Below are 72,089 nucleotides of genomic sequence, written 5' to 3' on the forward strand. Positions count from 1 at the left end.
ATAGAAACTCTTAATGAGATCTATACTCTATTTGGAGTGGAGTACATAGCTACAGGAGTACTCTTGATAGACTCACCTATACGAATGTGGAACTAAGGGCCGGTTCCTATGGAATTCGGGGCAGAATACCTAGAGCGTTCGTTAAACCGGGATACACGTGCAAGGCCATTAACGCACAGGCTTTTAGAATACACCTTATGAAAAGGTTTGTGTGTGGGTTCTATGTCTGAGATAGAGTTCAATGATGTAAGCAACTCTTGTTAATCAGAATTTTACTCGCTATGCAGAGGTTCAAGTTGTAGGCGACACCTTTGTTTACTATCAAATCTTATGGAGACGTTTTTGACGTTATTTATGAAACCATTTTTTAAATTCAAGTGGGGGATTGTTGGAACATGTGTGGAAATTGAGTTAAAAAGACTAAACACAAATTCCCATGTTGGGTAGAACTAGTGTTGTGTGAATTGAAAAAAAGTGGAAGTCCCACATCGGATAGAACACACACATTAGTAGTGTTTATATAGTGGGGATGTACCTCTAATAGGGGTACATAATTATGTGAACGAAGTAAGCACTAAAGAAAAAATATATATTGATATATATTTTATTATTTGGAAATGATAAATTAAATAATTAATTTAATCAGATAAATTAAATAATTAATTTAATCATTATTAGAAAGTGTTTTCTTAGTCCCCAGGTTTTGCTAAAATATTTTTGGAACGCAATCTAGAATATTTTGGAACACAATCTGAAATATTTGTGTAGGCAATCTAATATATTTTAGTGTTTGATCTGAAATATATTTTGGTACATAATATAATATATTTTTGTACTAAATATAATATATTTTGGTACTTAATTGAGATATTTTTGTACTAGATCTAATATGTGAATTACTTAATGACAAAGTAATGTATTACTTGTTACCAAAGTTTCTCACTTATTAGTTGTGAATTTTTTCTATAAATAGAGAGCTCACACAGTGCATTCCACACACCAAAGAGTTTCATTGAGTTGTCGGGAACTCTTTCTCTCTTCTCCCTTTCTTCTTTCTCTCTTCTCCCTTTCTGACTTGTGTTGACGAGTCTTTCCTCTCTTCTCCCTCCTTCGACTTGTTTAACAAGTCCTTCTCCTTTTTCTACTCCTTTCTGTCCCTTCGGAATAACACTCTTAATTCCGAGAGCATGAAGGTTTTCTCATATTTTGAATATAGGTAACAATAAGGAAGATCGAGAGCATGAAGGTTTTCTCATATTTTGCCATGAAGTTAACACCATATGATGATGTCTTTAATGTAGGGAAGATAACCAATACCAAGCATAGTATTGTTGAGAGCACTGCCAAGTATTTTATGTACCTATTCATATTAACATATGTTCATCATGAGGTTATATGTAAGTTTAAAAGCACAAAAGAATAGTAAAATTGTGTGAGGGTAAATTAAAGGGATTGAGACCTTGAAGGAGATTCTTCCATTACAATCACTTCTTTCATGTCTTTTTCACAATCGCTGTAAACAATGGATCATATTAGATACTGTAATGATAGTACAAATATTCAACGGAACTCAACTTGATTAATGGAGAATTTAGTACAATGTTTAATGGATTGTTCAATAAGAAGTAAGTGCAGAAAATTATGAAGGTACAGTAGTTCTGAGGTACAAGAAAAAGAAAGAGAAAGAGAAAGAGAAAGAGATTAGAAGAGAAATGAGATCATCACATATTTCACACCCCATTTCTATTTCCTTCTCATTCTTATAACCCCTTACACAAAGTGTGACGTGGCAGTTATTTGTCTAGGTTCATTACAGATACATACGAATTGAAAATAAAATAAATAAATAAATAAATAAAAGAGAATTATAGGAGGAAAAATTAGAAGGTATGGAGTACCTTATGTTAATTGGATCAGAGCAGTTTGATTCTCCCATGAGAGGAATAATTACTTGATGATCTTCCATTCCTTTTCACAATTCTAATTCTGAAGTATAGAGAGAGCTTTCGGTAGATAAATATTTCTCAAGGGCTAACCTACGAGGAATTATATGTACTGTGTGCCGTAACAAAGATCCAAAGTTAAGTGTCCATAAATTTTGGAGTAGTAAGTTATTATTGAGTATAGATATATGTGAGTTTTAAATTGTAACAAACTCAACAAATTTGATTATTTTTTAATTAGGAAAAAAATATTCTTTTTTCAAAAAAGAATTTGGAAAAAAAAATATATTTTTTGGTCAAGTAGTTATATTAACATAAATACATATACTTATTTGTCCGTCTTTCTGTTCTTTTTATTGTGTTGAAGCGTATAATTTATGAACGTGATGATTTCTTTCAAAAAAAAAAAGAATGGTGTATTTTATATGAAATATTGATTAAAATTATAACAAATCATGTTTATCTTTTTCAATGACACCAATAATATATCAAATATAATATAAATTCTTATTTTTTTTAGAGGAAATTCTTATCTTTTTTAACAACGCTAACAATATAACATTATTATACACAAATTTATTTAAGGGTATAATTGGAAGATTGAAAAAGTCAGACAAAAATCCCCCAATTCATAGATTTTGTGAACAAAAGAGTCAAATGCTCAAGAGACTAAACAACCCTGTGGACAAGACATATAATCCTTCAAAAAAAAAAAACCTATGGACAAAATTACTAGGCAGCTCACCCAGAAGGCGATAAAAAAGAAAATCTGAAATTTCATGGTAAACACCAAACACTTAAACTAGATCTAATATAATGAAAAGCTATAAGCTATTTCCTTTCAAAAAAAAAAAAAACTTAAACTAGATCTAAACTAAGATCGTGTTTGGCCATTTTAAACGAGGAACATATACTAATTGTAAATCTTTTAAGAAATGCATATTATGGAATACTAAAATCCATAATTAATTCGTCCTTCGTTTAAAAACTTCAAAATTCAATTGATGGTGGAGGTTATTCTAATCCTTTAAACATGTCTGCAAAATTGGTGAATAAAATTTGATTCTTGAGTATATTTTTATTCTGAACAAAATTGTGATTTGCACGTTTTGAGTCATCTTCAAAATGCTATATATGAAATTCTACGAATCCTTTCTATGTATTTTGATAGATGTATCTGCAAAAATTTAGCTCAAAATTATATTTCTAACTTGAAGTTTCCGTTGTTTTGGTTTTTAAGTTTTTTATACTTTAAAATTCATAATTAAATTGCCCTGCCCCCTTGTTGGAAACATCTTAATTTACGTGGGTAATCTTATATTAACGACTTAAACATGCCTGCGAAAAATAAGGAAAAAAATTCAACTTTTATGTCACTTTTCTAGACTTTATGTTTAGAGGAAAAATTGTTATTTATTTCAGCCTCTTAATTAATGTTAGCAAAAAAATTGTCACGTCATCAAAAAAATTCATGTGAGAGTAGCTACATGACAAGATTCTCCGTCACATCATCGTCTCTTGTGTTACTGTGCTGTTGGAGGAGCAAAATATAAAAAATCTCATATTGTAGGGGTAGAAAATGTGCTTTTATTTTCACAAGGAATATTTTGAGATTTTATGCATATTACAGGGGCTATTTCAACAATTAACCCTAAATAAAACTAAGGAACAAGATGGGTATACTACACCTTAAAACATCAAAATGAAGGCGCCGCTCCAGAGGACCAGGAGGTCCAAGAGAAATTGTCGCTATGACCCATGTTTTAACTTCCTTAAGAAGAGAAATGTGAGGGTCACACTCACTAACATACTCTTTTAACACATTTAATCATAATTAGCCATGTCATCCAATTTTTAGTCGATTTCATCTTTACCATTTATTTTATTTAATAATAGATCTAGAAAAAAAAACTTGCAACAATCATGGAACCTAATGAATGAAAACATTGAAGCGAACTCAACATGTGTCATAAAAAAACCTATCTGAAAACGGAATAGATCACTCGCGTCCAATACATGAGTGGCCGCACAGCTTCGAACATCAACGCAGAAAGGTTGTCGGTGGCGGCGACTATCAAAGAGCGGGAGAGATGGTGGATTTCACTAAAGAGACGAGCTTGCAAAAAATATGAAAACGGTCATAAGAGTGTTGAGGTATATCAGAAAACAAGAAAGCAATACATATTGGAGAAGATTGCAGTTTTTTGTTTTTAAGAACATCGCACGCTCTTTAAAATGTTTTGTTTTATTACCAAAATGTTATTTCGCACAACTTAAAGAACCAGTTTCCAATTAAATGAATAAAAGAAGTGGGTGATTTGGCTAATTATCATTAGTATTGTGTTGAAAGAGTGTGCTAGAATGTGTGACCCTAACATTTTTCACCTTAAAATTTTTGCAAATTCTGCTTGAAGTAGCTTTTCGTGGTCATAACTTATATTATATGAATTTTCCTCTTGTTTAAAAATTTATTACAAATATTTTTTTATGTAAATTTATGTTTAGTAATTATTTCAAGGGTTAATAGTGTTTTACCCCCTGTAATATAAGTAATTTCTAGGTTTACCCCCTGTAAAATATATTTTTTTCAGAATACCCCCTGATAGGCCATACAAAAACGAATTTTTATTTTTATTTTTTTTTACAAAAATTTTGGTTTTTGTATGACCTATTAAGGGAGTAAAATATATTTTACAGGGGGTAAACCTGGAAATGGCCTATATTACAGGGGGGTAAAACACCATTAACCCTAATAAAAATATTGAGAATGAATGTTGAAATGACACGTCGCATAAAAAACCTTACTTTATATATATACTATTGATTAATTATTCAATAAATTAAGAAAATAGAAATTTAAATTAAAAAATAGAAGAAATAACTTAAATATCCCCAGTTCCCCCACTAACTTACATCACTTACACATACAACAACAAAAAAAACCCTCTTATTATCCCACTAACCAACCATTCTCATGATCAATTTATCCACAAACAACATCACTCAATTTATCCACAACAACATCACTCATAAATACATGATATTCATGAGTAAATTCATAACCAACAAACTCTTCGAATCACAAACCACACCTTCTCCTTTCTCAATACATTTATCTTCTTTTTTTGTTATTTCCTTCTCTCTTCAGGTATCATCTCATCATTCTCTTTTTCTTGTATTACAGTTGTTGTTTGTTGATTCTTATTTTTTATTTATTTTTCAGAGGCAACACTTTTGATGCATGCACACAATATTTGATGAAAAAGTTTAACAACTTATTTACTCATTTTTATCTCATGTTATTACTTTATGTAATACTCTGCCCAAAAAAAAAAAAAAAGAGACACGATATTTGATTTTCATTTTGCAATGTTTGGTACCATCTTAGTCCATCTTATTTCTTCATAAGATATAAAATGTTTTTTTTAGGGAAACATGCCTATAGCATTTCATTAATAATAAGAGTTTCAATACAATTGGGTATATCAAAATAAACGGCGGGACTAGCTAAGGACGTGGCTTCTCTTGCAAGAGCATGAGCAACCGCATTGGCTTGTCGCCTAACAAACTTCACCCTAGAGTTAGAAAAGGAAGTACTAAAGAGCGAACGACAAGAAGAAATATTACAACCAAATTCAGACAAGTCGTTCCTAGTAGCAAGGAAGACATCAGATGTCAATTTAGAATTTGTTTCAAAGTCCACATTATCAAACTGCATATCACTCAACCATTGCAAAGCGGAGTGCAACCCTAAAGCTTCTCCCACATCCACTTAAACATTACAAGGATATGTAAAATTCTTATCCAGGACAAAAGTACCTTCCGAGTCACGAACACAAATGCCAATACTTGTACGGTTAAGTTGAGCAGAAAAATCCGCGTTGATATAGGAGGCCTCCATATCATTATCTGTTGACGTTTGATGAACCGAAGCAGATGCAAGGACATCCGGAGTGTTAGCCAATTGCCAATCTGCAACCATGTTCCTAGCACGCTCTACAACTGTGGCGCTTGTTTCTGTTACATCATCCCAAACTCTGAGGTTGCGATGTTTCCATATGCTCCATATTACAGTTGACAGACGTTGCGATAATTCACTAGACAAGTGCTCTAACAGCGAAAATATAACATTTGTGGCTAAAGCAGTATTGGAGAAGGCATGTTGCACAGAACCCCAAAGACCGGTCCTATTCCACACCTGTATAGCAAAAGGACAATAAAAAAGACATGTATAAGATCTTCATGAGTGGATTCGCAGCTAGCACAGTTAGTGGGACAAACAACTCCTTTATCCAACAAATGGACACGAGTCGGCAAACAACCACGACACATGCGCCAAAGTAAATTATTCTTAACTTTCGGTGGGACTTTAAGATTCCATATACCAGACCAATACCCTGGCCTCCAGATATGAGAAGCATCAATTAATCCTGTTACACACAACCTGTAAGCACTACGGACAGAGTAACGTCCATGTCTTTCTACTTTCCAAATAATTCTATCTTCGTCAACCTGAGAAATGAGTGGCGTATGGAGAATTTTGTTCGCAATCTCTTCACTAAACACCTGTCTAACCTCATGTTCATTCCAGCTTTTGTCATGTAAATTCATCAAACTATTAATGGTAAAATTGTGAACAAAGTGAGCACCTGGAATATCACTACCAATAAACTCCCCATTTGGCAACCATGGTTCGTTAAGAATGGAAATGGTCGCACCTGAGCCTATACTCCACCTAGCTCCCCCACACAACAGAAATCTAGCATGCATGATGTTGTGCCAGACATAGCTTGGGTTATGTCCAACAATAGCCGTAAGATAGGAGCCAGACGGGAAATATCGAGCTTTAAAAATTCGAGCAACTAGAGAATCCGGTTCTATGATAAATTTCCAACCCTGTTTACCCAACATAGCTAAATTAAATGCAAAGAGGTCCTTGAAACCCATACCTCCATGGATCTTTGGGGTGGAAAGCTTCTCCCAACTCATCCAATGAATGCATCTTTGTGTAGTCGTACCATGTCCCCACCAAAAAGAGTTCATCATCTTCTCAATGGAGTCAAGTAAAGTGGTGGGTAGCTGAAATATGCTCATCACATAAGAAGGTATAGCCTGCAAAACAGATTTTATCATCACCTCACGACCTGCTTTGGAAAGACACTTACCACTCCAAGAATTAATTTTCTGCCAAACACGATCCTTGATATAAGCAAATGTAGCATTACGATCTTGACCTATCATGAAAGGTAGGCCCAGGTATTTACCTGTACCCAAAACTACTTGAACGCCAAGAATGTTAGTAATGTTAGTTTTAAGATCATCAGGAACATTATGGCTGCAATAAATCTCATATTTAGGCAAACCGATCGTTTGACCTGAAGCTAACTCATAAGTGGATATAAAATGTTAAAATGTTGCATATTTTTAATTACAAAATTTCCTTATACACGAAATTAACAATTCAAACGAGCTCTATAAATTTCACAATTTACCTTCTACCATTTAGAAAATTTTGTTTTTAACCTATTTTCATTTTACTATTCTACCTCTCTTTTACTTCATTTATTTTTCATTTAAGAGTACGAGAGACCTCTCTTCTACTTCATTTATTTTTCATTTAAGAGTACGAGAGACATTAAATGTAAGTGGTTTATTTCACTTATTTGTTAATTTTATACCATTTTTATTTTCAAGATTCAAATAATGCTAAAAAATATATATTAAAACAACTAACTTATATTATAAATTGAAAGCAAAATCAATATATTAAACATTATATCAATATATTCTATAATTTTTTTAAACTACAATAATTATCAATAATAAGTCAATAAAACTTACTCATGCATCGCACGGGTGGAAAACAAATGTGCACCTTTTTATATGGACAAAAATACCCATCATTTTTCAATATTTAAAACTAGTAACTTGAGGGTTACTTTACCAATTTTCATTATAAAATATTTGTTAACTTGAACCAATTTGCTAACTTAGACCCATTTTTGTCATGAACATATTTATGTCCCAATTACAAACATTAACAAACCCAAAAAAAAAAAAAAGACAAAACGGTTTTGACAACCTTAAAAAAACGGCTTTGACAAAAAAAACGGTTACAATTTTTTTAAACTGCATAATTAGCCTTCATTTAATATTGGTTTATAATAGTAGTAGGCAGATATTTTTGTCCAAATAAAAAGAGGCATACTTGCTAACTTGTACCTTCAAGTTTTTTGTTGGTCTAAGTTAGCATACCCTTTCAAAAAAAAATGAATGATGTATTTTATATGAAATATTGATTAAATTATAAGTATAGATATTTTTTATTTTTAAATTATAACAAACCAAACAAATCATATTCATCTTTTTCAATAACACCAATAATATAAATTCTTATATTTTTTAACGACACTAACAATATAATATTATTATACACAAATTTATTTAAGGGTATAATTTGAAGATTGAAAAAGTCAGCCCAAAATAATCAAAATAATTTTTGGACTGACTTATATTATATGAATTTTCCTCTTGTTTAGATTTTTTTTTTTTGAAGGACTCTTGTTTAGAAATTTATTACAAATATTTTTTATGTAAATTTATATCTATTAATTATTTCAACTATTAATTTTACAAAAGACTTCAAATTAAATTTTCTAGCTTTCCTATGATCCTATATACCAACTTATATAAACTCATTCAATATCGACTAAATTATTCGTAATCCACTGTTTTATAGCAAACAAAGTGTACATATAATTTGTTTCATGGCCTAAAATGATTCCACTCGTCTGAAACTGATTTTTAACATGCACTTTAGGGTGACGATGCCAATTTGAACTTGTTGCCTCTAGAGTATATTCTAACTTTTTTTTTTAGGGAAAATATATTTTAATTTAAAGTAAAATTTTGTAGCTTTTGACTTTAAAATATATCTCTAACATTTAAATTTATTGTTTAACTCACTTTCATCTTATATCCATCCAAACATAAACCAAACTTCAAATTTAACTAACTAGTAAGAAAATCAATTTCATAAAGTTAACTTTTGTCATTGCATAAATAAGACTTAATGTGCGTGTTGATATACAAACACATATATATATGGTTAGCAAAGTTTTCTTTTCCGCTCTTGTCCTTCGTATTTTGAACTACCACGATAGATAGTAAAACATTGAAAAAAGATAACAAAAATAAACTAATCAAATACGACAAAAGTAAAATGAAATTTTTCTCTTTCTAACTCACCCACCGCAACAGAATCGCAGTTAGAAAGCAACATGGCTTTGCATTCATAATCACTATCACTCTTCAACACTTTGAATCAAAACGAAAGATGAATGTTTCCATCCCCAATCCCAATCCCAACCCATTTACTAACGGCCCCTTTCCTTATCCCTTTTCGATTTTCAGGCTATTATGGTATCTCGGTGTTGGGTATGATCCTGGTGATTGTGTTGACGACAATCGATGTTGTTGATCGTTTGATAACTAAAAGGCAAATCTTAAGTGTTCAGTTAAATTATAACGGGCAAACGTGGGTAACAATGGATATCCAATTGAAAGGAAAATCCTGAGTGTTCAGCTACATATAATACTGCGGGGCAAATCTGGGAAACGATGGAAATTCAGTAGAAAGAAAATCTTGAGTATTCAGTTAAAGTTAATAATACTGCAGGGCAAACCTGGGAAACGATGGAAATCCAGTAGAAATGCAGATCCTGAGTATTCAGTTAAAGTTAATGACACTGCAGGGCAAACCTGAGGAAACAATGGAAATCCTGAATGTCCAACTAAAGTAATTAACAACTATATTTAATTTAAGAATAAACACACCTATGTATAGAAATCATCTTTATTTTGTAATATGGCTAATATGTATAAGAATTTATTATTTAGTAATATTAATGAGAGGATTTTCTCCATGTCTAGTACACCAGGCATGGTTGTGAACATCACAATTCATTTTATATTCTATGTTACTGAGTCTTTGTGCTCACTATGTTTGGGGGTGATGTTTTTAGGTTTAGCTTGACATTGGAGTGTTTAATAGTATGTCCCGACTACTCCTCAACAAATCAATGTAGAGCTTCTTTGTTACCAGATCACAGTTAGAGTCATAGATTAGCATGTTGTACATCGTCGTGTGATTTGATTATTTTTTTATGAAGTTGTTGTATTAAAGGTTTGAAAAAGTATTCAACTTATATAACATTCATTTTATTTATATTTTTATTTGAATTTATCTCAGTCTCTAGTATCAAACATCTTTGTAAATGTTACAATAACTATGTGGAATAAGTTGTTGGTTGTTAAAGAGTTCTTAAGGCCTACTATTTCTGCTAACACTGATCATCGTGATAATGTTTCTGTTACTTCTGCTCCTCTTATTGAATTTGATAGTGCCGACGGTGATGGTGCTTGTGCTAAGATTGATGGTGTTGGTGCTTCTATTGGTGATGCTACTTCTGCTGAGATTGTTGGTTCTGCTTTTGACAGTCATGGTGGTGATGATGATGATGACGACGACGAATGATGATGATGATGATGAAGAATTTACTTGTTTAGGTTGGGCTCATTCTCCTTAGGATTGTAGTTTCAATTTCGTTTAATCATTCGTTTACAAATTTAGAAACCTTGTCATCGTTTACAAAGTTAGAGTTTGGTTCTTTTGTAATCCCATGGCTATTGCATTTGCATGAAAGAAAAAACTCTGTTTGGTTAGTATGTAGGTACTGGCTACCGTGCACGAGCGACTTAGGTCGCGTACAGTGCGCAAGTATTTGTGATGAAATCATGTAACAATCCACTATGTATTGTTGTTGTTTAGTTTGGTCCAAATCCAACCAAAACCTTCAATAACAATCACGACAAGTTTGCAGATGCATGCACAAATATACTAGGTACTATTATTCTCCAACCAAATTTTATAATCACACTTGGAACCAAACCGAATGATAAAAATAGCTCCAGCAAAAGACTAATAATATTTTCACAAACTCAAATCGAAAGGACGACCAACGGAGGGAGCAACCCAAAATGACTAACAAAAGAACAAATCAAGAGATCCAAACCTCAAAAAATCAAAGCAAATACAATCCCAAAACTTTCGGGGATTCAACAGCGGAAGCCACAAATAGTTCAAGAAGGATCGAACCATGCTCTTGATGCCATGTTAACAATACAGATACAAAATAGAGAAAGAGAGTATAGGAACAATTAAAACGGCTAGGGTTTCATAGAATACCGAATAGATTGTTATTACCAAATGTTATGAGAGAATATATAATAAACCTAATGGACTCTAACTTACTAATATAAAGGCCTAATAGCTTAAGACCAATACTTTATTATCTAACAAAGTACATAAAGACAAATGATTTCCTATTTATGGAATAATTTATAGGATTATAAAACTAAAAATATTAAAATAATAAAACGAGAGCTTTGAAGAGAAGAAAAGTTATGGTAAAACTTGTGAGATTATAATAATGGGGTTGTGGAGGCTGGATAGCTATATGATTATAACTAAAAATGGTGGTAAATATAGTTGGGATGATCTACCTTGGATCTCCAGAATGTTTAGCTTTTTTTTGTTTAAAAAAATGACAAGTTTGTAAATCTCATCGTAATTAATGTCTAGATAGAAAGAATAAAAAGAACAATAGAAAAAAGAGTTTTATAGTTATGCAAAAGAGTAGGATTAAGATTGTATCAAACATATTAAAATCAAATCAAAAGGAATATGGAAAAATGAAATCCTCAAGAGGAAAAGGATGGACTAAGATTGTACTGAACATTGCAAAATCAAAACCAAATAATGTTTCTCTTTATTTTTGTGGGCAGATTATTATAGAAAGTAATAACATGGGATAAGAATGAGTACAGAAGTTGTTGAACTTTTTCATAAATATTGTATGCATGCATCAAAAGTGTTGCCTCTGGAAAATAAATAAAAAATAAGAATCAACAAACAACAACTCTAATATAAGGAAGAGAGAATGATGAGATGATACACGAAAAGAGAAGGAAATAACAAAAACAAAAAAAAAAACAAACAAATTGGTCTGTGGCTCGAAGAATTTGTTGGTTATGAATTTACTCATGTATATCGTGTATTTACGAGAGTGATGTTGTTTGTGAATAAGCTGATCATGAGAATGGTGGGTTAGTGGGAGGATTATTTTTGTTTGTGTTGTACATGTAAGTGATGTGAGATAGTGGGGAACTAGGGATATATAAGTTATTTTTTCTATTTTTAAATTTAAATTCTATTTTCTTAATTTATTGATTAATTAATAAAATTAGAGTTTTGGAGGGAATTTTTTTAGAGAGAACTTATAAGAGTATAATTATAAACTAGACGTCTACGCGGGTAAGTTTTGTTGAATTATAGTGTAAAAATGTGTTCATAATATATTGATATTGATGTTTTTGATAATAATTGTTTAAAAGATATTTGTATGCAAACGGATATTGGCTGCTCTACCAATTTGTTGTCACACTCTCAATTAGAAAATAAGTGAAGTATAACATTGTAAACTCTCTTTAGTCCGTTTCTGGGCACATCTTATGGAGGAAGGACTTCTTGGTTCGATTAATATATTCCATTTTTCCTTCTTAAAAAAATAGTTGAAGTAGAAGAGAGGGACATGAAAATTAAAACAGATTACCTCAAAAATAAAATGTAAATTAAAATAGATGAAAGACAGATTTTTTTTCAAGGAAGATGAAAAACAAAACTTTTTAGATGGTAGAAGATAAAAAAATGATTGTTTAGAGCGCATCTAGGTTATTATAGTTTTGCATACAAAATTTTTGTAACAAAATAAATTATAAAATTAACACTTTTTGTATAAGATTATCTATTTCAAAATTTGGAGGAAAAATTTATTGGAGAACTTGTAGGATTATACCAATAAATAAATGAAAAATCTTGAAATAACACCTCTATTTCTCCAAGGAACCCTGCAAAGGAAATTGCTTATTGTTAGATTCAGAAATTGGAGAAGAAACAACTCCAAATTTTAAATTCCAGACATAATATGACTTATTACCTCTTCCATGTCTTGATTTAATGTAAGAATGAGATTTGCCTCCACACAACTTTTCGATTATAAATAACATTGACACAAAATCAAGACCTTTAACCCGAAATTTACAAATAAGATTAGTGGGTATAATCAAACTCAAAAAATCATGATTATCCCCTTTATAAAACCCTTAAAGTGTGGTTTATGTTTGGATGAATATATACATTAACATGAAAGTGAGTTGAACGATAAAAAATATTTTGAAGTCAAAAGCTACAAAATTTAACTTCTAATTAAAATATATTCTCCCTAAAAAAAAGTTAGAATACATTCTGGAGGCAATAAGTTCCAATTGGCATCATCACCCTAAAGTGCAATAAGTTCCATTTTTGGCCCTGAAACAAATTACATGCACACTTTGCTTGTTGGTTGTTTTTGTTTGTTCTTTCCTCAAAAAAAAAAAAAAAATGTACACTTCGTTTGTTATAAAATAGTGGATGACGAATAACTTAGTCGATATTGAATGAGTTTATATACTTGGTTTATAGAGGATCATAGGAAAGCTAGAAAACGTAATTTGAAGTCTTTTGTAAAATTTATAGTTGAAATAATTTTATTTTATTTTTTGACAAAGTTGAAATAATTAATAAATATCAATTTACATAAAAATTATTTGTATCCCTCAAAAAAAAATAAAAAAATAAAAAAATAAAAATTATTTGTAATAAATTTCTAAACAAGAGGAAAATTCATATAATATAAGTCAGTACAAAAATTCTTTTGATTATTTTGGACTGACTTTTTCAATTTTTCAATTATACCTTAAATAAATTTTTGTATAATAATGTTTTATTGTTAGTATCGTTAAAAAATATAAGAAATTATATTATCTTTGATATATTATTGATGTCATTGAAAAAGATAAACATGATTTGTTGGGTTTGTTATAATTTAAGAATGACAAATATCTATACTTATAATTTAATCAATATTTCATATAAAATACACTGTTCATTTTTTTGAAAGAAATCATCACATTCAAAAATTACACGTGTTAGCACAATAAAAAAAAGCAAAAAGACGAACACATAGGTGTCAGTATTTCTGTTAATATAAATACTTGACCAAAAATTATATTTATTTTCGCCAAATTCTTTTTTTGAGAAGAATATTTTTTCCCTAATTAAAACATAATCAAATATTTGTTGAGTTTGTTACAATTTAAAAATCACCGATATATCTTTACTTAATAATAATAACTTACTACTCCAAAATTTATGGACACTTTACTTGAGATGTTTGTTACAGCACACAATATATAAGTCCTCCTCGGTTAGCCCTTGAGAAATATTTATCTACCGAAAGCTCTCTCTATACTTCAGAATTAGAAAGAATTGTGAAAAGGAATGGAAGATCATCAAGTAATTATTCCTCTCATGGGAGAATCTAATTGCTCTGATCCAATTAACACAAGGTAATCCATATCCCTTTTAATTTTTCCTCCTATAATTCTCTTCTCTCTTTTTCTTTTTTTCTTTTTTCAATTCGTATTTATCTTATGGTATTTATCTTATGAACGTATAATTTCGATTCGTTGTTTTACAGTGATGATGAAAAATGCATGAAAGAAGTGATTGTGATGGAAGAATCTCCTCCAAGGTACTCACACAATACCTTAAATTTACCCTCACACAATTCTACTATTTTTTTTGTGCTTTTAAACTCACAAACCAACATATGTATATAATCTCATGATGAACATATATGTCAATATGAATAGGAACATAAATTGCATGGCCGTGCTCTCAACAATACTATGCTTGGTATTGGTTATCTTCCCTACACTACAGACAACATCATATGGTGCTAACTTCATGGCAAAATATCAGAATATTCTCATGCACTCAATGCACCCTTTATTCAAATAAAGCTATTTTCTATCACGACAATGCACCCTTTTCAAACCAGCATCTTTGGGATCATATTCATAATTATGTTATCAAGTTTAACTCCAGTTGTAGAAGGTAGTCTTTTTTCATGGATTCTTTGGGCCATCATAATTGCAGCGTTGGTCAATGCTCTCAGGAAATGGATCTCTAAACTGAAGATATTGTATTCTCAACAGAAATCCAGAAATTCATAGTTTATGTATAGTTTGGAATTTCATTTATCTCAACGATTGGTTGTGTGGATTTATTACCTCGTCAATGTTATCACATGAATCGTTTTTTTACGGTTTATTTCCTTGTTGTCGGGTCCTTTTCTAATCCTTCTTTGTTTTACAAAATAATAATTGTATTAGTTTGAATTTGAGTATCATAGAGATAATCAACTACAAAACACATCTACGATCAAGTTCTATCTATTTTTTATATTGATATTATTTTGTGTATACCTTAAGGATCGTCATGAAAAAAATTCATTCTTAGTAATTTACCATCAAATTCAAATATTTATATATTTAGCCTACTAATTGTAGGATTAAGAGAAATCCCACTTTATGATTCTCATATTCACTCTCTCGTGTTTGGATTGAAAAAGAAGATTTAAAAACCGAAGAGAGAAGAATTTAGAGATTTTTGTGTAAAATTGAAATCACATACTCTTTTTTAAAGAAAAATCACACATCTGTTATTCTATATACACTTGACATGTCCTACTTTGTTCACATACGCATAGAGAAAATAAATCCACCATAAGTCCATAACTGCCAAAAACATAAAAAACTGAAAACTAACAAAACAATTGCTTGCACAACACACAAGCTCATTAATTGACTAAATTTAAATTAAAACTGAACACGCCACTTTAATTCATGTTGGTCAATACTTTAATTCTCATTTGATCTCATAGTTTTTGAAACACTTTCACTGCTACTGCTACTGCCCTAGTTAGCAAGTCTCCTACCTGCTCTTCATTTTTATGGTGCACCAATAATAAGTTCACTTTGCTTACATGCTCTCTCAAGTAGTGGAACCTATATGCTTACTCATTTAATGTGCAATAGGATAAGATTCTTTGCTAGGTTTATGGCACACATACTATCAATTCTTAGGGTCAAAACTTTTTTAATATGTGTTGTACTACTATAGAAAGTACACATTTTAAATCGGTTAAAATCCACAAATTAAATTAGTTCCGACATATATTGGTGGCCGATTTAATAATTTTTTTGCTTTTAAGTCTACTTCAAACTGATTTAAAAAATTTAATCAAGTTTGTTCAACCGATTTAACATCAACACTTAAGTCAGTTCGCTTGAATATTAAAAAAAAGTCAATTCACCTGATTTAATAATACCATTTTAGCAAAGTGGCCAAACATGAGAAAGCGTGTTCAACGTGCTTTTATACCATTTGCTTTTGACACTTTCGGTTTCCTAGCACCAGAGGCTGTTGACCTTCTACATAGAGTTCAAAAGGTCATGCATATCAATGTCATCTCTACTAGGTCTATGAATGTTGTGTTCACGAGGATTGGTTTTGCCATCCAAAAAGGTCTAGCGGCGCAGCTTGTTGCCCGCTTGCCTTCTATTCAAGTGTAAATAATGGTTTACATATATACATACATATATATATATATATATATATATATATATATATATATATATATATATATATATATATATATATATATAAAGTAGGATTTTAGATGTTTTTTAGTTTACCTGATTTAAAATCTATTTTTATATTTTTATTTCTTTTTTTTTTTACTGAAGAAGTTAAAATGAAATAAATTAACCAAAGCTTATTCTCTCAAGCACACGCAGTGCTAGAGAAGAACTAAGATAGAAGAAGTATCTGTTACATCGGGTTATCAAAGGAAAAAAAGCGATATAGTCATAATGCAGGCACGCTTAAAATACAGAAGCTAAAATAAATTAAGTGATTACTCCCAAACACAAAAGAGGATTGGCCATCACATGTGATAATTAAAAGCAAAATTAGGATGATTTGTCTGCAACCACCAGAAAGATCGGAGCTTAATTTTATCTATAAGTTGAGTTGGTGTCTAACTATAACTATTGTTCTACATTTACTTTACGAGCTAGTTATCCGCTTAAACATAATGTAAGATTTATCAAAGAAGAGTACAAGAAAGAATAAGACCTAATTTATCCAACAATTTTAAGAAAAATAACATGTTGCATAATTATTGTAATGGTATGGGCCTAAGAACCCTAACTCAATGAATTTTGCTCTTTACCCAACACATTTTGCTTGCGCCCAGTTGAATTTTTAAATATACTCTTGCGTGAGTTAAGTCACGCAGCGTGACTTAACTCACACACCTTATAGCTCCGCGTGACTTAAGTCATGCTCCACTGGCCGATGCGCGAGTGATGTAAGATTTTTACATGTCATATTCCTATTTACACGTGAGTATATTAGGATCGTTTCCACAGGGAGTTGTGTAACGCCCGTCTTAATTATTCGATTATTTAAAAATATATTTATATATATGATTTACGTAATTTTCATGATTGATATGTGTGAATTTTATGATTCATGAAGTTGAGTGGGTTACATGATTTATAACTGCATAATGTGGAGTATTTTGTTGTGGTGAAGTTGCTAGGTTGTTATGACTTATTTTATTATTAAATAAAATAAGATTTGACAAATAAAATAAAAATATTAAAAATTGGGCTGTGTGGTGAGATGAGCAATTAGTAGTGATAAGAGTAATTAGGAAAGATAAATAGACAGACATAAGTTAAGAAAAGTAGTACGTACGTTTTTGGAGAAAAAGTCAGAAAGAGAGAAGAACCAAGGAGAGCTGCGATTCTGCTATTATCAGGTAAGGGTGAGACTAATTTTCAATATTATTAAGGGTATAATTCTATAGGATGAATTTAGCATGATTAGGTTAAGTTTTGGTGAGAATTGAGAATTAGGTTTAGGATCAATTTTGATGAATGAATCAAGAACAGATGTTAGATTGATGCAAAATTAGTGTACAGACCTTAGATATGACTTAAGATGATAATTAGATGCTATTTGGATGAAGGAATCATGAATATAGGTGAAAAGTTGTGATTTTTAGGTTTCTGGCCGTACTGACATTCATCGCTCGCACCTGCGAGCAAGAACACTCGCATCTGCGAGCTAGAACCCAGAACTCGCAACTGCGAGCAACACAACTCGCAACTGCGAGTGACCTGTGAGCTCGCAACTGCGAGCAGAATAACTCGCCACTGCGAGTAAATACGTAGGAACCCAGAATGCACACTTTGCTCGCCATTGCGAGTGAAGTTACTCGCAACTGCGAGTTAGGCTGTTAGTTGCCCAAAATTGTCCCGATGCGATCCTTTCGCACGTATAGTCTTGAGCTGACCTTGGAAGTAAGAATGAGGGTGATTTAGAATGTTTCCAGATGTTACAGAAGTCTGTTTATATGACTGAAATGATTAGTAATGTTGCATGAATAATGTTATGATGTTTTTATGATATTATGTTGATGTAATCCATTCCTTAAATGATGTTGAGATATTCCAACACTGTTATATGTTGTAAATCTGTTGCTGTTCATTGCTGCTGACCTTTAATGTCTTGAGATTGCATGAGTCAGTCTATGTTGCAAGAAATTAAGAAGTTGTCCATGATTATGAGTCGTATGAGTCGTTCATGATGTCGTCTAAGTTGCTGGAAGTTTGAGTCCATTGCATACTCATTAAAGTTGGGGGCTTTAGGCCCGGCAGCCTTTGTGCTCATTAAAGTTGGGGGCTTTAGGCCCGGCAGCCTTTGTGCTCATTAAAGTTGGGGGCTTTAGGCCCGGCAGCCTTTGTGCTCACACGTTGAAGAGCCTATTATGCTCATTTGTTGTTGATTGGTACCACATGCATTTGCATATCAAGAAGTTCATGATGTTAAGTTGTCAAGTTGTTGTTGAGTTGATAGAGTTGCATGGTCTAAGATGAGTTGTGTTGTCGAGTTGTTGTTGAGTTGATAGAGTTGCATGGTCAAAGATGAGTTGTGTCGTCAAGCTGAGTGTTAAGTTGATTATGATTGTGATGAAAATTAGTAATGATATTTGATGATTGTATTTGTTATGAAATGAAATATATACTGATTGTTAATTGTTGACATGTTATTAATGTTTAAGTTGTTAAATGCATTTTATTGGATTATATGCTTAATGTATTGACTATGAAATCTCACCCCTTCTGCGTATATGTTGCCTCGACCGTGGGTAATGTGCAGGTAATAAAGATTAGAGGCGTTCATGAGTGGACTCTCAGTTGGTGTCTAGGTGCTCTGATACGTAACGGGATGGGGGCTTGCTTTTACTTCTATTCCTTACGTGTCTCTTTTATGAACTAATTTATGAGATTTTCCAATAAGGCCTGCGTGCCAAGACTTTTAGATGTTGAACTATTTTCCGCTGCAACAATTTTAAGATTTTCATGATGTTGAATTGAAAAGATAATTATTATTATCCGTTTTATGATTTAAATGAAGTATGTGACATTCCGTTGTGATCAAAATACTCTGATTTTAAATGAAATTTTTATGTTGGGAAAACGGGGTGTTACAATTGGTATCAGAGCAGGTCGGTCCGTCCGGCCAAGTAGTGAGTCGAGTTGTGTCCTTAGCAGTTGGAATACCACTATTATGATATTCTAAACGTTGTGTGTTGTGCAGAGAAGAGACCTGGAGGCTGCGAATCTTATTTGTTATAAGAGGACTAGAATGGCTGGAAGAAATGATGCTGCGATTGCTGCTGCTTTGGAAGCTGTAGCCCAAGCTGTGGGACAACATCCAAATGCTGGTGCTGGTGCGAATGCTGATGTGAGAATGTTGGAGACCTTTCTGAGAAATCATCCTCCTACCTTCAAAGGAAGGTACGACCCTGATGGAGCACAGACGTGGCTCAAGGAGGTTGAGAGAATTTTCAGAGTTATGCAATGTACTGATGATCAGAAGGTGCGTTTTGGAACGCATATGCTGGCTGAGGAAGCTGATGACTGGTGGGTGAGCCTCCAACCTACCCTAGAGCAGGATGATGCAGTTATTACTTGGGCTGTGTTCAAGAGAGAATTCCTAAACAGATACTTTCCTGAGGATGTTCGCGGGAGAAAAGAGATCGAGTTCCTTGAGCTAAAGCAAGGAAACATGTCGGTGACAGAGTATGCAGCAAAGTTTGTGGAGCTGGCTCAGTTCTATCCACACTACACGGGGGACAATGCTGAGTTCTCCAAGTGTATCAAGTTTGAGAATGGTTTGCGTGCTGATATTAAGCGAGCCATTGGTTACCAACAGATCCGTGACTTTTCTGCTTTGGTGAGCAGATGCAGAATCTATGAAGATGACAGCAAAGCTCATTATAAGATTATGAGTGAGAAGAGGGGTAAGGGCCAACAAAGTCGCCCAAAGCCTTACAGTGCTCCTGCTGACAAGGGAAAAGGAAGAGCTAATGATGAGAAGAGGTCTAATAAGAAGGATGCTGGTGCTGAGGTTGTTTGTTACACTTGTGGCGAGAAAGGCCATAAGAGTACTGCTTGTACTAAGGATATTAAACGGTGCTTTCGTTGTGGCAGTAAAGGACATACACTTGCAGAGTGTAAGCATGCGGACATTGTGTGTTTTAACTGCAAAGAAGAGGGTCATATTGGGTCTCAGTGTACGAATCCGAAGAAGACTCAGACTAGAGGGAAAGTGTTTGCTTTGACTGGTACTCAGACTGAAAATGAGGATCGTTTGATCAGAGGTACTTGTTATATTAACAATACTCCTTTAGTTGCTATTATTGATACTGGTGCTACACATTGTTTTGTTGCTTTTGATTGTGCTTCTAAGTTGGGTCTTGCTGTGTCTGATATGAGTGGAGAAATGGTCGTCGAAACTCCAGCTAAGGGTTCGGTGACTACTTCTCTTGTTTGCTTACGATGTCCTTTGTCTATGTTTGATCGTGATTTTGAGATTGATTTAGTTTGTCTGCCTCTGAGTGGAATGGATGTAATTCTTGGTATGAACTGGTTAGAGTACAACCATGTTCTCATTAACTGTTTTAGTAAAACGGTGCGTTTCTCTTCTGCCGAAGAGGAAAGTGGAGCAGAATTTTTGTCTACTAAGCAGCTGAAGCAATTAGAACGTGATGGGATCTTGATGTTTTCCTTGATGGCATCCTTATCATTGGAGAATCAAGCAGTGATTGATAAGTTGCAAGTGGTGTGTGATTTTCCTGAAGTTTTCCCTGATGAAATCCCTGATGTACCACCGGAAAGAGAAGTTGAATTTTCTATTGACCTTGTTCCGGGAACGAAGCCTGTGTCTATGACACCTTACCGTATGTCAGCTTCTGAGTTGGCTGAGTTGAAGAAACAGTTGGAGGATTTGCTAGAGAAGAAGTTCATTAGACCGAGTGTTTCACCTTGGGGAGCGCCGGTATTGTTGGTTAAGAAGAAAGATGGAAGTATGAGGTTGTGCATTGATTATCGACAACTGAATAAAGTGACTATAAAGAATAGATATCCACTTCCTAGAATTGATGATTTGATGGACCAGCTGGTGGGTGCACGTGTGTTCAGCAAGATTGATTTAAGGTCGGGTTATCATCAGATTAAAGTAAAAGATGAAGATATGCAGAAGACGGCCTTTAGGACGCGATATGGTCATTATGAATATAAGGTGATGCCTTTTGGTGTGAGTAATGCGCCTGGCGTGTTTATGGAGTATATGAATCGCATTTTCCATGCATTTTTGGATCGCTTTGTGGTTGTGTTCATCGATGATATTTTGATTTACTCTAAGACAGAAGAAGAACATGCAGAACATTTGAAAATCGTTCTGCAAGTGCTGAAGGAGAAGAAGTTGTATGCTAAATTGTCTAAGTGTGAATTCTGGTTGAACGAGGTAAGTTTTCTGGGCCATGTTATTTCTAGTGGTGGTATTGCGGTTGATCCATCTAAAGTTGAAGCAGTATCACAATGGGAGACTCCTAGGTCAGTTACAGAGATTAGAAGCTTTTTGGGTTTGGCAGGATACTATCGGAGATTTATAGAAGGATTTTCTAAGTTGGCACTTCCGTTAACACAGTTGACGTGTAAAGGTAAAACCTTTGTGTGGGATGTTCATTGTGAGAACAGTTTTAATGAATTGAAGAAGCGTTTGACGACGGCTCCAGTTTTGATTTTGCCAAAACCTGATGAACCTTTTGCAGTGTATTGTGATGCGTCCAAATTGGGCTTAGGCGGTGTACTTATGCAAGATGGTAAAGTTGTTGCTTATGCATCAAGACAGTTGAGAACTCATGAACGAAACTATCCTACTCATGACCTTGAGTTAGCTGCAGTCGTATTTGTCCTTAAGATTTGGAGACATTACTTGTATGGTTCGAGATTTGAGGTGTTTAGTGATCACAAGAGCTTGAAGTATTTGTTTGATCAGAAAGAATTGAATATGCGACAGCGGCGGTGGCTCGAATTGTTGAAAGATTATGACTTTAGCTTGAATTACCATCCGGGTAAAGCTAACGTTGTTGCGGATGCCTTAAGTAGGAAGAGTTTACATATGTCTGCTATGATGGTGAAGGAATTTGAATTACTTGAACAATTTAGAGATATGAGCTTAGTTTGTGAAATGTCGTCTCGGAGCGTTAAGTTAGGAATGCTGAAAATTGATAACGATTTCTTGGAAAGTATTAGAGATGCACAGAAGGTTGATGTTAAGTTTGTGGACTTGTTGGTTGCTAGTAATCAAACTGAAGATGGTGACTTTAAAGTCGATGATCAAGGTGTGTTGAGGTTCCGAGGTAGGATTTGTATTCCAGACAATGATGAGATAAAAAGGATGATTCTGGAAGAGAGTCATAGGAGTAGCTTGAGCATTCATCCGGGAGCTACAAAGATGTATCATGATTTAAAGAAGCTGTTTTGGTGGTCAGGATTGAAACGTGATGTGGCACAATTTGTGTACTCTTGTTTGATTTGTCAGAAGTCGAAGGTAGAGCATCAGAAACCTGCTGGGTTGATGACACCGTTAGATGTACCAGAATGGAAATGGGATAGTATATCCATGGATTTTGTGACAAGTTTGCCGAATACTCCTAAGGGAAATGACGCTATTTGGGTGATTGTTGACAGATTGACGAAGTCGGCACATTTCCTTCCGATTAATATTAGTTTTCCTGTGGCTCAGTTGGCAGAGATTTATATTCGAGACATAGTGAAATTGCATGGTGTTCCTTCAAGCATCGTGTCAGATAGAGATCCACGATTTACTTCTAGATTTTGGAAGAGTTTGCAAGAGGCTTTAGGTTCTAAGTTGAGATTGAGTTCGGCTTATCATCCTCAGACAGATGGTCAGTCGGAAAGAACGATTCAGTCACTTGAGGATTTGTTGAGAGTATGTGTGCTTGAGCAAGGTGGAACTTGGGATAGTCATCTTCCGTTGATAGAGTTCACTTATAACAATAGCTATCATTCCAGTATTGGGATGGCACCTTTCGAGGCTTTGTATGGTCGGAGGTGTAGGACTCCGTTGTGTTGGTTTGAGACAGGTGAAAGTGTGGTTCTAGGACCAGAAATTGTTCAACAGACTACCGAGAAGGTGAAAATGATTCAAGAGAAGATGAAAGCGTCGCAGAGTCGACAGAAGAGTTACCATGATAAGCGTAAGAAAGACCTTGAGTTTCAAGAGGGAGACCATGTGTTCTTGAGAGTTACTCCAACGACCGGTGTCGGTCGTGCATTGAAGTCAAAGAAATTGACTCCAAAGTTTATTGGTCCTTATCAGATATCCGAGAGAATTGGCACGGTGGCTTATAGAGTTGGCTTACCACCGCATTTATCGAATTTGCACGATGTGTTTCATGTGTCGCAGCTGAGGAAATATGTTCCAGACCCATCCCATGTGATTCAGAGTGATGATGTGCAAGTTAGAGACAACCTTACGGTGGAGACCTTACCCTTGAGGATTGATGATCGCAAGATGAAGACGTTGAGAGGCAAGGAGATACCTCTAGTGAGAGTTGTTTGGAGTGGAACGACTGGTGAAAGCCTGACATGGGAGCTAGAGAGTAAGATGATGGAGTCTTATCCAGAGTTGTTTGCTTGAGGTAAATTTTCGAGGACGAAAATTCTATAAGTTGGGGAGAGTTGTAACGCCCGTCTTAATTATTCGATTATTTAAAAATATATTTATATATATGATTTACGTGATTTTCATGATTGATATGTGTGAATTTTATGATTCATGAAGTTGAGTGGGTTACATGATTTATAACTGCATAATGTGGAGTATTTTGTTGTGGTGAAGTTGCTAGGTTGTTATGACTTATTTTATTATTAAATAAAATAAGATTTGACAAATAAAATAAAAATATTAAAAATTGGGCTGTGTGGTGAGATGAGCAATTAGTAGTGATAAGAGTAATTAGGAAAGATAAATAGACAGACATAAGTTAAGAAAAGTAGTACGTACGTTTTTGGAGAAAAAGTCAGAAAGAGAGAAGAACCAAGGAGAGCTGCGATTCTGCTATTATCAGGTAAGGGTGAGACTAATTTTCAATATTATTAAGGGTATAATTCTATAGGATGAATTTAGCATGATTAGGTTAAGTTTTGGTGAGAATTGAGAATTAGGTTTAGGATCAATTTTGATGAATGAATCAAGAACAGATGTTAGATTGATGCAAAATTAGTGTACAGACCTTAGATATGACTTAAGATGATAATTAGATGCTATTTGGATGAAGGAATCATGAATATAGGTGAAAAGTTGTGATTTTTAGGTTTCTGGCCGTACTGACATTCATCGCTCGCACCTGCGAGCAAGAACACTCGCATCTGCGAGCTAGAACCCAGAACTCGCAACTGCGAGCAACACAACTCGCAACTGCGAGTGACCTGTGAGCTCGCAACTGCGAGCAGAATAACTCGCCACTGCGAGTAAATACGTAGGAACCCAGAATGCACACTTTGCTCGCCATTGCGAGTGAAGTTACTCGCAACTGCGAGTTAGGCTGTTAGTTGCCCAAAATTGTCCCGATGCGATCCTTTCGCACGTATAGTCTTGAGCTGACCTTGGAAGTAAGAATGAGGGTGATTTAGAATGTTTCCAGATGTTACAGAAGTCTGTTTATATGACTAAAATGATTAGTAATGTTGCATGAATAATGTTATGATGTTTTTATGATATTATGTTGATGTAATCCATTCCTTAAATGATGTTGAGATATTCCAACACTGTTATATGTTGTAAATCTGTTGCTGTTCATTGCTGCTGACCTTTAATGTCTTGAGATTGCATGAGTCAGTCTATGTTGCAAGAAATTAAGAAGTTGTCCATGATTATGAGTCGTATGAGTCGTTCATGATGTCGTCTAAGTTGCTGGAAGTTTGAGTCCATTGCATACTCATTAAAGTTGGGGGCTTTAGGCCCGGCAGCCTTTGTGCTCATTAAAGTTGGGGGCTTTAGGCCCGGCAGCCTTTGTGCTCATTAAAGTTGGGGGCTTTAGGCCCGGCAGCCTTTGTGCTCACACGTTGAAGAGCCTATTATGCTCATTTGTTGTTGATTGGTACCACATGCATTTGCATATCAAGAAGTTCATGATGTTAAGTTGTCAAGTTGTTGTTGAGTTGATAGAGTTGCATGGTCTAAGATGAGTTGTGTTGTCGAGTTGTTGTTGAGTTGATAGAGTTGCATGGTCAAAGATGAGTTGTGTCGTCAAGCTGAGTGTTAAGTTGATTATGATTGTGATGAAAATTAGTAATGATATTTGATGATTGTATTTGTTATGAAATGAAATATATACTGATTGTTAATTGTTGACATGTTATTAATGTTTAAGTTGTTAAATGCATTTTATTGGATTATATGCTTAATGTATTGACTATGAAATCTCACCCCTTCTGCGTATATGTTGCCTCGACCGTGGGTAATGTGCAGGTAATAAAGATTAGAGGCGTTCATGAGTGGACTCTCAGTTGGTGTCTAGGTGCTCTGATACGTAACGGGATGGGGGCTTGCTTTTACTTCTATTCCTTACGTGTCTCTTTTATGAACTAATTTATGAGATTTTCCAATAAGGCCTGCGTGCCAAGACTTTTAGATGTTGAACTATTTTCCGCTGCAACAATTTTAAGATTTTCATGATGTTGAATTGAAAAGATAATTATTATTATCCGTTTTATGATTTAAATGAAGTATGTGACATTCCGTTGTGATCAAAATACTCTGATTTTAAATGAAATTTTTATGTTGGGAAAACGGGGTGTTACAAGTTGCGTATATCTTAAGCATTTTGTCATACCCCAATTTTTGACCTAAAAACTTTCATTCTAGTTTTTTTTTTTTTAAAAAAAGGTCAATAAATATTCTGTCTTTACACCAAATGCAATTTTATAAGTATTTTTCCTTTAGTTACTTGTTTTACAAGTTAACTTCAAATTTTTCTCTTTTATGCATATTTTTTTTATTTTTTTCACATTTTTATTTTGTTACTTCGTTCTCAGAAAAATTCAATTTCATCACAACAAACATTTCAATTCCAATTCTTTTCATTTCTATTGCATTTCTAATCACAAAAATCACAACTTTACACCAATTTTTCATTATTATTTTATTATTTTTATTTATGACAAAATTAAAAAAAACACTAATTTTCACAAATTCACACAAAATGCACATTTCACTCCCACTTCATTTATTTCCCCACAAATTGTGCATCTAGATTCTTCTTCACATATAACACCTCATCATTATCCAACACATCATCACTCACCACCAAAAATCATCCAAAAAGTCCCAAAAACTCAATTTTTTTGCAAAATTCCAAACTACCCTTTCTTACCCATCACTTAATCTAATTTTATGTATATTTTGTTGGATTTTGGTTGTGAATGAAAGATGTCTTTTGTAAAAGACTAAAAATTAGGTTATAATTATTGAAGGCTCCAGAAGAGCAAATATATTGTCTTTTGTGAAACTAGTTTTAGTATTACATTTGACACTGTAAAAAGTATTAAAGGCTCCGAAAGAGCAAATATATTGTTACATGAAAGAATAGAGTTACGCGTTAAAAATGTATTATACTAATTTAAGTGTCATAATAATTTATTATGTTTCACGGGCACCCTCCTAAATGAATGTCATATTAAAATAAGAAATGAAGGATAGGTTCAATATGTCTATATTATGAGACAATTTTTTCATAAATAAGTGTAATGAAAAATTATATGTCTTTTCATCTATATTGACTACACATATATTAGTGAAATTGATCCACATATTATTGTAAACCTGAAGTTTACATATTATATTATTAGTGCAATGGTAGCATGTATTATTGTAAACTAGAAGTTTACAAATTATATTAAATTTATCGTTGGCAAGACCGGTTGGGTTATCCCGGATCTATTATGATGCAAAAACTAGTTGAAAAAAAAAAATGAAGAACTAGAAGATTCTTCAATCTAGTAACTATTGTGTGTTACTAGTTCCCAGAGAAAGTTGACAATGTAAAAGAACGAGTCTCTCACTTATCTAAGGTGATATTTAAATTAATGTGATATTATTATGTCAACAAATTTGACTAAGAGTTTATTTTTTGAACTTTTCAGAAAGCATTTGATAAGTATCATTTGTCAATTGATATTGAATAACTGGTAGCATATGCTCATAAAAATGGACTTGAAGATCCATTCTTTAGACGTCTAAAGTTAATTGTATAATTGATACTTACAAGACCATACCTTATACACTATAGTTTGGTTATGAGACCATGTCTTATAAACTCTATTTTGGGAATCAATAATCTTGTATGCTGAGATATTGATATGCATCAAGCCAACACATTACTATATATAAGTCTCCTCTAATCTATCATTGGTTTAAGGTTAATAACCTAATATTTCTCATCCAAGTGGATTTTTGAATGTGTTGTGTGTATCACAATTGCTCGAATATAATGCACTAAGATAAATCTTAAAAAAATATTGGGAAAATATATTTGATATATATTAATCTCCATCTATCATTAACTGTGTTGAGCCAACTTATTTACAGCTCAGTAGGCTGATTATCAATTGATGGATTAGTTTTCCCAATATTAGGAGGAGATAATAAGCAGCTGGAAATGTGAACCTGAAGTTCAAATAAATGATTTGAAAGGAAATATTATTGTCTCATCTTGATCCTCAAATATAACTCATTTGCAAAGTTAAACAAATTAAATATCAGCTGCTAATGCTCCAAATGATTGAATCTCAACTGGTCAGAGCATGGTGCTGATAACGTGTAATGAAATAAACTAAAAGCACAAGATCAAAGAAGAAGAGGAAGAAGATGATGAGAACTTTTGTATTATTTTCTTCACAAGTGTGTCTTTACATCAACAAATGAGTCCTATTTATAGGATACAAATAAGCAAGTGAATGTTCACATGCAATCAAAGAGCACTAACAATTCATTCCACTAATGAGAGTTATAGAACTTGGAAGACCAAGAATGGACATCCACCAACTTTATTATTCATAACAGTTTAAGAATATAATTGAAATTATAAAAAGTTCAGCCTGAAATCTCTATCCCTTTCATATATAATATTGATAATATTGATCCAATTGTAGTGGGATGTTTTCTATTTTAATAAGATTTAATTTTTAATTAAAATTTAAAATAATATCATTAAAAGACAGATAGTAAATAAAATATAGTTCAAATAAAGGGTAAAATAGGTAATAAAAAAGTCAGTCCCAACTCATATATTTTAAGCATATTTTCTTATATAATATAGATAATACTTTTTTTTACTTAATTTTAAATCTTTAAAAAGTGCCTATAACAAAGAGGAGCAAATCATCAATTAAGTCTCTGTTTTTGTAAGTCAATCTCAAATTAGTCTCTGACTCTATTAATATTTCAAAATAGTCTATGTCTTTGTTAAACGTTTCTTAATAAGATCACTATCTCTATATTTTTGTTACATGAATAGACACTTATTTAAAAAACTTTTGACAAAGATAAAAACTATTTTAAAATATTATCAAATATTTTTCAATTAGATCATATTTTTATATTTTTGTCATAAGACGATACTTAGTTGCAAAATTTTTGATAGGACTATTTTAAAAGGGTTTTTCTATCATGTGCAAATTTGCACATGTTAAGAAGTTTAAAGTACTCCCTCCGTCCCATATTACTTGACCTATTTAGAATATTTGCACTATTCATGTAACATGCTTTGACTCTATTTTTCTACTAATATATAAAAATAAAATATAACATATAAGATGTTGTTAGATTCGTCTCGATTAATATTTTCAAAATATCAAATTTTCGTAATTTTTTCTACTAGATTATTAAAGAAATTTAAGTTTAAAATTGTTCATTGGCATACGTGACAGAGTCAACTAGGTCAAGTAATATGGGACGGAGGGAGTAGTAACTTTGACTTGAAACTTGTGTTTTTTATAATAAATATGTAGCTTTTGAATAAAAATTGTTGATTTTCAATAAAAAGTTACTACTTGGTTACATTAACATGTGCAATATTGCACATGTAAACCCATTTTAAAATATTAATATATTAATATAGTTTGAGACTAAATAAAAGTATTGGTGGTTTATTCTCGTAAGCGGAGGTGTTGAAACTGATACTCGATAGATAGAAAGGAAAAAAATGGTGGAGGCGTTGAAACTGTTGAACCTAACATGGAACCCTTTGATGAACAATTTCATTCACGCATTTCGTCGAACACCTCGCACGCTTCTTATCCGCGCCTCTTCTTCTTATTCAACCACCTCCTCCGGTCGCAACCGCCGTAATTCTCCGTCGTCCTCCACCACTTCCACCTCCGATAGGGAGTCTATTCGAGCCATGCGCTTGAAGAAGGTACCTTGCTCTGATTGAGTGAATTTCAAACTTTCGTAATGTGAAAGTGTTCACTGTATAACTTCAATTGTGGATTATGTTTTCGTTGATTTTATTGTTTACCTAGTGAGTTTTTGGTTTCAAGCTTCGAAATTTTCTTTTTGGATGAAATGGCAACCGTATTTTTGCTCCTACATTGCAAAAAAATTTCTTATTGTATTTTACTTGGATTTCGGTTTCTGTGATATGAAAATTAATGAGTTGGAGATAGATAAAGATAAGATATATGATAGAACATTACTGTGTTTTTGTAAAACGTGAGTTTGATCAAAAGTGCGGCCAAAAACCACATTTGTGTAGAAGCTAGTATTTGAAGATAGACAAAATCGCATCGGGAAGCATGCAAAAGTGCGTTTGTGTGTTGTAAACGGGAAACCAAACACACACTTAGTGGGACATGACTTGATTGTTGTTGTTATGATGGTGGTGATATAGTAGAAATTAAAATATGTCAGCCCTTTTAGGACAAACAACTTAATTAAGCATACGAAGCACGAATATAGACACGTACACGAGACATGACCCAAACATGTTGACACTAATAGTAATTTGAGAAAATGACATAATCCAAAGTAATAACATGTGTCGATGTCGGACACCGGATACACATTCGACCATAAGTGTCGGTGCTACTATTAAGCGCTTATGGTATATATACTTATCATCTAAGTGATTATGTATAAGTTATTTCTTTAATAAAAGAAAAAAAATATAGTCGAACTATTTTTATTTAAGCTTTAAGCTGTTTTCATAAGCTATTCTGGAGAGCTTATGAAAATAAGTTGAAAATATCCTATGGGCATGTTAATAGGCTCTCGCAAGTAGTGCTTATGTGAGTATATAAATTCAAATAAGTCAATGCAAATTTTCAAATAGGCCCCAATTATCATTCTTTGGGACTAGCTGGAACTTTCTCTGATTATGGTTAGTTTGAACAATGTGATGAATTTTTGTTGTGTTTTTGTCAAAGGGATAAATTAATGGTCTTTATTTTGGGAAAATTGTTTTCTCACTTGAACAACTTAAATTTGTAATTTTTGCCAACTCTGTTTTGTATATTTGTAGGTTGAAGAACTTAGAAGCAAGGGGCTCGATCCCTATGCTTATGAGTGGAACAAAACGCACAGTGCAAATCAGTTACAAGATATATATAGAGATTTAGGAAATGGTGAAGAAACTAATAGTGAGACTGATCATGTATCTATTGCGGGAAGAATTGTTGCTAGGAGAGCATTTGGAAAGCTTGCCTTTTTGACACTAAGAGACGATTCAGGGACAATTCAGGTTTTTTACTCTTTTTACTGTCTTTGTACATGCACTTTAACTTTGATAAGATATAAATTATATTTGTTCTTTAGGATAAATGTTGTTGGTAGATTCTAATGGAAGTTATATATGTTCTTTAGGATAAATGTTGTTGGTAGATTCTAACGGATGTTAATATATATGTTTCAGCTCTATTGCGAAAAGGAGAGACTTGATGATCAGTTTGAGCAGTTGAAGGCATATGTTGATATTGGTGATATACTAGGTGCAAGAGGAACAATTAAACGCACAGAAAAAGGTATTACCTAGGAATTGGTTTTTTCGGTAAATTATTTCATGCATTGCAAATGCATGCTATATCTTCAGCCCAAAAGTCTATAGTTTATACTGGATTTCCATCTGATTTTTGTGTTACCGCCATGTAAAAAAACGAAGTCTGGACTTGCTGTTGACCAAATGATTTGTGTGAATTCCTCTGCATCTGCCTTGTTTGAGATATATATATATATATATGTATATATATATATATGTATATATATATATATATCTATATATATATATATATATATATATATATATATATATATATATGTAAATTAAGATAACATACTGAAAGTTTGCTTCCAACTTGATAAATACTAACTCTAGTATCTTAGTGATGAGAGTTTTGGGACTTTATAATTTCATAAATGTTTCGCTTTTTAATTAAAAGAAGATTACAATGTAAACACTAAACACATGTTTACTCCAACTGAAAGTCTTACGCTGTCTCTGGTTGGATTAATTCAAACATTGTTTATTTGAGAACTTATCTCGGTGAATAGATAAGCTGATAGTTTTCTTACTAGACTTAATTTGCTCTGTCATCTTTGTTTCCATTGTGTTTTTACTTTTCCTTGTGTAGCGTTAGCGTCTATCTAAGTCATGCTGCAGTTACTCTTGCATATGGTTTGCATAAATTTCAAGATTTGACTTGAACTAGTTACGATAATGGAAAGTTAGTTATCGAATAGCTAAACTTTTGAAGATTGATAGCTAAACTTTTCAAGATTAATATCCTTTCTCTTCATTGACTAAATTCCCTTTGACAAATCTAGTTGATAATTCATAATTTTCCTTTGCCTTTGTTTACTTTGCTCTCGACTTTTTGGCAGTTCCTTGTATGTTGGTCTGGGTTTTTAATTGATTAGGATTCATGAATAATTGGGAATCCATGTTTGTTTTTTTTGGGTACAATAAGCTAGGCCAATCAGTTAAGATCCCATATCTGGAGGGTAGTTCCTCCGAAACTTCCAGGTCTCACCATAACTGGCTTAATGATCAGCACAAACATCACATTCCTTAAAAAAATGTTGAATTTGCATTTTCCAAGGACAACTCATAAGCTCCAAAATACCCATGGCAACTTGGCTTAATGATCAGCACAAACATCACATTCCTTAGAAAAAATGTTGAATTTGCATTTTCCAAGGACAACTCATAAGCTCCAAAATCTCCATGGTAACATGAGCAAACATGCGGTAGCCAATAACTGGGTCTCTTTGAACACAGAAACCACATTAAGACTATCTGTCTCGCAAAGGATAGACTTAAAACCACAGTCCCAAGCCCAGGCTTCAATTAACCTTTGAGAATCTTGTTTCTCAGCACATTATTAATTAGCTCAACAAAAAGTCCTAACAATAAGGATATTATCTAACAGATACGCTGTCTAAGTTGACCTTTAGAGAATAATTTAAAGTTTATATTAGTGATGCTAGTAAATATTGTAATAATACAAACCTAGTATTGCTGCAACTGAAGATTGGAGGTAATGTACAGAGAAACAAAACAAGACTTTTAATTTAAATTGAAATTTCTTTTTGAATGTGCAGTTTCCACCCTTAAAGCCCAAATGGATCTTGTGCTAGGGGTTTGTTATAGATGCAATAAAGTCAATCTTAACCTCTTGTGAAAGTTGGTTGTTGACACAATGTTTTCTTCTTTTTGTGCCTTTGGCAACTTAATAAGATTTCAAATATAGAATCGTGAAGAGGAATCAAGTCATTACATTGAATAGATATGTTAAACTCTGCCAACATATATTATATATGAGGAGGAATCAAGTCACTCCAGAAGTAACTCACTTTGAGTGGAGTTACTCTGCTTAATAACTCATTACATTGAATTCACCAATCCAAGGATATACAACTCAAAAACAACCATCTTTACTACAATATCACTTGCCTATTATCTGGGACGGGCCAGTCTAGGGAGATACCTTATTTTAAGTAAAGGGATAATTCGTTTTATGTTAAAGTGAATAAAATGGAATGTTCATTTCAGTTCCAAGAAATCTAGAAATCCACTCTAATGAATGAGGACAAATTAAGTTGGAAGATTAACTGTACTCAATGAGGGGTAACCTTGGCGCAACTGGTAAAGTTGTTGTCATGTGACTGGAAGGTCACGGGTTCAAGTCCTGGAAACAGCCTCTTGTGTAAAAACAGGGTAAGGCTGCGTACAATACACCAAAAATGGTGGGACCCCTTCCCGGACCCTGCGTATGCGGGAGCTTTAGTGCACCGGGTTGCCCTTTTTTTTTTTATTAACTGTACTCAATGTTTGACTTGCATCTTTGTGGTCTTTCAAGAATTTTAAATGTGGTCTTTATCTTATTTTTATATTCTTATTTACATGTTATTTTCCTTTCACTTTTTACACACTGTAATTTGTAATAATTCAAAAAGTGCAAAAATAGGGGGGCATCCTTTTGAAATTTTCTTTAAATCCAGCTTTACCACCTTCTCATGTTATTTATTGTCTTCAGGGGAACTTTCTGTGTGTGTGCTATCTTTTGCAATCCTTACAAAATCTTTGCTTCCACTTCCTGACAAATATCACGGTCTAACTGATATAGATATACGCTATCGCCAGAGGTAAGCTTGTACCTCAATATTGTATTTGTGTCCCTTTTACTTGTTATCATTGCTGTTATATACTATTACTAATGCATTTGGTATTATATCAGTGATGTTTCTTTCATTAAAATTCTTTTGCACTACATAGTTCTCTTCTACTACCTTATTCTATTTTTGTTGGAGTATATCAAATCCCTTGTTCTTTCTTACTTTTTCATCTCTGGTAAATAGTTTCCATCTGTCATTCTTTTTAACGTTCTTTTATTTATTTACTTAGTACTTTTTTCTCTCTTTTTTTTTGTGCTACTCTTTATTTTCCTTCATATTCCTACAGCATCTCCAGTTATCATTCTCACCCTTGGACTGAAATTTGGATAGCCCGTTTTACAAATATCTCTTCATGTTTGCTGTCTACTTGTGGTTAGGTATGTAGATATGATTGCAAATCCAGAGGTAGCTGATGTGTTCCGCAAAAGAGCCAAGGTAGTTTATTTTCTAAACTTTATCTGCTTAAGGAAATCATTGCTGCTTCTCTTAGTTATATATTAAAATTTTTTGTTTTATTGTCGAATAAGACAATCTAAAACAATAGTCTAGGAATCAAACTCAATGAATAACAAGTAGGTTATTATTGCAATTCTACATATATAGGAAGTGTATTTTTCGTTAAGCCAGAAAATGTCTAGCAGTTTCTATGTTTCTCTCTTTCACTTTGTCAAAATAAACTAAACTAGATGGTAAAAAGATGTAGCTGCAACTTAGTCTTCATATCTTTAAATGCAAGTTACCAGCCATGCCATATATCTCAACCTCACCCAGTACATGTGTGCCTGCGCTAAATCTTTGCTATTATATAATTATCCTTCAAGTTTTTAATTAGGGTGATTAAGAATGAAAGCTCTAAATAATCCTTGTAATATAATTTATACTATACTATTCTTCAAATTTTTGGTTTTCAAATTATGTTTGTATTAGAATGTATTTGGTCATCAATAGGTTGTAATACATTATGATTTACATCAGCATCTGCTGACATATCTCTATTATATATCATCATAATTGCTATAAATGTTTTGGAGTAGAATTTTGGTAAAACAATTGGGTATGTGCTAATTACCTTTGGGCTTTGAGGTTGCAATAAATTATGATATACATCAGCATCTTTATCTTGTTACTGTAAGGCTACTCTTTTTTGCTTGTATGCTGTTAATTAACGGATATATGATTGGAATGTTTGTTACCGTAGCCTCACATTATCTTCTTCTGCTGATATATTGTTAACAAGAGATACTTCATTTATCCATGACCAAGCATTTAGCTACTATCTGTATTATTTTTCTGATCAATTCAATTAATATAGGTTGTATCAGAGATACGGAGGACAATGGATTCTTTAGGTTTCGTTGAGGTTGAAACTCCAGTTTTGCAGGTTTGTGGATTTTCATTGTACCTACACAGTTTTGTCTTTGTAGGAGAAGTACATGTAGGGAATCTGCTGGTTATTTAATTGAAATATAGCTATTATTTAATATTTGTAAAATGCTAAGTGCGTCAGTGTCTCATAAGTAGTTTTGATATTTTAACAGGCTAGTTTGGTAGGTATTATATACTCGTATGATTATTCTCATATTTATGCATTGCTCTCTGGTTCTCTTGAAAGTCAGATTGATATAGGAGTGTTAGCATCTCAATTGAATGTCATTGTGCCACCTGTTACTATTTTTGTTAATTATATCATCATTAGTTCTGATTTTACTAAACTAACTATTTGATGATAAGAACCTTGACCAATTTGCGTCCTCTTTTTGCCTTCATTGTTTTTGTTTGACTCCTTGGCATTACCAATTTACTACTAAACTTTTGATAGTAACTAAAATGATGGTGCTTCTAAATACTTATCAAGTAGCCATTCATTTTAGAAATCTATTCATCACCTTGTTGCCATTTTTTAATGTTCGCTCACATATTTCTTTCTGTTGTAATTCAGTACATTTTGTTTATGTTTAGAGTATCATGCCTTCTATTGAGCAATGCAATTATATGATGTTTGTCAAAGCTGTAACTAGATGGCCTTAGGAACGAAGTACTGTATAACTAGGCGGGTTCATTATACAAAATGTAAACCATATAATGTTTCCAGATTCACTCTGAATATCCATATACCGTGGCATACACTTGCATTTTGCACATGGAGTTTTTTTTTTTCTGATTAATTTCATTGATTAGGGAGAAGCTGGAGGAGCCGAAGCTAGACCATTCGTGACATACCACAATTCTCTTGGAAGAGACTTATATTTGAGAATTGCGACTGAATTGCACCTAAAGAGAATGCTGGTGAGATTTTTATTTTTATTTTATTTGTAAAGTCATCAGTTTACATTCAGAAAAGAGCTTACAAACAGCGTTGTTGTTTTTTTTTAAATGCAAGGAAATGTTGAGGAATCAACATCTTTTTATCTTATTTAGCAAGGATTAGGATTTAATGCTATATTCATCACGAGTAAGGTTTAGTGTTTATCCCAAATGTAATGCAAAAGAATTAGATTAATAGTCCTAGATATTGATTCTAATTATTGATCTGTCTGTACAGTATAATAATCAGAATCCATCCTTTCCTTCCAAGGAAAACTTCATTTTCTATAAAAAATAAAAAATTAATAGAGAACTTCACTTGTTTTAGCTGCCAACTTTTTGAAAAACCTGTGTCTTGATCACGGGACATCCTCTAGTAATAGTTTGAGATTGTGCACAAAAACAAGACTATTGATTTAGTCTAGCTGTTAACCATTTTAAAGTTTTTCTTTATGGCAGGTGGGTGGGTTTGAAAAAGTATACGAGATTGGTCGAATATTTAGAAATGAAGGAATATCAACTCGTCATAATCCGGAATTTACAACTATAGAGGTAAATCAAAGTTTAAATTTAATAAGTGAGATTTTGAAGCTTCCATTACTTATAATTTGAAGTTATTTTGGATATCACGCGTGGCACAACTATTGGAGTTGTTGCCACGTGACTGGTGGTCATGGATTTGAGTCATGTAATTAGTCTCTTGCAAATGCAAGGTAAAACTACCTACAAATATGCAATTGATTTGTAATGGGAAAGGGTTGTGAATCCCACTATGGCAAGCACTTGGTTGCCCTCTTTTATGCTTTGTTGCCAATCTTCACATGTCTAATCCCAAGATCAAATAAAAAACAGGGTTGTTCAGGCATCCAACATTCCAACAACCGTCGTGAAACTTTTTCAAATCCTAATGTGAATCAACAATTGTCTTTTCAAATGTGCCCTGAAAATTTAAGTTAGTTTTAGTACTTGAGACGGGCATATACAATGTTTCCCTCCCCTAACTTTTCATGGCTTAGGCTTTCAAGCTAGTTGTTTTGACAATGTTTACATGATATTCTAATTTGTATTATTTTATAGTTTGTACTTCTCACTGTATCTTGAATTATATCTGAAATGTATTCATATTAGTTAATTTTTAGATGTATGAAGCATACTCAGACTACCAAAGCATGATGAATTTAGCAGAGGAAATTGTCACTCAGTGTGCTCTTGCAGTTCACGGAAAGCTTACTGTTGATTATCAGGTAAACATTGTTCTTGCTAGCCTAAAACTTCAACAGTCTTCTATTGAAATTTCATTTTTTAATAACAAATTTGTTGAAGCGGGTGTAATGATTCCGTACAGGGAGTTGAGATATGTTTGGAAAGGCCCTGGAGGAGGGAGACCATGCACAATCTTGTTAAAGAAATTTCCGGGATCGATTTCAATGAATTGGGAAATGATCTCGAGGTTGCAAAACAAGCTACTCTGAGTACCCTTGGAAAGAATCTTGATAACAAGGATAAAGCTTCCATTGAAGCATGCCAATCTGCCGGCCACCTACTTAACGAGGTTGATTGGCTTCACATTTTATCTTTGATATAGGCAATATTTTATTCATTTTATTTGATAAAGCTTGTTATATTTGCAATTAATCAAAATTTTGAGGTGGTGATCTACATATTGACATCCCTTTTTGGCAACATTTTTTACATTTGTTATATTGTCAATTAACTTGCATACATTGACTAGTTTGTTTCTATTATGTATTTAGGTTTTTGAGATATATGTAGAACCAAAGCTCATCCAACCTACATTTGTTTTAGACTACCCAATTGAGATATCTCCATTGGCTAAACCACACCGCAGGTATACACATTTTAGACGATATTGTGTAATGTTAATTATGTTTCTTTGCTGTAATTAATTTTGTTTTGAGTCTTTGACCTAAAGTAGAAAGTACCATACAATTTGGATCTCTTACAACATTCAGTTACAACTTTCTATTCCATTCCATTGAAGTTGAAATTTTCTGTTATCAATTGGCTTTGCCCCTTGTTTTCATCGCAAAAGTCAAAATTTCTAATCAATTCATATTGTTCCTGGATTTTGATCACCATTGTTCACTACTTTTTTGTTGCAACATTTCCTGTTTCTAGATATTATCTTTAATCTTACACTTGATCCTCCATTAGATCCACAGGTTTGACTGAGAGGTTTGAACTTTTCATTTGTGGTCGGGAACTAGGCAATGCATTCTCTGAATTGACTGATCCTATAGATCAGGTAAGCTTCCAAACTTTTCACATTCAGGCATCGCAGCTTGTATGGGTTTAACTGACCACAAACTAAAAACGATGTGTTAGTCGTCAACTATTTCTCATCGTATACAACATGGGAAAAAGAAAAAAACCCTGGTAGGAGATGAATATAAGATAATGTTATGACTTCTCTGCATGTTACGATGTGGATTTATCTTCATATGATTGTTAGTTTAGAAGAGTTTATCTTGTGTTCTTTTATTGTATCTGCAATAACACCTTAACAAGATAGATGGCATGGATAACAAAAAAAAATCATTTATACATTTAATGACTTACCAACGTAGCAATAGTTTGACGGTGAACAAAATGGTTGCATTTTTTTTTACCTGGCAGCGAGGACGCCTAGAAGATCAAATTAGACAACACGAAAAGAAAAAAGCAGCTCTTTCAACAAATGGTGGTAAAAAAGAAGGAATAGAAAATGAGGATGATTCGTATGATGTGACTCTTGACGATGATTTCCTAACGGCTTTGGAGTATGGAATGCCTCCAGCTTCTGGAATGGTACATAATCTGTTTGCATGTCTTTGTTTGGTTAATTTTTTCCCCCCTTCCTTTTAACCTTCATTTACTAAGATTACATTCTTTCCAGGGACTTGGGATTGACAGGTTGGTGATGCTTTTGACAAATTCTCCCAGCATTAGAGATGTAATAGCCTTCCCAGTACTCAAGGTCCAACAATAAGGACAGTTTTGTTATTTTAGCAGTTAATGTATGTCAGAATAATAGAGCTCTCCATCATCATTATTTACTATTTCTGATGTCATTGTTTTAATTATTATTATCATTATTAATTCATTTGAATTATTTGTATACCACATGGAATTTGATTAAGCATGAAAGTTTTTTCCTTAGTTGAAAGAGCATCATGAATTCAAAGGTTATCTTGTCTTGGCTTAATTATTTTGATGGTTCCTCTAGGTTATGTTATAATATTTTGGTGCTCCCACTTGGTGACTTGGGTCACAAGTTGGCGCTACCCAACTCTGCATAATATTTAATTTAGTTGTATTGTATGCATGTATTATTTAATTTTTACATGAAAAGTACATGTTACACTAGAAACTTAATATTTGATAAAATATATAACAAAAATACTAGGCTGAAACATCGAGCCTGGTTCACGACTTCACACTTATGATTCACCATGAAAAATAGATACACGCAAGGGAAATATATAACAAAAGAATTTATTCACCAATGAACTAATTTATTTTTTGCAATTTTAATCAGCATTAGTGCAGTCATAATATAAACTCCAAGCATATTGAGAAATAACATTATTCCCAAGCATTGTTGTATTCACATTGACAATGTTTTTTCCCCTTTTTCTAGTTAGCTTAATAAATAATACAGAATGTAACTTGGACCATTTCAATAACCAAACAAAATCAAAACTATATTCGTTTATTCACTGTAAGAATTGACATGAATTAGAACCAATATTTAAGAATGCAAAAGGCAGCAATAATATGAATGGCTAAGAGGTTGAACTGATAATATCACCATGAACTTGAGAAGCAGAAAGTGAGATAATTTTCTTTTTCAGCTTCTCTACAGATTCCAATGTTGTGTCAGAAGTTGTAGGAATAATAGATACTTGTCCAGGATTTTGACTATTGTACACTGAGTAGACAATGGCTTCTTCAAAACCTTGATTTAGAATGTAATGGAATAAACCTTTAGGGAAAACACAAACATCACCAACTTTGAGAACATTTTGGAAAACTTGATTTTGTGTATCAATAAATCCAACTAGTAATACACCTTTTTTAACAAAGATCATTTCAGTAGCTCTTGGATGATAATGGAAGTTTACTAAGCCATCATTATCGATATCGATTCTTCCAATCGAGAGACCAAGAGTGTTCAGCCCTGGAAATTCAGCAGCAGTGACAAGTTTCACGGATGCGCCAAAAATGTCGGTAGAACTAGCGTTATTTAATTCCGCGGTCTTGAAATCTTGAGCTGTTACATTAGCTGGATTTTTGCAGGGTAGACCATTGATGAATATGGTTTGTTTATTTGGTGGAATTGATGGACATGTGTCTTGTAAGTTGTCACAATCTGCTAATGAAACTTGGATTTTGGTTAAGAGATTAAAAAAGAACACAAAGAAAATATTGTAAACAAAGGATTTCATCTTGTATTTTCTCTACTTTGGTGACTATATTTTCTTGCAGATTATTATGATGGATTTGAATAAATTATCCACTTCAATTCATATCATATATATAGTATATAAGCGTTGTGCACAATAAAGTTCTTGATGTGAGACTTTGCTAATGTGGATTGCAAGTAATGATACATAGTCTTGGAGTTCAATTCTTGATTTGAAGTATAATGTAAGAAGTGTATGCTTGAAACAAAGGAAACATTGAATCATTTGAGTTAATTTGCACCATGTCCGATAGTTAAATTCCACTGTTATGTCTGAAACTTGAAGGTTTGTATGGTTAACAAGAAATTCCATGTAGGGATCATCAATGATGTTCACTATTAGTAGAAGTTATTTGAGGAATAATAGGGATTTGGTTATCATTTTCAATGGTCAAATTCAAGTAAGTTATGCAGTCAAATTTTAGGCCATGTTTCTATTTTGGATAGGACATATTTTCTAGTAAACTATAAGTTTTAAGGTAAGTTTCCTTTGTACTCATTCATTCCTCCTATTATATTCATCTAAGTAAAAGTAAAGTGCAATTAACAGTACTTTAAAATTATTAAAAAGTTAAAGGGTATCCAGTAGAATCTTTTTTATGGCAAAGTATTATTGACAATGACAATCATGTATGATTTATACATTTACTTTGTGTACTAGGCAAACAGTAACATGATGACAGATTGACAGTATTACAAAAAATTGATATATATATATATATATATATATATATAGACACACACTCTAACCAGATTCTAGAGAATTGAAATGTCTATACTGTAGTATTCTTTTCTTTCTTTCTTTTTGGTTGTGAAAGTCTATGAAACAATAAAAAGGTTAAATGAGTTTTTCGTCTCTATAAATATATTAAATTTTGGTTTTCGTCCCTAAAAATTAAAATGAGATGTTTTCATCCTCACAAAATTTTTTGTTTTATTTTTAGTCCCTAATGGATATAATTTTGACATTTTTAAAACATAATACTACCTCCGTCCCTAATTGTAAGACCCTTTTGAGAATTTTTTTTGTCCCTTTTTATAAGACCCCTTTGCTATTTCCAACTACATTAATTATTTCTTTACATACATGCCCTTATTTATTATACATCTTTTTCTCCAATCAGCAATAAATAACATGTTGAAAACATAAATCAACTCTCTCTCTTAAAGGATAAAATTGTAAAAACAATAGTAATTACAAACATATTTAATACAAATATCCACTATCTTAATTTCCGTTATTTTTTTAAAAGGGCCCTATAATTAGGGACGGAGGTAGTATGAATATATAAATGTTTAACATAATAAACGGACATAACATGAATACAATTTAAACATAAAAGAGTTATAATCTTGACATTCACATGAATATAAAGTGACTATTAAGGATAAAAACAAAATAAAAAAATTTGTGAGGATGAAAACATTCAATTTAATTTTTTAGGGACTAAAATGAAAATTCGTTATATTTATAGGGACGAAAAACTTATTTAACCCAACAATAAATAACAAGACTTTTTTAAGGAATAGTAAATAACAAGATGATGAACAAAAATAATTTAAAGACTTGGGGAACTTATTCATTCTCTGTGCACATTCAGGATTCCAATACTTGCAAAATTTACCTAGTAATTTTAATTTGTTTGCGATGGACCACTTGATAAAGATGTCAAAAAATAATTCCATATATATGCAATGAAAACAGGGTTTGATTTACCACAGTCACAATGAAAACATGATAGTTCATGAAAATAAGCTAAAGTTGTTCTTAAAAGTTGGAAAATTGTGTTTGGTAAAGAGGGATTTTAGTTGTTCTTAAAATTTGTATCAAGGCTATAAAAACATATCAGTTGTTGCTCAAAGCATGAAAAATAATGTTATTAATAATATATATTTTAATGTATTTTAGATATAAATTGAACATTTTTTCTTTTTTATGAACTCATTGTTATAAAATTATTTGGAGACATCATAATTTGTAATCAACTCTAAATTTCTATAAATTAGCTAAAGAAGTTATAACTTTGTGTTCGTCCTCGTCGTGTAATGTTCTTCTGAGGCAAGTTAATTTCCTTTAAAAGAAATAAATCTTGTAAGAAAACACTGTCAAGATCATCTCTATTTATTAGTCTTTCTATTTCTTTCATTTAGAGAGTTAAAGACATAAATAAATTTGAAAATAATTAATAGCAGTACAATCCACTTAGTGGTAGGATCCACTTCATACTTTTTTGTATCTATCTCTTATTAAATGACATTATCCATTTATTTTTAACAAATGAAGATGATCTTAACTCGAAAAAAATATAATGCGGATCAGTATAAGATTGATTTTAACAACCAATTGGGGTTAATTTAGTAAGCGGAACAAGACACGCTATGATGTCGTACCAACATGTTAAGACATCGTGTCTGACATCTTGCTAGAACTAATGTTTTAACAAAATGCAACCAATACATGTCTAAATGCCCAACAATTTCTACTAAAACTATGTTAATGACGTCTACTTCTCCAGAGCAATGAAGTTAAACTCATCCTTAATCAACTTTTTAGAGTAATGAAGTAAAATTGATTCTTAATTTCTACTAAAACTATATTCATGAAGTCTACTTCTTCAAAACAATGAAGTTAAACCCGTCCTTAATTAAACTCTTTAAAGTAACGAAAAAACTAATTAACAATCTCAAGGGATTTTGCATTTTCTCTAATTTTTTTATATTATTTTTGGCTATTTACTATATAAAGACATTAATTTTTTGAGGAAAAAAAAAAGGACACTATTGTGTAAGGTTTTAACTATCTATCACCAACTTCACGCGCCGGCGGCAACAATCTCCGACTACCGGAGAAAATGGAAGCATCAACTGAAACTAACAACAAATCCGGCGAAGAGGAGCAGGTGGTGACTCCATGGGAAGTTGCTGGCAACGGAGGTAAAATCGATTACGACAAACTCATCGACCGTTTCGGTTGCCAAAGAATCGATCAATCTCTCATTCAACGCGTTGAGAAACTCACTTCTCAGCCTGCTCATGTCTTCCTCCGTCGCAACGTCTTTTTCGCTCACCGGTATCATCTCCTCTCTTTATATATTTATGCCACCTACACTTCTGATTGAAAGCGTGTTCAGTATCTGACATGTGTCAGTGTGACATGACACATATACATGTAATTACATTGAACTTATGATGGAACTGGTGTCTGACACTTTTCTCACACTTTGACACGACACTGACATACATAATTACATTATATGATTACATTGAATTATGTGATTTCATGAAATTATTATCTGTATGTGCTGTGTGTTATGTTGGAGTCTGTGCTTCGTAAGTTGAATATGGAATTTTAGTTGATAATGTGAAATTTTTTGTTGTTGATTTGTGTTTTGCAGTGATTTTGCTGAGATTTTGGATGCATTTGAAAAGGGAGAGAAGTTTTATTTGTATACAGGACGTGGACCTTCTTCTGAAGCTTTGCATTTGGGTCATTTGATTCCATTCATGTTCACAAAGTGAGTATTTTCATAAAGAAATTTGATTGAAGTGTGTAAATTTGGTGTGACATTTATCTAATTATGAGTTCGAGAGTGTATTATTTTAGGATTAAGGGAGTGATTTGGTAAAATATCTAGTTAAGTTTAAGTTCTTATTCAATAGAAGGTTGGGTAGCTCGACTAGTTTTAGCTAAGCTTTGAAGGAGTTAAAGGATTTGGGTTCATCCCCAGTGAAGGAGAAAATGGAAACATAACAACGAATTACTAACACTTGTGTATTCCAAAAAAGGGGCTCAAACCTTTTACATTTGAAATAAATAGTTAATTGAAATTTGTATATGTGTTGTGTTTTATGTAATTATTATGAGTGTGAACAACTTTATTAAGGTATAAGCTATTTCTATAATAAAAGATAAAGTAAAGTCGAACTATTTTCATATACATCGTAAGTTGTTTTTATAAGCTATTCTGTAGAGTTTATGGAAGTAAGCTGAAAACAACTTATGGATGTGTCATTAATTATTTCCGTAAGCTCTCCCAAACAATTTCACAAGTACTTATTATAGTAGATAAGTTTATATAAGTGTATGTTTGGTCCTGTGGTGACAAGAATTGATTTTGAGTGAATTGATTATGTAATATTGATTCTAGATAAAAGTGAGTTGAATTTAAAGTGATTTTTGTTTGGATTTATTTATTTAAAAGTGAATTTAACAATAAATTTAAGGCTAAAATCAATTGTAGAAGCCAAAAGCTACAAATTCTAAACACTACCTAGCAGGCGAAACTCGCACATACTAATCAGTGTTGAGACAAAACATTTTGGAAAGTCAAACGTGATTTAAAGTAAACTCTCCTTTAAATTATCCAAACATGATCAATTTTACAACCTCAACCTCTAGAATCACTTTTGACTTTCAAAATTGAAACCAAACGTATGCTAAGCCAATCGAAATAAGACCTTAAGTAATGTATTGTTAAAATGTTTAGTTAAATACCTATTCATTAGAGGCTGAAACCTTTCACATATGTTGTTAAGATTTGGGAAAGTTGTTTGTGATTTGTATAAATTTTTGTGAGGAGCTTATGAAAATAACAGGTTAACAAGTTCTTCTAAACACTCACACAAGTATTTACGTATTATGGTATGCTCAAATAAGCTCCTCTAAACAATTTGTAGGTAAAGTACTTGTGCATTATCATATCCAAATAATCTATATTTGCTATTCAAAGTAAAGTTTCGTTTTTGTTAATTCTATTCAAAGGCAGAATAGCTTTTGCTTTGCATAAGAAACACTAGAATAAAAAAGTATCACACTAGTAAGTACAACTCAAATAGTAAAAGGCTGCAGGTACATTTGATATGATGGTTTGCGGGTTCAAACCTGCAATTCCCCATTTCTCAACACTGACTAGTATGTGTGAGTTTCGCCCACTAGGTAGTGTTGTCAAATATCAGCCATGACAGCGTCATGATCAATGTCAGTCGTGGGTTTTTGGCCAATTTTGTGAAGGATGGCGGCGCCTTATGTTGGCCAGTATGTCGGTTTTTTGTCTCTCCACTATGGTCCTCCATTGATAACATTGTCGCTGAGCTCTTTAGAAAAAAGGGAACGTTTTGGTTAAAAGTTTGGTCAAGTTCTTGGTCAATAGGGGCTGAAATCTTTCAATTACTTTCTTGAGATTTGTGACAACTGTTTGGTCAAGTTCGTATAAACACTTACACAAGTATTTATGTAGTAAGATAACCTCAAGTAAGCTCTTCCAGATGCACTCAAATATGTTGGTAAAGTACTTTTACGTTATTGAATCCAAATAATCTATAATCTCTATTTAAAGTGAAGTTTCTATTTTGTTAATTTTGTCCAAAGGCAAAATAGATTTTGGTTTTCATAACAAATACCAGAATAAATAGTAACACCCTAATGTTCTGTCTTATTTTTTTAAATAACCACTCAGATGCAAAATTCGAACTGACGTGAGTGTAGAAGTTTTCATATATTATAGGCCAAATACCTTCCCGGATCCTTTAAGTTTCATGTTTGTTTCAGATAGATCCTTTAAGTTTCTAAGGTTTCAGATAGGTCCTTTTTAAGTTTCGAGTTTGTTTCAGTTAGGTCCTTTAAGTTTCTAAGGTTTCAGGATTTGTTTCAGAGTTTGACTTAACGGACAGATCAACTTTGGCTTAACGGAGGTTGATAGAAAGGACTTGTCTGAAACAAACTCGAAACTTAAAGGACTTATCTGAAACCTTAGAAACTTAAAGGACCTATCCGAAACAAACTCGAAACTTAAAGGACCTATCTGAAACCTTAGAAACTTAAAGGACCTATCTGAAACAAACGTGAAACTTAAAGGACCTAAGGAGGTATTTGGCCTATATTATACTTCATTTGTGTTGCCATACGATTATGAAAGTGAAATCTAAAGTTGTTACTACTTATTATTATGTGACATTCCTTAGTGCCATTGGAACAAGGCGAATCAGAGTTCAATGTGTACCACCTCAGTTATGTACCATTATTGTGGAAATGAACCTGAGTTCAAAGTTTTGGTGATTCCTGAGGATGTTTGTTGACGACTTAATGTGGTGGTAAATGCTGTGTAGGTATTTGCAAGAGGCTTTTAAGGTTCCTCTGGTTATACAGCTCACTGATGATGAGAAGTTCTTGTGGAAAAATCTTACTATAGAGGAGAGCCGAAGACTTGCGAGGGAGAATGCAAAGGATATCATTGCTTGTGGTTTTGACGTATCAAAGACATTCATCTTTTCTGATTTCGATTATGTTGGCGGGTGAGTCACTTGTAATATAAAATATAAATGCATGTTTTCTCTTGAAGTTTCTTTTTCAAGCATGTTTGTCTATTATTTCTTGAGATTTTGTAGAATTTTGGATTATTTGTAGTTGCAGGAATTTCATAAGAACATGTATCTATATATTACTAGAAAATTGATCTAATAAGAACTAATTTCACCTGCAAACTTAAGAATGTGATTTAAAATGAATTCTGAATTAGGAAATGGAAATGGTTTCATGCTTTCTATACTATCACATCAGTTGATCTATTTTATGATGATTCGACAAAGATTTGCTGATGTTGTCATATGCCTAACATAACCTTTATCGTTTTCTAGGCTTAATGCAACATAGACAGTTGTTTGGATTCATGATATCTAAGTGATTATTATTTGATGGCACCTAAGAACAAAAACTATAATCAAATCCTGTGCACAATTGTATTTTTCTATGAATGTTGTGGTTAAGTACAGACCAGAAATATTCTTCACTGTACTGTGCATTATTAACTATTTTGGGTCCCGTATTTAGAAATAATGGTTGGTTGTTTAAAATTTAAATTGGTTTGGGGCTTATATTCGTACACATCATGATTGGGAAAAAATGAGTGAATTTTGAATTCAGTTGTCTCTGTTCTAAAATAAATGTTGCTGGAGAAATTTCACAATCTGATGTCCTTTTTAATTTAAACACACACAGATGTTTATAACTCCCGTCATCTGAGAACAATAAAGTTCTATTAAGAGAAAAATGGAAGAACTTTGATATTGTTTCTGATGAAAGTGATTTTCATTGTATAATTTTAGTTATTACACTTGTATTTATTGATTCTATTAGGCTTAATTGAACCTATATATACAGTTACAATTACAGTTGCAGTTACCTAACGGTAAACTAACTACTACAACTGTTAGGAACAGAAAAAGAATAACAACACTGATTGCATCGCTAATCACTACACACTGACATAAGAAATTCCTTTTCCAGTGCCTTCTACAGAAACATGGTACAGATTGGAAAGCGTGTGACTTATAACCAGGTTGTTGGCATTTTTGGGTTCATTGGGGAAGATCATATTGGAAAAGTTAGTTTTCCACCTGTGCAGGTATGGTCCATCTCTTCCCCGTGTAAAATGTACCTGTCATGGAATATTTCTGCTTAATTTTTAATTTATGCGTTTTCTTTTGCTGTGGACTTGGACCATTAGTGTTGGCTTCCCATGTCACTTTATCTTCATTTTCACTAATACAAGATTATCATAATGCATCGTTCTAAATGTTGCGTTGAGCTGTGAGTTCTTGTTGGACAGCTCTTTCATCTGGCTGTTTGTATTGTTCTTCAGATTAAGCTGTGCAGTTGTTATTGTCAAGTGGGGACCAAATAATATTTTTGCCATATTATCTCAGGATTTTGTACTAACGAATCATTTTCCCCATCAATATCTGTTGTTGCTTTTGTCATCTTGACATTGACATTAAGGTATATGTAGACGAGAATATATTCTATGCTTTAGTAATAGTATGAGTCTGGATAAAATTATAAATGGGTTAGGATTCATGGACATGAGTGCAAGACTTCAATAAGTTCATGCATAATGTGAAGATGCCATTCAACAATTTAATCATGAGATATTATCAAGTTGATAATTTCTTCTAGATTTCTAGCACTTTGGTTATTGGTGAGTCAAAAATGAAATATTCAACAATTCTTATGGTACAATAAAGAATTATAAACCTCAGCTTTAGGTTTTCAGGCATCAGATAGATCTTCATCTACATACTGTGAACTTGTATGCAATCGCGGGTTTGTAAACTAGTGTTATATGTGTTTGTTTTTAACGTACATGCATTGCGTTAGTTTCTTTTTATGATCCTGTTCATTTGACAATGATACATATTTTGCGTTTGTTACTTGGAAATGATTGCATGTGCTTTGTTTTGTTTTGTTTTGTTTATGCAGGCAGCTCCATCATTTCCTAGTTCATTTCCGCATCTATTTGAAGGCAAAGAGAATCTCCGTTGTTTAATTCCTTGTGCAATCGACCAGGTTTGTTTGTCTGATGTTTTTATATGTAATAGTCGATTTCATTTAAGATGGACTAGTATGACCATGGTGATATCAGGACTCAGGTTCCTATGTTTCTGTAAACTTCTTGCTTTGCTTTTGAGACATCATTATGTTCAAACACACCTGTAGATATTGAAAGGAAAAAGAAAGTCATAAAAATGATCTGTTTTAACCAGTGTTGTCAAATATCGGTGTTTTTGGGCTATCTGCCATGCCCAATTTTGGCCGATATGGTGGGATTTTCCTCCATAATCCGATATGGCGGAGCCACAAAGCGGCCCATATGGCAGGATTTTGGCTCGCTGCCATGGACTGCCATCCGCCATCAACAACACTGCTTTTGACTTACAGCAATTGGCATTTTCTTCTCTTAGGTATTTTATACCTTAACTATGCGTTATTAAAAGATGCGATCAAGAGCTGCTGCTAATATCTACTCAAGCGGTTCCCTATGCCCTTTGCAATGTAACCCGATGTTCACGTTATCTTTTCTTTCTAATATCTTCCATGCGGACATTGTCATGCTTTTTCTCGGCATAAAATGCGATCTTGGATGCATGTGCATTGTAAACTTTACCTGTTCTTTTGTAACTGTGTTTCTTTATGACTGTTAGCGGCCAACTCTCTCGGGTGGGATTTAGTCCCACATCGGATAGATAAGAATCTTGAGAAGAGTTTATAAAGAGGAGGCACTCCTCACCGTACAAGCCGGTTTTGTATGGATGAGTTAGGCCTCGATATTCGTTACAATGACAACTCCAGGATCCTTATTTTAGATTAACATGATTGTAAGTATGTTTCTTTATGACAACTACAGGATCCTTATTTTAGAATGACACGAGATGTTGCTCCTAAAATCGGATACAACAAGCCTGCTTTGATTGAATCATCATTTTTCCCTGCATTACAGGTATTATTATGTTGCAAAAAAATGCCAATTTATCAAATTAAGACAAACTAATATTGTTCAAGTTCGTGTATATATTTGCCATTGCATTTGCTCTCATATATTTAGCTAATGCAAACATCGGGGGTCATAGTCATTAATCTGCATTTTCATGAATCTCATTTGGGACACAATCAATATATGTAGCCTTCAAAATTTTCTCTCTGAAAATAGTCTCTTCCTGTATAACTGTATGTTTTGTTCTGCCTGTTTGCTCAATGCTTTTTTTGAATATAACTGGTTTGCAGGGAGAAACAGGAAAAATGTCTGCCAGTGATCCCAATTCTGCAATATATGTGACTGATTCTGCAAAAGATATAAAGAATAAGGTTTATTTCTGAATTCGTTTTAAAGCTTTGATTTATAATGTAATGTTTACATTTAGGCATTGTAGATCTATTTGTACATTGTGATACTAATTAGCTCTAGAATCTTCATCTGTCGATGTTGTTACTACTAGTGTATATGCAAGATACAAAAGGGCTTGCTTACGATCTTCCTTGAAATGAATTCAGTCTAGTTACCTAGCACTAGATCCCACTCTAGTAAATCTTGTGCTATAATAATGATGATCATAAAATCTATTAATTTGTGCTCTTCTCCCCACTGTGCTTCACACTTTCTTTCTGAGGAAACTCTCTCATTTTTTTTTCCTATCCACTTGGTAAGTTCATCACACACTGTATACGCGTGGCCATCTGCAGGTAAACAGATATGCATTCTCCGGTGGGCAAGATTCTATAGAAAAACATAGACAATTAGGGGCAAATCTCGAGGTAATGTAAGTTTTTATTGATTTATTTTCATGAACAATATGCTGTTTGCTTGTAACAAATATGTAAACAAGAGTCAAAATGGATTAATTTGATATATGTTTTAATCTGACAAAAACTGATATAATTCCATGCTCCATTTGTGGACAGTCAATTCCTTTGTCTTTCTTTGGTACTTCTTAGTCTTTACATTTCGTTATAGCTCAAGATTTTAAACATTTGATGGATGACATTATTCAGGTAGATATACCTATCAAATACCTTTCTTTTTTCCTGGAAGATGATGCTGAACTTGAACACATAAAGAAGGTCATATTTCTATCCTTTTTGCTAAATTATTTTTACATTTGTCTAAAGAAAGACTTGTTTAATTTCTTCTCTGACAAGTTTACCATTCTCTCTTAGGAGTATGGAGCAGGACGCATGCTAACTGGTGAGGTGAAGCAACGTCTAATTCAAGTTTTGACAGAAATAGTGGAGAGACATCGGACGGCTCGAGCTAATGTGACTGAAAAGGTAGCAACTTGTTCATTTGTAATTCATGTTATGTATATCAATATTTATTTGTTGATATGAGCGCATTTCAGTGTCTGAAATTATTATCAAAACTAATTGTATGCTGGGTTGCTAATTTTCTACCTCATATCTGTAAGATTAGCAGGATTGAAGCTTTGTGTTCAGTTTATCACTTATATGCTCCAAAACTTACTTAGTCTCCTTTTTCCTTATTTCTTTCAGATGGTGGATGCATTTATGGCTGTCAGGCCACTTCCCCACATGTTTGACTGAAGAAGTCATTAACTCATTTGCCAGAATATTGCTGACTGGAGTTTATTTGTTTCTGAACTTCAAATTGATTTTCTGTGAACATTTTTTTACTATGATTTTGTGTAGACAAGCTATCATGATTTTTCCTATCAATATTTATTAGTTCAAGGGACAAGAAGTTCAGTTTTTCCAGTTTTTGTACTTCGTAATTAACGGTTCAGCGTGCTCTGCAAGTTTTTGATTAAAAATGATAGAGATTATTCTAATACTTATTCTTAGACTTTGAAGGATAAATGCATCATGTTTTAATCTTTCAAATTGCTCATATCTCAATTTGCAATTTGCGTATTCCAGAAAAATACCTTATCTTCGTATTTCACTAGACGCTATTTTGATATTTTTGTACTTCATGTCTTCAGAGTATTACTAATGATGGTCAAATTGGGTATCTCAAACCAAATAAAAAAACGTCGTTTTATTGAAAAGTATCAGATTTTCCTGCTTATCAGAATTATTGAATTCTAAAATTAATGGCAGATTTGAAGCAAGATTCAAAAAGTTCATGGTGGATTTAGGTTGTGAGGGTTCTGGGTTTTTGTTATGCTGAGTTTATGGGGAAGAAAATTGTAAAGGATAAAGGTGGATTTGAGTCAAGATGATGAAGAAAAGGGGACCGCAGAAATGTGTTTCTGGGTTAAAGATAAGAATTCTGCTCTTCTTCCATCAAAAATTGCTTGCTCCCAACCAAACTTCCGAAAATACCCCTGCGTGACTTAAGTCACGTAGCCTACGTGAGTTAACTCACCACGTTTATAACCTACGTGAGTTAATTCACGCAAGATTTATAACTAACGTGAGGTAACTCACGCAGCGTGACTTAAGTCGCAGGGGTAATTACATCTTTTCACTTGAGAGCGAGCAAATACAGTTGGGATTGAAATTTTTTTTACATAAGTGTCATCTGAATCAGCTGGTTGGTCTATTTGCCTCAGTCAAATTTATTGTTGTAGGGTCGTACTTTATTGATTGTCCTAATCGCATTTCCATTTCTCCATATACAAGCTTATTTCCTACTTTATTGAAAAGTATCAGATTTTGCCTGCTTATCAGAATTATTGAATTTGAGTTCTATTGTTTTTTGGATCTAGGATGTGTTGTTAATGACGATATGTCACATCAGATTGCCTACTATTGATTGTAGGGGAATTAGTCACTTTAGTCCCTGAATGGGGAACGATTTGTCAATTTAGTCCCTGAATGCAGATAAATTGCAAAATAGTCCCTGAATGTATACTTTGTTAGTCAATTTAGTCCCTGAATGCAGACTCCGTTAGTCAATTTAGTCCCTGAATGTAGACTTCGTTAGTCACTTTAGTCCCTGAAATTGACCATGCAGGGACTGTTTTGCATATTATCTTCATTCAGGGACTAAATTGATGAATCGTTCCCCATTCAGGGACTAAAGTGACTAATTCCCCATTGATTGTATATGCTTTGAGAGATAAAGCAATATGAAAGAAAATGTAATAAAAGTGATAGAATAGTGATGCTATGGGAAGAGAAAGTTATATAGATTTTTTTTTGGGGAATTAGTCACTTTAGTCCCTGAATGGGGAACGATTCGTCAATTTAGTCCCTGAATGCAGATAATATGCAAAACAGTCCCTGCATGGTCAATTTCAGGGACTAAAGTGACTAACGAAGTCTACATTCAGGGACTAAATTGACTAACGGAGTCTGCATTCAGGGACTAAATTGACTAACAAAGTCTACATTCAGGGACTATTTTGCAATTTATCTGCATTCAGGGACTAAATTGACGAATCGTTCCCCATTCAGGGACTAAAGTGACTAATTCCCCATTTTTTTTTTTGAAGGAGAAAGTTATATAGATAAAATGTGATGTTGAATGAATGTATTAAATTATGAGTTGAGGAAAATTAATGGGAGAAGAATTATTATTTTCACCTAAAAAAAAGAATTATTATTTAAAATTTAAATTATTATTTGATAAATTTCACCACCATCCGATGTACAGCCGTAACACAAACAATGTGCCTGGTCTCGATTTTCTTCATTTGCTAAAAATGTACTCATCTTAATTAAAACATTTTAACTTAAGTGGAATTGTAAATGAACTTATTATCTATCTATCTACTCTCAATATAACAAAACAAAATACTAGCAAAATTATTTAACTGTCCCTAACTCTATTAATTTTCACAGTTGCTTTTTACTACTAATTAAGGGTACTTTTGGAATTTCATTGCCCTTTGAAAGGAAGGAAGTGCCACTTGTCGCGTTGTGATTCGAGCAAAAATGGCAAGTGTATCACAATCGCCGACAACGCAAGTGGGGAGCAGAGGCCGGAGAGAGAAAGCAAAAAAGCTGGACAGCATGGACGCGTGTTGGGTTTCGATTGGTTGGTTGGTTTTTAATTTTTTTTAATAATTGTAAATCAATTATTTTGTCGAAAAATAATTTTAAAAAAAAAAATTATATCAAAATTCATGATTTTTTTTTCTCTACAAATAGAGACTTTGTTCATTTCATTTGGACACAGAAAAAAATACCCAGTTTTTCACTATCTTCTTCTTATTATATCTTTCTATTAGCAAACTAAGTGAAGTTTTAATCTTCTTTTTAGTGAAATGGATCCCAATAAATTATTTTAATAAATTTTTTAAATATTTTTTCAGTTTTTCTTTATTTTAATTTAATTATAATCGATAATTGTAATTTTATGTAATTATAAAACCAAAAATATAAAATTAGAGAAGGGTTATTTCAGATATTTTACATGAAAAAAGCAACTATTCTCAATCCTTGGAAGTGGGCACGTGAGAAGCAAATTTTGAATAGTGGCTTTTGTTTTGCTAAAGGGTTGTTGGAGTTTGTAGAAAATAAAGAGAGAAGATGGCATGATGGTGGTTTCTGTGGGAAAGAAAAATGTGAGAACAAGGGAGAGAGAAAGGAGAGTTGTTGTGTGGAGTGTAACACCCCGTTTTCCCAACGTAAAAATTTCATAATTAAAAATCAGAGTAATTCAACTTTAAACGGAATGCTACACTTCTTAAAAATTCATAAACTGAATAAATAACAATTTATTCTTCAAAATCATTTAACATAAGTAATTCAAAACTTCGCAGCGGAACTAGTTCATTCATCATAAAAAGTCTTTGGCACGCAGGCCTCATTAGAAAATCTCATAAGTCTTAGTTCAATATTTATTCATAAAAGTTCATAAACAATACGTAAGGAATAGAAGTAAAGTCAAGTCCCATCCCGTTACGTATCAGAGCACCTAGACACACATGTGAGGAGTCCACTCACGACGCCTCTAATCTTGATTACCTGCAAGTTACCCATACGAAGAGCAACATTTCCAAGCAGAGGGGTGAGATTTCTCAAAACAAAAATATTAAACATATAAATCATATAAAGTACATTCAACAACTTAAACATCTTATAACTCATTAATCATATCTAACAACTTAAACTTCCTTAACTAGTATCATTATTCTTCCTATATTAGTCATATACTTCGTATTATATCATCATATAAATATCATCACATATCTACAAATATTAGTCATAAGCATTATCATATATCCTTTTAATCATAGCATCTTAATCATATACATAAACAACATCATATAACATCAAGTACTAATCATAACCATCTCATAACATTATATATCAACCATAAACATAATCACAAACAATCCATCTTAAATATAATCACGAGGAATCATCATACATCATCATTAGTAAACGTATAACATCTTATCATATTCACATATCAGCATATCATAAATCACATAGCATCTTATCATAACAACTTCATATTCAACCATCATAAACAAATCATAATCAACATCATCATCAATCCTAAACAACATCATCGTCAAACATGAACAACATCATCGTCAAACATCATCATCATTAAATCATAATCATCAAATCACAATCAAACCTCACTTAACTCGACAATGCGACTCAACTCGACTATGTAACTCTTAACATCTCAAATCATCTTAGCATCTTGACAACTTAACAACTTGACAACTCGACAACTTCACATCTTAAATCATCTTAAAACTTCTTGATATGCAAATGCATGTGGTACCATTCAACAACATAAATGAGCGTAATTAGGCTCTTCAACATGTGAGCATAAAGCTGCCGGGCTTAAAGCCCCCAACGTAGTTTGAACACAAAGGCTGCCGGGCCTAAAGCCCCCAACTTTAATGAGCACAAGGCTGCCGGGCCTAAAGCCCCCAACTTTAATGAGCACAAGGCTGCCGGGCTTAAAGCCCCCAACGTAGTTTGAGCACAAAGGCTGCCGGGCCTAAAGCCCCCAACTTTAATGAGCACAAGGCTGCCGGGCCTAAAGCCCCCAACTTTAATGAATATGCAATGGACTCAACTTCCTACAACTTAGACAACTTCATGAACATCTATGACATCCTAACATCTTGATATCTTGACAACATAACATCTTAATAACTTGATGACTTCATAACGACTTGACGACTTAACAACTCTTATCATCTTAACGTCTTAACATCTTAATATCTAAGCATCTTGACAACATATGGATCACATAAATAATTCATGTCATATCATAATATAACAATATCAAATGATAATAAACATCTTAAAACATCATATTCATCAATCATAAACAACTTCATATAACATCGTATTTAAACATCGACAATAATTCACTAAGTATCTTTGTAAAAACATAATAAATTATCCACAACATATTTTCATGTCAAACCAAAGCTACTGGAAAGATATCACAAATATCAACAACTTTCATGTTTACAACAAAGATCAATTCAAAACAGAAACATATGAACAAAACGCAAAAACATGAAACAGAGAATGCTGTCATCGTACAATTTTGCTAAGACCTCCCTGTAGTATTTTCATCATAACTCACAGACCAAACATCATTTTCACGTCAAACCAAAGCCACAAGAAAGCTAACAAAATTATCTAAAACTTTCATGTTTACGCCTAAGACCAATTCTGTACCGATCAATACCAGTTTTTATTTTAAATTCGGAAAAGTTGTGCTGAAAGTCCATAAAAATTCACTGTAACCTACGTGCAGTAATTTGACCATAACTCAAGTTCTATAAATCCTATTGATGTGAGACCAACGGCATTAGAAAGCTAACATCCATACCTACAACTTTCGTGTTTACACCTAAGACCAATTCCCCACCGATCAATACAGGTTTTAATATCAAAATTCGGGCAGAATGCAGATTTTCTCCAAGTTTCACCTAATCTCGTGGTTATAACCTCAAAACTACTTCCAATAATCATCCTATGGATTATCTAAGGTCTGTACATAATTTCTACATCAATTCAACAAGTTTTCATCATCTAATCATCAAATCTCTCTCAAAACCCTAATTCTCAAATTCTCACAAACTCTCCCCAACTTGTTAGATGTAATCTAATGATTTAACAACTTAATATTAATGCAAGATAGTCTCACCCTCACCTTAGATTAATTCTTGAATCAGCAGCAGCGTTCTTCTTTCCTAAGGTCTTCTCCTCTTCTCTTGACTTCTCTCTTCTCTTCTCTTCTTTCCAAAAAGCGTTTTAAGGTAAACTCTTTCTAACATAAGCTTCTCTATTTATAATACTAAAATATTTTTCCCAAATCTATTTAGGCCCAACAACTTATTCTTCTTTCTATTCTAACCCCCAATTCCACTCACACTAATAATCCTCATAATCTTATTTATTTCTAAATTAAATATATCTCTCACAAATAACAAATATATTTCTACACCAAATAACAAATATATTTCTACACCAAATAACAAATATATCTCTAACAAATAACAAATATATTTATACACCAAATAACAAATATATCTCTAACAAATAACAAATATATTTATACACCAAATAACAAATATATCTCTAACAAATAACAAATATATATTATTCTAGTAAATACCAACATATAACATAACAAAATATCACTCATCAAAATAAATCGACTAAATCATAAAAAGACATCTAATCTCAAAACTACCTCCAAATCTACTTACTCTAATAATTCTCATATTCTAATAAATAATAGAATAATGTCACATAATAAAATACTAACACCTCATATAAATAAATAAACCACATAAATAGACTCTAACTTAATAAAAATAATTAAATAAAAAGGAGGGCGTTACAACTCTCCCCAACTTAAAAGAATTTCGTCCTCGAAATTCAAGCACAATAGAAAATAAATTTAGTCATTACTTCTTCAAACAAAACACAAAAACCACATCAAGTTAGTCAGTTAAACATGATCACATAAAAACAAAACTACTAACTAGAAAACATGACAACACGACACAACGACTCATCTACTTGGCCGGACGGACCGACCTGCTCTGATACCAATTGTAACACCCCGTTTTCCCAACGTAAAAATTTCATAATTAAAAATCAGAGTAATTCAACTTTAAACGGAATGCTACACTTCTTAAAAATTCATAAACTGAATAAATAACAATTTATTCTTCAAAATCATTTAACATAAGTAATTCAAAACTTCGCAGCGGAACTAGTTCATTCATCATAAAAAGTCTTTGGCACGCAGGCCTCATTAGAAAATCTCATAAGTCTTAGTTCAATATTTATTCATAAAAGTTCATAAACAATACGTAAGGAATAGAAGTAAAGTCAAGTCCCATCCCGTTACGTATCAGAGCACCTAGACACACATGTGAGGAGTCCACTCACGACGCCTCTAATCTTGATTACCTGCAAGTTACCCATACGAAGAGCAACATTTCCAAGCAGAGGGGTGAGATTTCTCAAAACAAAAATATTAAACATATAAATCATATAAAGTACATTCAACAACTTAAACATCTTATAACTCATTAATCATATCTAACAACTTAAACTTCCTTAACTAGTATCATTATTCTTCCTATATTAGTCATATACTTCGTATTATATCATCATATAAATATCATCACATATCTACAAATATTAGTCATAAGCATTATCATATATCCTTTTAATCATAGCATCTTAATCATATACATAAACAACATCATATAACATCAAGTACTAATCATAACCATCTCATAACATTATATATCAACCATAAACATAATCACAAACAATCCATCTTAAATATAATCACGAGGAATCATCATACATCATCATTAGTAAACGTATAACATCTTATCATATTCACATATCAGCATATCATAAATCACATAGCATCTTATCATAACAACTTCATATTCAACCATCATAAACAAATCATAATCAACATCATCATCAATCCTAAACAACATCATCGTCAAACATGAACAACATCATCGTCAAACATCATCATCATTAAATCATAATCATCAAATCACAATCAAACCTCACTTAACTCGACAATGCGACTCAACTCGACTATGTAACTCTTAACATCTCAAATCATCTTAGCATCTTGACAACTTAACAACTTGACAACTCGACAACTTCACATCTTAAATCATCTTAAAACTTCTTGATATGCAAATGCATGTGGTACCATTCAACAACATAAATGAGCGTAATTAGGCTCTTCAACATGTGAGCATAAAGCTGCCGGGCTTAAAGCCCCCAACGTAGTTTGAGCACAAAGGCTGCCGGGCCTAAAGCCCCCAACTTTAATGAGCACAAGGCTGCCGGGCCTAAAGCCCCCAACTTTAATGAGCACAAGGCTGCCGGGCTTAAAGCCCCCAACGTAGTTTGAGCACAAAGGCTGCCGGGCCTAAAGCCCCCAACTTTAATGAGCACAAGGCTGCCGGGCCTAAAGCCCCCAACTTTAATGAATATGCAATGGACTCAACTTCCTACAACTTAGACAACTTCATGAACATCTATGACATCCTAACATCTTGATATCTTGACAACATAACATCTTAATAACTTGATGACTTCATAACGACTTGACGACTTAACAACTCTTATCATCTTAACGTCTTAACATCTTAATATCTAAGCATCTTGACAACATATGGATCACATAAATAATTCATGTCATACCATAATATAACAATATCAAATGATAATAAACATCTTAAAACATCATATTCATCAATCATAAACAACTTCATATAACATCGTATTTAAACATCGACAATAATTCACTAAGTATCTTTGTAAAAACATAATAAATTATCCACAACATATTTTCATGTCAAACCAAAGCTACTGGAAAGATATCACAAATATCAACAACTTTCATGTTTACAACAAAGATCAATTCAAAACAGAAACATATGAACAAAACGCAAAAACATGAAACAGAGAATGCTGTCACCGTACAATTTTGCTAAGACCTCCCTGTAGTATTTTCATCATAACTCACAGACCAAACATCATTTTCACGTCAAACCAAAGCCACAAGAAAGCTAACAAAATTATCTAAAACTTTCATGTTTACGCCTAAGACCAATTCTGTACCGATCAATACCAGTTTTTATTTTAAATTCGGAAAAGTTGTGCTGAAAGTCCATAAAAATTCACTGTAACCTACGTGCAGTAATTTGACCATAACTCAAGTTCTATAAATCCTATTGATGTGAGACCAACGGCATTAGAAAGCTAACATCCATACCTACAACTTTCGTGTTTACACCTAAGACCAATTCCCCACCGATCAATACAGGTTTTAATATCAAAATTCGGGCAGAATGCAGATTTTCTCCAAGTTTCACCTAATCTCGTGGTTATAACCTCAAAACTACTTCCAATAATCATCCTATGGATTATCTAAGGTCTGTACATAATTTCTACATCAATTCAACAAATTTTCATCATCTAATCATCAAATCTCTCTCAAAACCCTAATTCTCAAATTCTCACAAACTCTCCCCAACTTGTTAGATGTAATCTAATGATTTAACAACTTAATATTAATGCAAGATAGTCTCACCCTCACCTTAGATTAATTCTTGAATCAGCAGCAGCGTTCTTCTTTCCTAAGGTCTTCTCCTCTTCTCTTGACTTCTCTCTTCTCTTCTCTTCTTTCCAAAAAGCGTTTTAAGGTAAACTCTTTCTAACATAAGCTTCTCTATTTATAATACTAAAATATTTTTCCCAAATCTATTTAGGCCCAACAACTTATTCTTCTTTCTATTCTAACCCCCAATTCCACTCACACTAATAATCCTCATAATCTTATTTATTTCTAAATTAAATATATCTCTCACAAATAACAAATATATTTCTACACCAAATAACAAATATATTTCTACACCAAATAACAAATATATCTCTAACAAATAACAAATATATTTATACACCAAATAACAAATATATCTCTAACAAATAACAAATATATTTATACACCAAATAACAAATATATCTCTAACAAATAACAAATATATATTATTCTAGTAAATACCAACATATAACATAACAAAATATCACTCATCAAAATAAATCGACTAAATCATAAAAAGACATCTAATCTCAAAACTACCTCCAAATCTACTTACTCTAATAATTCTCATATTCTAATAAATAATAGAATAATGTCACATAATAAAATACTAACACCTCATATAAATAAATAAACCACATAAATAGACTCTAACTTAATAAAAATAATTAAATAAAAAGGAGGGCGTTACATGGAGATAGAAAGAGAAAAGGCAGGTTAAAGAGAGAAATTAGAAACCTGAACAATGTAATCACTAACTTCCTTTCCTGTTCTCTCAAAAAAAAAAACTTCCTTTTCTGTTTTGCTCTAAAAAAAATTCCTTTTCTGAAGATATAATAAATTGTTTTGAATGTGATGATGACAAAAACTTGATATTTTATAGTGGATGGTGATTTCACAAGATAGAAATAGTAGATAAGAAAAATTGGTAGATGTACTATCAGCTTAAATATTTATTTATATTTGTTGTGTTTCACGCTGCCATTTGTTGAAAATGTTGTTCATGCAAGTCAATGATCAGTTTTAATTGCACGCTACCATAAAAGTACGATTAATCGTACTTCAATTTTTTATGTTGTTTTTTTAAATTCTCTCAAAAAAATTGTTGTTTTTTAAAACTCATTTTAGTAACTACAACGAATGGGAATATATTAATATATTCTTATTTCTGAAATTTAATGGGAACTATATATTGATAGAATAAAAATGAGTATATGCACTATATATTAACAAAAATATATCTCACTATATTTCTTTACGGGAATATGTTAGTATATATTTATTTATAAATTCAAATAGAGTGTACAATTGTAATACGAGACTCATTTTAACAGCTACAACGAGTGATCAGTTTTAATTAGTATTTTTTTAATACCTCTATTTAAACATCGTGACTGCCTAAGTTTTATTAATATATTAAAAAAATATATGTGGGTTTATGAACTATATATTAATAAAACTATATATGTGAGTATATGTTTGTTTTACGGGAATATATTATTATATTCTTATTTCTAAAATCTAATGAGAAGTATATATTGATAAATATATGTGAGTGTATGAACTATATATTAATAAAAATATATCTCATTATATGTTTTTATACGGGAATATGTTAGTACATGTTTATTGTGAAATGTATTTTCATTTTTTTTAATATCGTCAATACTAAAACAAACAAATAAATTCTAATATAGTATGATTAATCATACTTCAATTTTTTCCATTTTTTAAAATGTATCAATAAAAAACCCGTTCGAGTGTACAATTGTAACACGGGACCCATTTTAGTAACTATAACGAGTTATCAGTTGTAATTAGTATTTTTTTAATTTTTTTTGAAGGAACTGCCTAAGTTTTATTAATATATTAATAAAGTATATGTTGATGTATTGACTATATATTAATAAAAATATATATGACAATATGTTTGTTTTACGGGAATATATTAGTATATTCTTATTTATAAAATCTAATGAGAACTATATATATATATATATATATATATATATATATATATATATATATCGATAAAATATATATGAGTGTATTGACTATATATTAACAATGACACATTCCACTGTATTTTTTTTTTACGAGAATATGTTACAATATGCTTATTTATGAAATATATTTTACTATAACAATATTATATAATACATTAGTTATGATTTTTCACGGGATGCTTATTAGTATTTTTCACATTAAAACATATTAGTAAAATAAAAACTATGATTTTTTTTATTTATTAGTTTTTTTAATATCGTCAATACTAAAATTTAATATATATTTGTTCATATTAAAATTTAATTATTTTACAATTTTTCATTACTACCGATCAATATATACATTATTATGTTTTAAATATTTTACATATTTTCACTATGGACAAAAACAAATACTATATCAAGCACAGTCGAGACGCGACACGCGGCGGAGCCGCGGCCATACAGCGCGGCAAAGCCGCGCTACCCGTGCTATAGCACGGGTATCTCGACTAGTTTTATGAACAAGTCATCACCAGCTCTAATTTTTTATTTTGAAAGAATCACTATCTCTAACTGTTAAGATGAAAGATAGTGGAGAAATTTAAAGGTAAAATTCATTGCAATTCATATAAGAAATTAGAAATACAAACACATAATAATATTGCTGCTGCCATAAACTAACATTAACATTTTTTTTTACTCTCACTAGAAAATGAAACTACAACTTGTGTGTGTATCCACAAGGTTTTGAAGAAACATACCCAACTTTGCTAAAACAACATCAACTTTTTTTGACTCACAAACTAACATTAACTAGAAATCTAAATTAAAACTTGTGTATCCACCACAAGCTCTTGAAGAAGAAGCGTATCCACCATGTAGAAATTGATTACCTAAAACTTGTTGGCAACAACATTCCTTATAGCTTTCATCTGTTGAACCAAATCATCCCACATTTTCACAACAACAGTCATTATACCAACCATCCAAATGATGAAAAAAATTACAGCAGTAACAGTTGAAATCAAAAGCGCGAATAACACACACACAACACATGACATGACCATCAAAACCATAGCTTGCACAAGACAAACTGGTGGGTCTTCTAATACGGTTGAAATTATACCAATGAGATGAGTGATAACTGTAAAAAATAACAAAAATCTCATAGCAAAGAGATGTTTCTCCACGTTGTCACCAAATAAATTTGTTATCTCCACAGCAACAAAAAAGATGAGTCCATAGAAGAGCCAAAATATACTGTCAGTGACATCTTTAAACCTTTTGAGAATAGTCACACAAGTTGTAGGTTCATGCTTAAATACAGCCATCGTAGAGAGAGCAATAATCCAAATGATAAAAACAATTACAGCAGTAACATGTGATATCATAAATGTCAATAAAACACATATAGCACATGGAATGACCAAGATAATCACATATTTCAGTAGACCAACAGGTGGGTATTGTAAGATGTTAGTGAGAATAATGATGAGAAAAGTGATAACTGTGAAAACTAACAACAGTCTCATTACAATGAGATTTTTCTCCACAAAATTATCAGCAAAACCTGTTATCTCAACATAAACAAAAGCCATGAGTGTCCAAAAAAGTAGAGTAATTTTGTTAACGACTTCACTCATGATATGAGCCATTGTTTGAGAGAGAAAAGAAAAGGGTTTGGTTTGTTTGTTGTTAAATGAATGAGAAAGCAGGAGTGTGTACATTTATAGGCTAGATGGTAGCAATGGATAGGGACGTTGTAAGTACATTTTATCATGACATTTAGTAATAGGGACCACACCACAAAACCACAATTTTAACCCAAAGTAACTGGCTTATAAGAGGACAGAGTACCTTGTATTAGTAAACTTCATCTTCCATTCCTTTTACCACCATTTTAGAACTAACAGTCACAAAGGATTACTAACCTAACCTAAAAGGACTTTGACTTATATACTGTGTGATGCAACTAACATCCCACCTTAGTGTCCACAATTTTTGGAGTATTCATTCAATTTAATTAAATAATTAATTAGGTGTTCATTTCTCATTCATTGCCTTGTTAACCGGATTTGATGATTTTTTTAATTAAGAAATTAATTATTATTAGCCTTCATATAAATACTCCTTATTCATTGCCTTTGATTGGACTTATGGAAAAGGAAAATTCAGATTTCATTTCCATTATGACCCCGGAAAGATCACATATTTTTGAACTAATATGTTCTCTTCAAAACATAATGATGCATTGCATTTCATCCCAAAGTATTGCTTCATCATTTTTACAAATCGATGCGTTCATCAGGTTAATGTTTTATGCAAGCTGCTAGATTTTATTGTAGATGTTGAATTACAATCTAAAATATTGTTTCTACCTCATTGAATCAGGCTAATTATTAGCTACTACTCTTTCTGGTTTCACTCACAACTAGTACTTTTTAAACTAATAGGGTTTACGGTTTAGGGTATAGTTTTTTGATTTTGCAGACAATTTTCAACTCAGTGTGACAACTCAAACAATTTTCAAATCACACTTGAAGCATTAAAAATTGTATAAAAAAATGCAGAATCCATGAACATGAAAGTAAAAGCGGAAAGTGAAAAATGTTAGAACCGTAAAGAGTAGTGAGGCGAGGGAGACAGAGAATTATTATGGGATGATTTTGTGTTGTTGGTCTTCCTCTTTCTCTTTATCCAACCAAACCCTACTTCCCTCAACAACTTCTTTTAGGTCAAATTTAGGAACACCCAATAAAAATGTGCCACGTGTTTTAAAAATAAAATATAAAAAAAACTATAAAACAAATTTAGGAGCAATTTGTTACGGCACACAGTGTATATATATAAGTCCTAGGTTAACCCTATTTATCTACCGAAAGCGATCTCTCTATACTTTAGAACTAGAATTCTAAAAAGAATATGGAAGATCATCAAGTAGTTATTCCTCTCATGGGAGAATCTAACTGCTCTGATCCAATTAACACAAGGTAATCCATCCCTTTTAATTTTTCCTCTTATAATTCTCTTCTCTCTTTTTTTTTTCTTTTTTCTTTTTTCAATTCGTATTTATCTTTCTTTTTTGTTTGAGAGAATTCGTATTTCGTTGTTTTATAGCTATTGTGAAAAATGCATGAAAGAAGTGATTGTGATGGAAGAATCTCCTCCGAGGTATTCACACAATCCCTTAAATTTACCTTCACACAATTCTACTATTCTTTTGTGCTTTTAAACTCACAAACCAACCAATATATGTGTATAATCTCATGATATGAATAGGTACATAAATTACTTGGTCGTGCTCTCGACAATACTATGGTTGGTATTGTTTATCTTTCCTACACTCAAGGCAACATCAGATGGTGCTAACTTCATGTCAAAATATGAGGAAATTCTCATGGTCTTGATGGTCGTTATTGTTACCTTTATTCAATTACGGCTATTTTCTATTGCGACAATGCAACCTATTCAAAGCGGCATCTTTGGGATCTTATTCATAATGATGATATCAAGTTCAACTTCAAGTGGAGAAGTTGGTATTATTTCATGGAAGATTATATTCAGTTTGATCTTTTGGGGCATCATCATTACGTTGTTTGTCATTGCTCTCAGCAAATGGATCTCTAGAGTGAAGATACTGTATTCTCAATGGAAATCTAGAAATTCCTGGTTATTATAGTTTAGAATTTTATTTATCTCAATAAAGATTGGTTGTGACATAAGTCGTTTTTATTGCTTTGTCAATGTTATCAGCTACAAAACGCATCTATAATCAAGTTCTAGCTGTTTTTTTTTTTTGATATAATTTTGTCCATACCCTCATAATATGATCAAGTAATTCAATCTCAGTACTTTACCATCTAATTCAAATATTTATATATTTAAGCTATTAATTGTTGGAATAAGAGACATCCCACTTTATGATTTTCTTTTACAGTCACACTCTCTCTTATGTTTGGATTGAAAAAGAAGATTTAAAAAATGGAAGAGAGAAGAATTTAGAGACTTTTGTGTAAAATTGAAATCACAAATTTGTTATCCTATATTCACTTGACATGTCTTATATACACACAATGATCAGTATTCACTACACAATGATCACTTCTTTGTTCACATACACATGGAGAAAATCATATCTACCATAACAGTCATATAACAGAAAAATACGTACCGACCTTTTTTTTAATTAAGAAATTAATTATTATTAGCATTTATATGAATACTCCTTATTCATTGCCTTGTGATTGGACTCATATGGAAAATGATAATTATGATTCGGTAGATTGAGGTTTTCTTGAATATATGATGAGAAGGGTGGGAATGGAGGACAAATGGGTTAGGTGGATGAAGGCGTGTGTTTTTGGAGGCAATATGTCAATTCTTGTTAATGGGAACCCAACCGAGGAGATAAGTGTGCAAAGAGGACTCAAACAAGGAGACCCCTTAGCCCCGTTTTTATTCCTTTTGGTTGCCGAAGGGTTTAGCGGTTTGATGACAAATGCGGTTAATCGAAATTTGTTTAGAGGCTTTAAGGTGAAAAGAGGAGGTTTGGTGGTATCTCATCTACAATATGCCGATGACACTTTGTGTATAGGAGAACCAACGGTGGATAATCTTTGGTTGTTGAAAGCTGTTCTTAGAGGTTTTGAAATGGCATCCGGATTGAAAGTTAATTTTCATAAAAGCTCGTTAATTGGTATTAATGTGGATAGAGACTTCATGGAGGCGGCGTGCCGCTTTTTGCAATGCCAAGAGGGAGCAATTCCGTTCAAATACTTGGGCTTGCCGGTTGGAGCCAATTCAAGGAAGTTGTCAACTTGGGAGCCGTTGTTAGATCAATTGAAGAAAAGACTTAATTCTTTGGGTAACAAATATGTGAGCCTAGGAGGTAGAATAGTCCTTTTGAACTCCGTATTAAATGCTATTCCTATCTTCTACTTATCATTTTTGAAGATTCCGGCTAAGGTGCTTAAGAAGGTTACTCGGATCCAAAGATAGTTTCTTTGTGGAGGTGTTGGGGGCGGTCGGAAGGTTTGTTGGGTTAAATGGAGGAAGGAACACGTAAAAGAGAGAGCTTGCTTTGTTCTTTTTCTTTTTTATTAAATAAATATTTGTTTTTTATTATAAATATCAACCCTTAGATCTTTTTTTGCCACATGTCACACATCCATAGCCTAAATGGACTAAATGGAGCATTGCATAAATGGAGCATACCCAAACTCGATTTTATATAGATGTTTTATATAACTTCCCCTATGATTTTTTTTTAGTTATTAATAGTTATAAATCTGCACTATTTTTAGTCAAAAGTATAAAATGGGTCATGTTAACCTGTGTCCCCGGGACACTAGTTAAGAAAGTTAAAAATAATTTTTTTATAAACAACTTTTTGACTTTTATAAAGTGAAACATTCCACTTTTCATAATTTCTCAAAGCAAAATTTCTATATTAGTCTCCTTAACTTGTGCCTTGGGGGCACTAGTTAACTTTTCCCATACTTTTTTTATGGAGAAATGATAGAAACACTATTGAAACGCACTGTTTCATTAATATAAAAAAAATTAAGTAGTTAGAATAAAAAAAAAAGAGAAAATTACACTCATCTCCCCTATGTTTTCTTTAAATGACACAAACATCCCCTCTAGTTTTAAAATAGACACCAACCTCCCTTAAGTTATCATTAAATAGATAAATATCCCCTAAGTTATCAACATCTGTTTTTATCTTGTTCAACTTTTGCTTCGTTATGGTAGAAGGTGCGCGAATGGATTGGATTCGCGGGGGTGAATTCTCATAATATTTCCGATCATTTAGTGCAGTTTACACATATGACAAATGGTGGTAAAGCTAAGCGTTTGTTTTTGCAACTAATATGGCTCCTTTGTACCTGGGTTGTGTGGAACGAACGAAACAACCGTCTGTTTAATAATGTTGTAACTTCAATTCCCCGGTTGTTGGACAAGGTTAAATTGTTATCTTTAGGTTGGGTGAAAGCTAAAAAAGCCATGTTTGTTTTTGGCACTCAGAGTTGGTGGTCAAGCCTTTTAGCTTGTTTGAGCATTGACTAACTACTTATGCTTTTTCTTTTTCGATACTGACTACTCTTGTATATTTGTAGTGGTATCCTAGGCACACCTTGTGCTTTGGAACTACGATTGTTGCAGTAATATAATTTCATTTTGACTTGTTCAAAACAAAAAAGAAGATAAATATCCCCCTTCTCTCTCAACTGTTGTTATCTTTGTGTTAACATACAAATGGACGTGAAGTTGAAGTTCTCCCCATCTTTATAAAAAATAACTCTAATTGATGAATTTTTCATGAATAATCATTTTGTCCACAAACCCATCTTTCATGCCTTTTTCACAATCGCTATAAACAATGATATATGAACAAACGTTTATGAATTAAAAAATAAATAAATAAAAAATCAAAAGCAAAAGAGAATTATAAGAGGAAAAATTAAATGGGACAGAGTACCTTGTATTAGTAACTGGCTTATATTCTTTCAAGAGAGGAATTACTTGATACGTGTTTTAAAATTACTTGATACCTTGTATTAGTAACTGGCTTATGTTCTTTTAGGTCAAATTTAGGATTATCCAATAAAAAAAACTATAAAATAAATTTAGGTTACGGCACACTGTATATATATAAGTCCTAGGTTAGCCCTATTTATCTACCGAAAGCTTTCTCAATTCTCTAGAACTAGAATTGTGAAAAGGAATGGACGATAATCAAGTAATTATTCCTCTCATGGGAGAAGCTAATTGCTCTGATCCAATTAACACAAGGTACTCCATCCCTTTCATTTTTTCCTCTTATAATTCTCTTCTCTCTCTCTCTCTCTCTCTCTCTCTCTCTCTCTCTCTCTCTCTCTCTCTCTCTCTCTCTCTCTCTCTCTCTCTCTTCAATCAGAATGTATCTTATGAACATATGTTTTCGTTGTTTATAGCTGTTGTGAAAAATGCAAGAAAGAAGTGATTGTGATGGAAAAATCTCTTCGAAGGTACTCAATCCTTTAATTTACCCTCACACAATTCTACAATTTTTGGTGCTTTTAAATTCACAAACCAATATATGTATATAATCTCATGATGAACATATATGTTAATATGAATAGGTACATAGATACCATGGTCTTGCTCTCAACAATACTATGCTTAGTTTTGGTTATCATCCCTACACAAATGACAACATCTGATGGTGCTAACTTCATGAAAAAATATCAGAATATCATCCTGGGCTCGATCTACTTTGTTGTTACCATTACTCAATTAGAGTTATTTTCTATTGCGACAATACACTCTCTTAAAAGCATCATCTTTGGGATCATATTCATAATTATGATACCGTTTTTCACTCCAGAACTTAGTCTTTTTTCATTCATATATTGCATCCTTTGGGCCATCACAATTCTTGTGTTTTTCATTGCTCTCTGGAAATGGATCAATAGGGTGTGGATATTGTATTCTCAAAGGAGATCTAGAAATCCATAGTTATTATATCTGTATTAGTTTAGAATTTTATTTATCTCAATAAAGATTGGTTGTGACATAAATAGTTTATTCTTTTGTTGTCGGTCCTTTTCTAATCCTTCTTTGTTTTATAGAGCAATAATTCTATTAGTTTGAATTTGAGTTGATTTGAGTATTATAAAGAAAATCATGATCATAATCATGATCAAGTAATTCAATCTCATTAATTTACCATCTAATTCAAATATTTATATATTTAAGCTATTAATTGTTGAAATAAGAGACATCCCACTTTATGATTCTCTTGTACACTCACACTCTCTCTTATGTTTGGATTGAAAAAAAGATTTAAAAATAGAAGAGAGATGAATTTAGCGATTTTTGTGTAAAATTGATCACATATTTTTGAACTAATATGTTCTCTAGAAAACATCATGATGCATTGCATTTCATCCCAAAGTATTGCTTCATCATTTTCACAATACATCCATGCGTTCATCATGTTAATGTTTTAAGCAAGATGCTAGATTTTATTGTGGATGTTGAATTGCAATAAAAAATATTGTTTCTACCTCATTGAATGAGGCTAATTATGTAAGCAAATTACAACAAATTGGTCACTTTTGGACAGAGAACATTTTTTTAGCACATGTAAAGTTGTTTCAACCTCTTCTCTGAAGTAATCACAGAAAGGCATGCTCAAAATATCATTTCTTTCTTTCTATTGCCTCATGGTTTACTCAATAGAGCTTAGCAATATTGTGGTGGCAGAATTCAGTCAATCTTCTTTCTAAGGCACACCTCATTGTATTTCCCTTCCATTACTTTGCACTACGCGCATGATGTTCCCGAACGCATCTCCCAACCCGGCTTCATAAGGCACGCCTCATTTTATGCTGTGAAATGGTAATACAACCTAAAATGAGGACATAATTTTACGCTTCATTATTCTTCTTTTCATAAGGCAGGCAACATAATTTTACGCCTCATTATTCCTCTTTTCATCGATCGATTTACCACTCTTCGCTCTCAAAATAATTGCCATATTGCAACAACAAAAAAATTGTCACAAAATAGCTGACATTTTCAATTTTCAATGCAACTTTTTTATTTGTTTCAATTCTTCGTCACTAGTCTGCTATACAATTTTGTGAAAATCATGCCAAGGAATGTGGAAGGTATTCAAAACTTCCCATAGATGCAGAAGATCTGAGCTGATCTACAAATGTTTGGATAATAATTTGATGTATACATTATTTTTAGGTTTGTATGCGAAATGACAAATATTATTTAAAATTCACATAATTAACCGAGAGATTTCGAATTTAAACTAGAGTTAAGATGTTCAATCTAACAATATTGATATTATTTAGTTGAGTTAGACTTAATGGACATTTATCATATACATTTTACAACATAATGTCTTGGTTTTACTACTTGCGTGTGTAATTTTTTTTTATTTTTGGCTTAAAAATGTTAGAGATTATTCTATTACTAGTGCACAAGTGACATGCTTAGACTTTGGAGGTGCATCCTTTCTTAATCTCTGTCCTTAGATCGCCCAAATAGCTTTTACCCACCATATGTATTTCTTGTCTTCAGAGCATAACTAATGAAATACATTAAATTAGTGTGTTTAGTGTAATGATGGTCATTTTGGGTGTGTTTAGTGTAAACCAAAAAATGTCGTTTTCTTCAAAAGAATAAGATTTTGACTGTTATTCAAAATTATTGAATTTGAGTTCCATTGTTCTTTGTATCAGCATGTGAAGAATGATTTAGAATGTGTTGCTTCTGATTGACAACTGAATTTGGGAGCAGTATAATTTGCTGTGTTAAATACATGAACTTTTAATATGTATATGTATTTATCTCTAAAAAAAATATGTATATGTATTTTATTTAATTTAAATCAAATCCATCATAAATGGCTAAGAATGTTTTGTTTACTGAGCAAAAAGTAAAAAATGA

At 32.5% G+C, this 72,089-nt stretch overlaps 3 protein-coding genes and 4 long non-coding RNA genes across 7 annotated transcripts; 6 read left to right on the forward strand and 1 right to left on the reverse strand.

Annotated features, from left to right (window-relative positions):
- The first annotated feature begins 14,356 nt into the window (after window positions 1-14,356).
- Window positions 14,357-15,122, forward strand: LOC146896378 (uncharacterized). Its single transcript, XR_015021152.1, has 3 exons — window positions 14,357-14,450; window positions 14,582-14,635; window positions 14,757-15,122. It is a non-coding gene; the product is annotated as an uncharacterized LOC146896378 (long non-coding RNA).
- Window positions 15,123-23,798: 8,676 nt separating this feature from the next.
- Window positions 23,799-26,101, forward strand: LOC146896379 (uncharacterized). The gene is made up of 2 exons (XR_015023111.1): window positions 23,799-24,034; window positions 25,867-26,101. It is a non-coding gene; the product is annotated as an uncharacterized LOC146896379 (long non-coding RNA).
- Window positions 26,102-29,569: 3,468 nt separating this feature from the next.
- Window positions 29,570-39,574, forward strand: OVA5 (Lysyl-tRNA synthetase, class II). Its single transcript, XM_085731492.1, has 14 exons — window positions 29,570-29,812; window positions 30,917-31,135; window positions 31,307-31,415; window positions 33,927-34,035; window positions 34,443-34,500; window positions 35,378-35,446; window positions 36,244-36,351; window positions 36,829-36,921; window positions 37,509-37,613; window positions 37,715-37,921; window positions 38,124-38,218; window positions 38,545-38,635; window positions 39,007-39,177; window positions 39,266-39,574. The coding sequence occupies exons 1-14, from the start codon at window positions 29,600-29,602 to the stop codon at window positions 39,356-39,358; spliced, it is 1,740 nt and encodes a 579-aa protein (XP_085587618.1). The 5' UTR covers window positions 29,570-29,599; the 3' UTR covers window positions 39,359-39,574.
- Window positions 39,575-40,052: 478 nt separating this feature from the next.
- LOC146896381 (germin-like protein subfamily 3 member 4) lies at window positions 40,053-40,893 on the reverse strand. The gene has a single exon (XM_085731493.1). It carries the CDS (start codon window positions 40,815-40,817, stop codon window positions 40,155-40,157), a length of 663 nt encoding a protein of 220 aa, XP_085587619.1. The 5' UTR covers window positions 40,818-40,893; the 3' UTR covers window positions 40,053-40,154.
- A 2,710-nt stretch (window positions 40,894-43,603) lies between these two features.
- On the forward strand, window positions 43,604-51,977 carry LOC146896382 (Nucleotidylyl transferase superfamily protein). Its single transcript, XM_085737699.1, has 11 exons — window positions 43,604-43,904; window positions 44,230-44,349; window positions 46,940-47,125; window positions 48,117-48,234; window positions 49,089-49,175; window positions 50,014-50,106; window positions 50,391-50,471; window positions 50,847-50,918; window positions 51,156-51,224; window positions 51,321-51,431; window positions 51,654-51,977. Exons 1-11 carry the CDS (start codon window positions 43,687-43,689, stop codon window positions 51,702-51,704), a joined length of 1,206 nt encoding a protein of 401 aa, XP_085593825.1. The 5' UTR covers window positions 43,604-43,686; the 3' UTR covers window positions 51,705-51,977.
- A 13,518-nt stretch (window positions 51,978-65,495) lies between these two features.
- LOC146896383 (uncharacterized) lies at window positions 65,496-66,047 on the forward strand. The gene is made up of 3 exons (XR_015023492.1): window positions 65,496-65,629; window positions 65,757-65,810; window positions 65,919-66,047. It is a non-coding gene; the product is annotated as an uncharacterized LOC146896383 (long non-coding RNA).
- Window positions 66,048-69,595: 3,548 nt separating this feature from the next.
- On the forward strand, window positions 69,596-70,201 carry LOC146896384 (uncharacterized). The gene is made up of 2 exons (XR_015023493.1): window positions 69,596-69,649; window positions 69,764-70,201. It is a non-coding gene; the product is annotated as an uncharacterized LOC146896384 (long non-coding RNA).
- Window positions 70,202-72,089: the final 1,888 nt, after the last annotated feature.

Source organism: Medicago sativa, chromosome 8 (genome assembly GCF_051527215.1).
Source record: "Medicago sativa cultivar Bolivia chromosome 8, Bolivia_mono, whole genome shotgun sequence".
NCBI lineage: Eukaryota > Viridiplantae > Streptophyta > Magnoliopsida > Fabales > Fabaceae > Medicago > Medicago sativa.

Coding starts and splice junctions, on each gene's coding strand:
- OVA5 (XM_085731492.1), top strand. CDS start 29,600: ATGGTGGAGGCGTTGAAACTGTTGAACCTAACATGGAACCCTTTGATG. Junction 31,136..31,306: donor ACGATTCAGGGACAATTCAG/GTTTTTTACTCT, acceptor TATATGTTTCAG/CTCTATTGCGAAAAGGAGAG. Junction 37,614..37,714: donor AGCTTACTGTTGATTATCAG/GTAAACATTGTT, acceptor GATTCCGTACAG/GGAGTTGAGATATGTTTGGA.
- LOC146896381 (XM_085731493.1), bottom strand. CDS start 40,817: ATGAAATCCTTTGTTTACAATATTTTCTTTGTGTTCTTTTTTAATCTC.
- LOC146896382 (XM_085737699.1), top strand. CDS start 43,687: ATGGAAGCATCAACTGAAACTAACAACAAATCCGGCGAAGAGGAGCAG. Junction 48,235..49,088: donor TTAGTTTTCCACCTGTGCAG/GTATGGTCCATC, acceptor TTGTTTATGCAG/GCAGCTCCATCATTTCCTAG. Junction 50,472..50,846: donor CAAAAGATATAAAGAATAAG/GTTTATTTCTGA, acceptor GGCCATCTGCAG/GTAAACAGATATGCATTCTC.